Source organism: Salmo trutta, chromosome 17, assembly GCF_901001165.1.
Source record: "Salmo trutta chromosome 17, fSalTru1.1, whole genome shotgun sequence".
Lineage (NCBI taxonomy): Eukaryota > Metazoa > Chordata > Actinopteri > Salmoniformes > Salmonidae > Salmo > Salmo trutta.
In genome coordinates, this window is record NC_042973.1 from 37,788,995 (window position 1) to 37,861,083 (window position 72,089).

Genomic DNA, 72,089 nt, shown 5'->3' on the forward strand with positions numbered 1-72,089 from the left:
CATCACTTCCCTTTCCTGTGAAGGTTAGTGAACAACAAGATTAAAGAAGTGTCAGTCAGCAACCCTAAGTGGCTGGCAGTGAGTGCATCTCTCCTAAAGGAATGAGCGGGAGACGGAGAAGAGAAAAAAATGACAGGGTGTGGTGGAGAGAGGGATTGGAGGAAGAGGTACGATGGAGTGAAAAGTGTAGAAATATTGAGGGTGTTTGGTGAGACGTTCAGGAGGAGAATAGGATAGTGTGATGATGGGTGAGAAAGTGAGTGACGGATGAGACATGAGAGAAAAAGAGAGAGAGAGAGAAGGGAGTGAGGGAGAGAGAGAGAGCAATTGTGCCTCTCTTGACACCTCCACAGAAAACACTTTGGCAAGCTGTCAATCAGACAGACTTGCTTGATTGATTTTCAATCAGCCATTCACTTCGTTTCCCTCTCTTCTATCTGGGAGCGTGTATGGGTGGCAACATTCCCCCTTTCCTCTCCTCTTCCTCCTCCATCCTAACACTTCTGCAGCATGAGACGTGTTACAGCTACTTGATTTATTACAACACAAAGCTGACTGTCTGTCGGATGAGACATTTAAATGCACTTAACATTGTGGGGTGGAGTAAAGTAAGTTTATGCAATGTTAAGTCCATTTTACTTTGACCAATGAGTGCAAAGTTCACATATTCTTTTATGACCATTTTAAGTAATTTAGTAGAGCATTCAACTGAAGTTGGTCAGACAATCACATATCACCGCTATCACTGTAAAACTTACTTTTAAAAAATGACAGAATTACATTGTGCAACACAAACTGCATCTGTACAATAATACATTCCTTAGTAGCACGGTTAACCCACTGTCAATCTAAGGATTCCTCTTTAGCTACAGGAGGGGTAAATTAATAATATAAAAAATTACAGATAAAAAACAATGAGCCCAGTAACCTTTCCATAGGCGTCATAAAGGTTAACAAACACCCTATATAGCCCAAGGCAACCCCACCGGTCTCATTTGGAGAACCTGGCTAACCGTGCAGTCAATCTTGTATTCTTAATTTATCTGCAGTACATATACACACACACACTAACACCAAATTCACCATCAACAGCTGAAAGTCAAGTCCATAGCCATATCCATGAATGTTTCAAATAAACTAATCTTGATTCATAACAACATATCTAATACTACACAAACTGTTTTAGAGATGCTGAACTGCTGGAGGATTTATGAAGACAAGTTGTGACAGTGACGGTGCCCATCAATCCACAGCCAGGCAGTTCACAAGTTTGGTACTGCTGACTCAGGCCAGAGGCATGATTCCTAGAAAGCCAGGACATGTCTCAGAGACAAGAGGCCCATTGATTTTCTATGCAGATGGATGAATATAGATTAAACGCTTTTGCTTTTTATCCTCAATTCCCACAGAGTCCAGGGAGGCCACGGCCAATCAAATAGGCACCATTGTTTTCATTTTGCAGAAGATAAGTGGGCCAAGCAGGAGCAGGCTTTATATTTAAATAAAATAAAATAAAATGTTATGTGTAGCGAAATGCTTGTGTTCATAGCTTCAACAGTGCAGTAGTATATACCCCAACCAGAATCCGTGGATTACAGGCAACATCCGCACTGAGCTAAAGAGTAGAGCTGCCGCTTTCAAGGAGAAGGACTCTAACCCGGAAGCTTACAAGAAATCCCGCTATGCCCTCCGACAAACCATCAAACTGGCAAAGCGTCAATACAGGACTAAAATCGAATCGTACTACACTGGCTCTGACGCTCGTCGGATGTGGCCAGGCTTGCAAACTATTACATACTACAAAGGGAAGCACAGCCGAGGTGTGGGACAGAAGCAAAACTGTTACATGGGCACCATTTTAATCAGAATCTCCTCTTTGTAATTATGTAAGTCTGGACAGTGAGCTTGTTTGTCATTGATTGCCAGACTAGAAATAGAAGTTTTTATTTTTCCCTATTTTTCCCTACTTTTTCATTATGCAGACATAAACACAGTTGACACCATCGAGGTGCGGATGTTTACTTTCTACATCCGCCGTGGAGCCCAGTTTCATAATATGACCATATTTCCCAGCTGCTTGCCGTTGTTTTGAAGTAATCGCGAAAAAACAGGCCTTATTTTAGTGCATTTTTTTACCCTGCCAGCTCCTATTAGTTCTATTGAGCACTGTGGCACCAACTCACCTTCCGAACATTCTATTCCCAGCTTATGTTCAACGTCACAATGCCTGCTTCGCTATTGTTGGCAATGAGACCTGCTCACATTGTTTTATAGTTAAAATGCAAACAACAAAATGTAAACAAAAAAAATTATATTGGAACTGCTGTCTTCCCATTGTTTCCTATGGGGAAATATATGCATGTCTGTCTATTTCGCCAAATATCTCACAATGTGTATATTTAGATTTTTTTCATGACGGGTGTAACCGGTGTGAAATGGCTAGCTAGTTAGCGGGGTGCACGCTAATGGCATTTCAATCGGCGATGTCACTCACTCTGAGACCTTGAAGTACTTGTTCCCCTTGCTCTGCAAGGGCTGTGGCTTTTGTGGAGCGATGGGTAACAATGCTTCGAGGGTGTCTGTTGTCTATGTGTGCAGAGGGTCCCTAGTTCAAGGCCAGGTAGGGGCGAGGAGTGGGACGGAAGCAAAACTGTTACACGGGCACCATTTTAATCAGGAGAATCTCCTCTTTGTAATTATGTAAGTCTGGGCAGCGAGCTCGTTTGTCATCGATCGCAAGACCAGAAATAGTCTGACGTTTTTTTTCCAGTTTCATCCGACGAACAGATTGTAGTGGTAAAATAAAAAGAGATACATTTTTAATGGCATTCTAAGCATCACTCCAGTCAAAACAGGCTCTGCTAAAGCTCGATTCCATTAATTTCCTATGGGCTCGCACTAGTGTTCCAGTTTAGCCAACGTTCTTAAGCTGTTTTTCAGCCTTGGTTGAATTTTGACTCGTTCTATTGTCCAGCCTATAGATAGCCAATTTACGAATTTACGAATGCACCCGAATGTCTATTGAGAAAGCACAACTATACCATTAAGCTAAGCTAAGAATGACAAGAATAATCAAGTCAATAAACGTTGGGTAGTTAATATACTGGCAAGTTTGATGTATAACTACATTTAGATTGAATGGTCATATCTCAGTTATTATTTTCCTATCTATAAAAATAAGCTGTTTTCTTTACTTTCAGAGAGCGAGCTGGCCAAGAGGTCGAAAATGTAGACATTGCCAGATGTTCACTGTCCGAGGAACAGGCCGTGGAAGCTTTATTGCTGGCAAAAGTGTCCATAACCAGAGGTAATTAAACTGTTCTGTTATTTTTCTCCATCTCTGCCTGTCTTGTTGTACATGGAACCTGTCTCACATGCATTCATTAAAAAACCCTTAATATGTCAGCTGCTAATTTTCAGATTTACACCACATAAACACAGCCATTTTCACTGGACTATCTGTTGCTGCCAAGTCATGATTTCCATGGGGGTTAGCCTTGCAATAACCAAGTGGTGAGACACATAGCCCTCTATATTTACATGTTTCAGGTACACTCCGAGAGGTGTCTGCATCACAAACAGTATCTTCTATTGACATTATCTTCTATTGTTTGTCCTCGTGTGTCTGTTTTTCAGCATAAAGTACTCTGTAGCCACATAGTGTGGACACCAGGTGAGACCACACACACACACAATAACAGTCTCTTTTCTTCACTTCATCCCTCTCCACCTTCTCCCTAAATCCTCTAGGTTATATCAGCTGTTTTGGTGAACCCCTCCCGCATCTGAACTGGCTGACACAGAGGGCACAGCATGATCATAGGTGAGATGTCACTTGGTCGGGTCAACAGGAAGTATTATTAAAGAGATGCTTTACATTTAAATACAGACAGAGATGTAGTCGTCCCAGAGTTAATGATCCAAGGTCAGTTTTGCATTTCACCTCCTGATTTAAGACGACTGACTGTGTTAGAATAAAAAAAACAAGGCTTAATCATGCTCTCGCTCTATCCATCTGTCACTCATCTGCAGGTATGTTTTGATGTGAGAGAGGAAGCCAGTCCCGTCATCGCCACCTCACTTGCTCTTAAGATAACCTTCGGGCCAACTGGGGTCCCAAGGCTGGTTAGGAGACACCGCAATTGTCATGAACTGAGCGAATATTAGGGTAGCACTGTAATTCACGAATCATATGCTGTCTGCCACTGTGCTTACCTCTTTCCCTTTCTGTCTTCTACACCTCTCTCCCCACCTCGTCTTTCTTCCTCGTTTTATAATGCACACCATATGTGCATTGAAGTACAGATTGAACTTGTATTTATAATGTTACAGTTATCATAATTATAATGCATTTATGTATTTATAACACCTGAACTTCTTTCAATAAAGTGTTTCACATTCTCCACGGTTTTAAATTAAGTATCTCATTGAAATACTATCCTGTATCCTCAAATTAATGCAGATGAAGGGAGTTAGATATGCATAGTTTTTTTCTGTATATATGAATTACAAATCAATCACGTTTCTAGTCTATTGCATAGTTACAATGTGTAATCATTGATGTCCCTGGAGCAGGAGTGGTAAACACTGTTGAAGCGTATAATTGTAATACATACATGCTGACTGAAAAAGAACGTCTCAGAGATTCCTACCTGAACCGCAACTTTATTTGCCATGTAAGAGTAGATGATCAATGAATATATTCAATGTACAGGCTACAATGTGGGAATCTTATGCGTGGTAATAACTACAGTATATGTGTATATAGGACTTGCATCTTTGGCGCAATAAAGCTATTATATTCTACTCTATCCATAGGTTTCATTAATTCAGACTTGAAGTTGATACAACAACTATGATAGCTGAGGTTCATAGATTGGTATGAATATTAGTTCAGAACCTAACGTTTTAGTGTCCATACACAGATCGGCTACATATTGTAGGTAGCTACACATCCATAGGCATAGTTGTTTTTATCCTCCACTACACAATAAGCAAGTAAATAGTTAGCTAGCTATGTTACTTCAGCTGCATTGCAAGGCAAGCTTACACAATTGTACTATTCAATTTGCAGTAAATGCAGTAAATCTAGCTAGCTAGATTCTTTGCATCCACTGTTTCACAAGACGACAGCCTGGTTTGCTGGTTTTCTCAGGAGTCCCTAAAACATTAAACAACACAAATTACAAATTCATTCTCCTAACACTAGCTAGCTGGCTAATGTTAGCTAGTCAGATAACTTGCTAAATAGCGATTTTTGTAAATGAACTTTATGACAAATATATGCACAATCGTTTGTCTCTACATTAACTAACATATTCCTCTCAATTGTACATTTTTTGCTTGACTCGTTATGGCATTATAACAACTTACATCTGGTTCCACCGTAATGTTTTGTTAGCCATCTTTGTTGAAGAACGCCACAAGGCAAAGGTGGCTCGCGTCAAAATTCGTGATTGGAACCACTCGATATGATTGGTCATATAAAAACCTTGCAACCCAAATGCATAATGAGTGCTCTAACTCCCCCTTGTGGTGGTCTGAAGCAAGTCCCGTGGTGCAAGCTCGCAACTTTTATAGGAGGAACCACTGTATGGTCATCCCATTTGTCATTGGCCATGAAGAGACAAGTAATGAGGAGAGGTGTGAAAATGATCCATTATTTCTGCATTCTGGCAACTACAACATCGACTATGAGGCACAACAGAGACAGTCACAAAGAAATAGAGGGAGAAGGAAGAGGAGAGATAGACAAAGATACACAGTGGGAGAGAGAGAGAGAGAGAGAGAGAGAGAGAGAGAGAGAGAGAGAGATCCAACTCATAGGACGTTGATATGCAAAAGAAAATGAAGAGCCCATGTGGAGCAAATGGAGAGAATACATTAAAGAGAATCACTGGAGCGGAGATAAGACATATTTGCCATCCGCCATTCTTAAGGTGTTATGAAGTGATAATCCCAGCTTCACTCTATCCCTCCATGATGTGATGTTATCTATCCATCATTTAGCCTGCGTCTCCCACAGCCCCTCACGGTGTCAATCAGACTCCCTCCCTCTGTCCCATCCTGCCCGCCTCCCTCCCTTACCCCCCTCCTTCCCTCCCTCACCCCCTCCCTCCTGTTCCCTCCCCCATCCCTCTCACCATCCCTCCCTGCCTGGTTCCAGTTCTGCCTACCTCACCTGCCTTCCACCTCACACAAACAGGGGTAGTTTAATCAATTGTCAAGCACCCCCTCCCCCCTGATAAATATAAAATACATGATATAGAATACATTCCCTGATTGCAGAACCACAGCCGCTATCTTCCTTTACCACCCTCCCTGACTAGGATTATGTAGATGGAATCAGGGACTTGTGGCAAAAGGAACTTATTTAGTTGGTGAGTGGAGATAGCACGACAGGGAAATGAAAAACCTCCCTCTCATTTCCTGCCTTGCAATGGCTGCGCTGCCGGGGCTTCAAAGCACAAAATGTTTCTCTGGTGATACATATCACTCAGCCCTCAGACTCCGTTAACCGTAAACCGAACACAAAATTACTTTTTTCCCTCCTGCGTCTGCCTACACAGAGGTCTACTCGACACAGCCAGGGAGAGGACTGGGAGGAGGAGAGGCACTACTAAGTAGGCTATTCACCTCAAAATTTCCATTTGTCCTCAGCAGACAGACAGCGAAGGCCGTGACTGTATGTTTCATATGGGTCAAACAGACACCCACCACCATAGCGCTGATAAATCTGCATAGTCTGTAGGATGGAGAAAAAACACCAGATTAATATATCATTCTACTTTCTTGCATTTATACTAACAGCAGAGCCAGACTTTTAAAAGAGAATGCCATTATGCTATCTGGGATCATTTTGGATGTCCCTACCCTAAAACCTAACCATAACCTTAACCCCTACCTTTGCCATAACCTTAACCATAACCATAACTCTTACCTAACCCTAACCTTAACCCTTTTACATTTCCACTTCAATGGGGTAGGGACGTCCCAAGGATCCTGGATATCAAGGAACATGTGAGGATCATCACCCCACAAAAACACACACACACACACACACACACACACACACACACACACACACACACACACACACACACACACACACACACACACACACACACACACACACACACACACACACACACACACACACACACACACACACACACACACACACACACACGTGTGCTCCCGAGTGGCGCAGCAGTCTAAGGCAAAGCATCTCAGTGCAAGAGACATCACTGCAGTCCCTGGTTCGAATCCAGGCTGCATCACATCCGGCCATGATTGGGAGTCCCATAGGGTGGTGCACAATTGGCCCAGTGTCATTTGGGTTTGGGCGGGGTAGGCCGTCATTGTAAATAAGAATTTATTCTTAACTGACTTGCCTAGTTAAATAAAGATTAAATAAAAAATATATACATAAAAACATACACAAGCATACATACACACACAACCTTGCAAGAGTGTCACAACTGTCTCTCAGGGGAAGAGTAGTAAATGCTGGGTCATTCACCATGTAAGACCTAAATGATTCCCAATGGACTGCTGTGTCTACATTATGACCTGCCTGTGTACAGAGGATGTATTTACTGTAATAGCACATAAGTCATAGACCATTTAAATCCAAGTTGGTCCCAAATACAGTGGTCTGTCTATTAAGATGCCGATATACAGGAAATAGCTTTACATAATAAGCTGATATATCCAGCCATCATAGACACTATATGACAGGCGACGATCGATAATTGCAGTGTTTGAAAATAATTGGTAATGCAGTATGAGTTCAAAGGAGAGGCAAAATAGCAAACCCAGTTAACTGTGCTTATAATGCAAAACAAACAAACACCCCTTTACCATAAACAAAGACACTCAACAAAGCAAGATGTAATTCTTAAAGCTGGAATCCTTATTTGCTAAATCCAATTTTGGACTTAAAGTATAAATTAATTATATATACCCATTGATTCTTGTTTAACTGTCGTACCGCATTAGAACCCAAAATATAAGCTTGTTTTACACCAATGTTTGTGAACAATGTAAATGTTAACAAACTTTATAGCCTCATGAGAGATGGTCAGTCCTTGCATCCATAGCTCTGTCTATGAATTGGTGAGTGGTTACATTTCTCTAGGCCCATCCCTAATTTTTTTATCAAATCAATTAAGGATTCTACCTTTAAGGATAAGAAACGCCATACAGTTTAATGGAATTATATGTAAAGTGTTCCTATATGCTGTCTAGGTACAACAGGTGGTGGAATAGGGATCTTAAAGGGCAGGATGGATGTGACCTGTCACATTCACTTCATCAGAACAAATTATGTTTGTCAGATCACATCAGATCACATCAGTGACCTTTGGCCTCCAGCTAATATGCTGTTTCACACATTAGGTTCATGATCATTATGCTGGGGGCTAATGGTGGACGTCATTAGTACGCTGCAATCACAATCATTTCAGACCATTTTTCATAAGACTGTCCCTGGGTGCTTGCATAAGCTCATATGTAACCCATGTGGAGTAAATTTGAAAGGTGAAGACCTTTGACTGAACGACCACTTGAGAATATCACTCTTGGTTAACGTCATCGTTTCATAACAGGTAGAAAGACATTGATGCTGTCCTTGTACAAAACAAAGAATAAGATAACATCCTATAGACAGCCAATAACGTTTACTATGATGTATCCATAACCTCTGCCTCATGACTTTTCATCTAGCAGCAAAAAGAGGACTCTCCCTCATCTCTATCAGGAAAGAGCACAGCCAAGGAGTGGAGCCAAGGAGTTTGCCTCTGCAGGCTTGGCGCCTACAGCACTGCCTGTTTGTCCTTCTCAATCCCACTGATCCGCCACAAAACCCAGCATCATCCAGAGCAGGTCTCCGCAGGTGGCCCAGGATAGCCTGGAGTGGTGCTGCCACCCTGGGCTCTGGTAAGGTGACTGTCACGGGGGCATGGAGGAGAATTTACATAAAATAGTGCTCCAGAGATCAACAGTCATCTCGCCATCCCTCCTCCCTCCCATTATTCTATTCCTTTCTTTCCCTCTCTCATCTCCTCCCTCCCCCCCTCTGGCGTGATGCTTTATTGTCATACGTTTTTATTGAAGCATTATTTCATACCTGAGTACATCAACACAGCTTTAGCTTTCTGGCCACATCCATATAAATGTGTGTAGAGGGAAGAGAGCTGAGGAAGGGGGAATCAAATAACACAGAGATAATGTTAACTCATGTTCATGTACATGTGAACATGAGCGAAGATACAGTATGCGCACATAAATCAGAGCCACCTGAGTCCATTAATCTCCAGCTCCCCAGTGGAATCCGTCATAGAGCAGTGGAGCAAGGACCAGAAGGAAGGGAGCCATTATTGCAACAGAGATGCAGTTGACTAATAGTTACTAATAGTCTGTAGATAGTTTGTGGAGCATCTACAGATAGACTATCCAAATAAAATGTTACCAATAATTTCTTAAGTGGAGAGTGCGTGACTTTCAGATTGCAGAATTACAGCTTCTGTGTTTTGTTCTCATCAAACCTGTATTTACATTATTTATGCAGAGTGGTTAATTGGGTGGAGCTTGAATGTTGCCATGACAACAGTATGTGTGTGTGTATGTGCGCACCCTTATGTCTGTGTGCATTCCTGCCTGTATGTGTGTTCATGTGTGCGGATGTGTCCAGTGCAGACAGACAGTGGGCTGACTCACCAGTGTGGAGCTGATCAATGCAGTTAGAGTCCTGGATTAGACCTCATACACACCAACGTGGCAGAGCCACACATGGGTCAACAGTGACACCCTCAGGAAGAAAGAAGCATCCTGCCTCTCTCCTTCCCTCCTTACCCCCACCACTAAACTAAACCAGACTCAATTATTATACTGCAAGGAAGCATGCTGTAGACAAATTAGGCAAGGGCAAAATAATAAAATATTTATGAATCAGTGTGTTTTGATACCTCCACTGGGGTAACATGGGCTTGGAAAAAACTTCCTCAGCATGTACAGTAGAAATTGTATGAATATTCAGTGGTGCCTGGCTGTGTTGCTCTCTGTCTCAGCCTCTCTCTGTCTCTAGTCTGCCCATACCAGCCTTGTGTTTGTTAAGCTTCGTATGACTACAGTACTTCCAAAGATAATTATTGAGGCGGAAATCATTCTTATTTAATCACACACACTATCTTGGGAATCATTCAAATGATCACATCAATAAATAACTGGACTATAGAACAGTGTATATTAAATCATAAAGGAGCTTGGTAATAAATTCAGCCCCTCTTGGCTGCAAGTAACAGAGTAGAACTGACCCAGGGCAGGAATAATAAGGGAAGGCTGGAATTCTGATTTACTCTCTGCTTTCCGTTTCAATATTCTACTTAGTATAACACACACACACAGTGAATGTCATGGCTACTAGGTCATAGGGTTAACAGACCTTGGTTAAAATACTATTTACAATCTTTCCAATACTTTAAGAATTTGCTTTAGCATGCCCGGAGTCCCAGATTAGTGGGGTTTGCAGTTTTGCAAGTTTTATTTTGGTTCCATTCTGGTAGGCATGCCCAGCTAAAAGTATTAGAAATTATTCCCAGGACTCAGAGTAATGTACCAAGCTGGAGGAGTTGAGATATTCGTCATTGACTTCTCTACTGTGCTCTCCTCTGTGTTCTCATGCCTCCTCTTTTCCTCACCTGGGGGTTACCTGCCTTTGGTGGCCCACTAACGCTGCAGCTGTGGGAAGCTGGGTGAAGATGCAGGGGCGAAGAGGAGTGTTGACTGCCTTACCTCCCTCCCCATTCCTGGCTCCTGGTGGGGTAGCGCCTAACGAAGGGCTGTGGTCACAGTCCTCATCACACACACAACACAACAGGAGCACCTGGGGAGGAGAGACTGCTCTAACTGCAGAAGGCAAGAGAGCAGCAGGAGATGTTACCTTACACGCACGGATACACGCAATTCAGTCAGCTAAGGAATATGAACTGAAACCTAGTTCCCAACGCAAAATGCAATACTCAACAACCTTTCCTAGATTGTGTTTTCTATGATATTGTAACCAATAATACAAAGAAAATATGTGATGGGACTTACTTTCTAAAAAATTATAATAATACATTACTACAGTCAATGATGTATAGTTCTACAGAACTACCACATGTATCAGCTTTTACCAAGAAGAGAGAAATACATTAGAGCATCATACATAGTACATAAATGCCAGCTTGCACATACAACTCAAGGAATCGTGTTCCACTGCGTGTTAGCTTTTCAAACATGTCTGCTTTTTAACTTTTAAGACGTGATTGTGAAAAGGTCTTGTCCTCTTTGGGCTTGTTACAACCCTGCCACCCACCAATTAAATGTGAGGTGACAGGAACAGCCATTAAATATGCATTGCGTTCAGACTGAGTAGGCTGCTACACACGCGTCACGCTGCACACATTCTTCTTAATGTTTTAAAGTAAAACAACAGTCGCACTGGAAGATTTTTTTCAGCTTTTCTGCAGTATGAACTCTTGCTAACCTATGTCACACTCTCACGCTCTCGTGCACACACTAACTCTCTCCCACACATACAAACACACAAGTAGTAGGTTGGAATTTGGAAAATTAAGACCGCTCAAATATTTGAAATATAAATAAAATCTAATAAAAATGTATTTGTCACCTGCTTTATAAAAAACAAGTGTAGACTAACAATGAAATGATTACTTACGGCCCCTTCCCAACATTGCAGAGAGAATTTTTTTAATTATAACGAGGAATAAATACACAATGAGTAGCGATAACTTATACACAGGGTACCAGTACCGAGTCGATGTGCAGGGTACAAGGTAATTGAGGTAGATACAGTGACTTCAGAAAGTATTCACACCCCTTGACTTGTTCCTGATTTTGTTATGTTAATGCCTGAATTAAAAATTGATTAAATTTAGATATTGTGTCATTGGACTACACACAATAACCCTTCATGTCAAATTGGAATTATATTTTTTGAAATTTTTACAAATTAATAAAATATGTAAAGCTGAACTGTCTTGAGTCAATAATTATTCAACCCCTTTGTTATGGCAAGCCTAAATAAGTTCAGGAGTAAATATTTGCTTAACAGGTCACATAATAAGTTCCATGGACTCACTATGTGTGCAAAGATATGTGTTTAACATGATTGTTGATTGACTACCTCATCTTTGTACCACACATACAATTATCTGTAAGGTCCCTCAGTTGAGCAGTGAGTTTCACACACAGATTCAACAACAAAAACCAGGGAGGTTTTCCAATGCCAATGCCTCGTAAAGAGGCATTGCTAGATGGGTAAAAAAAACCACATTGAATACCGCTTTGAGCATGGTGAAGTTATAAATTCCACTTTGGATGGTGTATCAATACACCCAGTCACTACAAAGAGACGTGCCCTTCCTAACTCAGTTGCCGGATAATGTCATGACTCTCCTGTGAGGATTCAAGGATCAGGTTACGGTGGATCAGCGTTCAATAGAGCCCTCTCACCTGCAGAGGGGGGAGGGATTGATGTTGGGAGTTTTATGACACCTCACGTCAATTGTAAATTGTAATGCAGCAGACCGATTCCTTTCTGGTCTGTAGTTTAGGTGATAGAATGTCTTTGTGTTACAGAAGGGTTTTCCTCCCAAAACTTCAACCCCAAACAATGGGCACTGGGACAATATATTTCAACATCCGAATGTTGGGAAAGATGAGAGAAGGAAAATGAATGTCTATTTTGTGATGTCATTAAAAGTTGTATGAAGACGTTATAACGAAAACATTAACACCACGTTAAACGTAATGTCACAACAACAGGAAGGAGGCCAATGGTGACTTTAAAACAGTTTGAGTTTAATGGCTGTGATAGGAGAAAACTGAGGATGGATCAACAACATTACCATACTAACCTAAATGACCGAGTGAAAAGAAGGAATACTGTACAGAATACAAATATTCCAAAACATGGTCCTGTTTACAAAAAGTCTCTAAAGTAAAACTGCAAAAAATGTGGCAAAGAAATTAATTTTATGTACTGAATACAAAGCGTTATGTTTGGGTCAAATCCAACATGACACATCACTGAGTACCTGTAAAAACTATTGGTCACAAAATCCAGAGAAATTACAGACCGTGTAAAAAACTGTTGGTCACTAAATCCGTCTAGAAGGACCACGTAAAAACGGTTGGCTGGTATGCCCTCGCCCGTCTGGGCGGTCGGCTGTGAATGCCCTCACCCGCTATGTACTTATAACTGAATGGCTTGGTTCCCACTATAGTGCTGTCCGGTCAGAACATGATGCTGAGGTCCATCCCTGTACTCTTGATAGTCACCACAAACACACACACACACACACACACGTTTCTATTTGAGAATGTTTATATGATTTGGTCATCCGAATTACTTTGAATCTTATTGTTGTGGTTCTATAACGTGAACATTTTTAGTTAATGGTTATAGCTATACAATATACATATACAGTGCATTCGGAAAGTATTCAGAACCCTTGACTTTATCTACATTTAGTTACGTTGCAGGCTTATTCTAAAATTGAGGGGGGAAACATTCTCATCAATCTACACACAACACCCCATAATGACAAAGCAAAAACAGATTTTTTCAAATTTTAGCAAATGTTTTAAAAATAAAAAACAGATACCTTACTTACATAAGAATTCAGACCCTTTGCTATGAGACTCGAAACTAAGCTCAGGTACATCCTGTTTCCATTGATCATCCTTGAGATGTTTCTACAACTTGATTGGAATCCACCTGTGGTAAATTCAATTGATTGGACATGATATGGAAAGACACACACCTGTCTATATAAGGTCCCACAGTTGACAGTGCATGTCAGAGCAAAAACCAAGCCATCCGGTCGAAGGTATTGTCCGTAGAGCTCCCAGACAGGATTGTGTCGAGGCATAGATCTTGGGAAGGATACCAAAACATTTCTGAAGCATTCAAGGTCCCCAAAAACACAGTGGCCTCCATCATTCTTCTATGGAAGAAGTTTGGAACCACCAAGACACTTCCTAGAGCTGGCCGCCCGGCCAAACTGAGCAATCGGGGGAGAAGGGCCTTGGTGGTAGAGTAGCCAGACAGAAGCCTCTCCTCATTAAAAGGCACATCACAGAAGGTCCTCCTCCACCTCCCCTGGGAGGACACGGACCCCAGCTTCTGAGATTAAAGAAGACAAGACAAACAGGATGAGGATATCCCCAAAATCAAATCAAATCAAATTTATTTATATAGCCCTTCGTACATCAGCTGATATCTCAAAGTGCTGTACAGAAAGCCAGCCTAAAACCCCAAACAGCAAGCAATGCATGTGAAAGAAGCACGGTGGCTAGGAAAAACTCCCTAGGAAAAACTCCCTAGAAAGGCCAAAAACCTAGGAAGAAACCTAGAGAGGAACCAGGCTATGAGGGGTGGCCAGTCCTCTTCTGGCTGTGCCGGGTGGATATTATAACAGAACATGGTCAAGATGTTAAAATGTTCATAGATGACCAGCATGGTCAAATAATAATAATCATAGTAGTTGTCGAGGGTGCAACAAGCACGTCCGGTGAACAGGTCAGGGTTCCGTAGCCGCAGGCAGAACAGTTGAAACTGGAGCAGCAGCATGGCCAGGTGGACTGGGGACAGCAAGGAGTCATCATGCCAGGTAGTCCTGAGGCATGGTCCTAGGGCTCAGGTCCTCCGAGAGAAAGAAAGAAAGAGAGAAAAAGAGAATTAGAGAGAGCATATTTAAAATTCACACAGGACACCGGATAAGACAAGAGAAATACTCCAGATGTAACAGACTGACCCTAGCCCCCCGACACATAAACTACTGCAGCATAAATACTGGAGGCTGAGACAGGAGGGATCAGAAGACACTGTGGCCCCATCCGATGATACCCCCGGACAGGGCCAAACAGGCAGGATATAACCCCACCCACTTTGCCAAAGCACAGCCCCCACACCACTAGAGGGATGTCTACAACCACCAACTTACCGTCCTAAGACAAGGCCGAGTATAGCCCACAAAGATCTCCGCCATGGCACAACCCAAGGGGGGTTGAAGACTTAAGTGTCTTCTTTCTACTTCTAACTGTCCTTCCTCAGTCACTTGAAAGGGAAGGAGAAGACACACACAGGATTACAACCACTCTTTGACGAGTGTAGCTTGAATAGGATTCAGACGGTGAGACTGAGCTGATCATTAAATTCTCTCAGAGAGGCCGGTCGTTTTAAGAGATTCTCCTTAAAAAATGAGTTAATTGTAGTTTATTGTGCTTTAGCCTGTCTCCTGAAGAGCTAAGCCATTATTATGTCCTGAAGATTAGAGTAAGTACAATATTTAGTGCTGTGCGATTAACAGAAATGTCCTTTATTTTTTCCTGAAGTTTTTAATCGCCTTGGTACCATTTTCACAACTCTTAGGACAAAACTCCAAACTGGTCACATTTGTAATGCAGCCAGTCCTTCATTCAAAACCTGTCATTGTGCATTCATTTAGATTGTAAACATCTCTCACCACACAACCATTGATTCAAAATAAGTTTGTGATATGTAATGAGAACATTGGTTTAATCCCGAAAACATAAAGCTAAGTAAAACATAATGATATGTTTTAAATGTAGTCATTTTAACTACCAGTTAATCCAATAGCAAACAATGCAATATCAGTGTTTCAAATCACTCTTAGTAGTGCTGAAAGTAATATTCTACCGTACATTACAGTTTTCACATTAAGCAATACACTTACATTACCCAACAAAATTGGATAGATAATATTGAAATTATAGATTTTCTGTCAATGTGTAATCCAAGGTGTGATCAATGAAGATATCCCCTACAATTGTTCATGCAAAAAAATAACATTTTGTTTTTCAGATATAATTGCAACATAGATGTACTGTCTGTAATCAAATGTAATAAATTAGATTAAACAAATTAAATGAATGAAAATAATACAACGTTTAGCACACACTAATTTGCATCAAGCCGGTCTTGAGCATTTGGACATAAATTCTCATTCACATCACAGTGAATGTCCTCATTGTTCATGCATCGGAGGAAAAACCTTTAGGCATGGCGAATTCAAGCTTGACAATGGTCTGCATTGATGTTGTCGCATGCCTCATCCATGGCCAGAACGAAGGTCGCACGCTCATGGGGATGGCGATCGTACACCTTCCACCTCCATACTGAAACAAAACATTCCTCAATAGGGTTGAGGAAAGGAGAGTATGGGGGCAGGTCTAGGGTAACAAATCAGGGATGGGTGCGAAACCATGCCTGAAGCACCTCTGCATGGTGGAACCTGACATTGTCCCACACAATGACATAGGTGACCACTTCACCTTGACAGGCCTGCTCAATTTCATTGAGAAACAATGAGGTCTGCAGCGTTGCAGGATCCAAGTAATGGCCTACAGCCTACCACACCATGTTCAGAGATAGCTGTGCACATGGAGATGTTTCCCCCACGTTGTCCAGGCACTTGGACAGTTGCCCAGGCACTTGGACAGTTGCCCATGAGGTTCCGCCCAGGGCGCCGAGTTTTGGCAGGTTGAAGCCCACTTCATCAACAAAGATCTACTGGTCATGGTTCACAGCAGCATCAAGAACCATCAGCCTCTAAAAATATATTTTGGTTAGTTATTTTTACAGTTTAGTTCCAATATGATATTGTGAAGTAGCATGTGCAATAAGTGGTAACAGTAATACAGTATATAGTGCAGTACCTAAACATACTCAGCCCGCAGTTGTTTCAACCGGTCGTTGTTTCTCTCAAAAGGCGCAAGGTAAATGTGTTTCATAGATACGTGTTGCCTCTTCAAAAGGCGGGCCATTGTTGCAAGGCTGATGGATGCCACATTGGGAAAGGTGTCATCATTCTCCTCAAAGGCCTGCTTTATTTCAGACAGCCGTATGTCATTCCTGGCCCTCACCATTTCCACCGCTTTCCACTCCTGCTGCACACAGCCACGGCCACCACAATGGGGTCTTCTGTCAATTCTGAGGGTAGAACAGAGTATACTGTCAATAGATCATACTGTAAGAATACTGTAACATGCATTACAATATGGCATTTACTGTAAAGCATAGTGCATATCCTGCAGAGTTACCAGTTTTCTTGGCAAAATGTTCTCATGATCGAATTTGCAGTTGATCTTTCAGATTGGGGTGAACTAATCTGGCAGTCTCTGCAATGGTAAGGCTTTATCACATGGTCAACGACAATGGCCCGGACTTCATTAGACAACAGTTCCCTGCCGTCTGCCTCCCTCTGATGCCCACCTCTTTGACGGGCCCATGCCCATCACTCTGATGGGCCCCTTTTTCACGAGCTCTTTGATTTCTTCCTCTTGCTTGCTCTCTACCCTGCTCCATGTTGAAAGAAATTGCAAGTGTTCACACACACAACATTTTATATGGTGACCAATTCTGGTTACCACTATGTGAAATCAATTAGCAATAACGAGTAGTCATTATGAATGGTTATCATGTATCATGTAATTTAGATGTTTACACTTTACAAAGACAGTTGTTAGTTCTGTAGTGGAAGTAGGCATTACAGTACCCCCGACAAGCAGCTCCAGCCGCAGGATGACACCGGCAAGGAGGACAGCCCAGAGGGCGAGGAGCGGGCCTGTCCGGACAGCGGAGATGGAAATCTCAGATGATGTTGTGGTCCAGGATGTTGGCCACTGGGACCCAACAGCACTCCTCCATACCATAACCCTCCTAGTCCACCAGGTACTGGAGCCGACCCCCATGACGTCGGGAGTCCAGGAGGGACCTAACAGCATAGGCGGGGGTCCCCTTGATATCCAGGGGAGGCGATGGGGTTAACTGGTGCCTCACGTGGGTGGTGTTCCACACCTCCTCTGCGAGCTGTAACCACTCATCCACAGCAGGGGCCTCGGTCTGGCTCAAAGTCCACAGAGCCAGGGCCAGCTGGTATCCCAGGATGCACTGGAAAGGAGTCAGCCCAGTGGAGGAATGATGAAGTGAGTTCTAGGCGTAATCCACCCAGGGAAGGAACTGGGCACACTCCCCCTGTCGGTCCTGGCAGGGACTCCTAAGGAACCTCTCCAGCTCCTGGTTGATCTTCTACGCCTGCCTATTAGACTGAGGCCGGTACCCAGATGTGAGGCTGACCGTGGCGCCCAGCTTCTCCATACCCGCAACATGAATTGAGGACCACGGTCAGAAACAATGTCCTTCGGAAGGCTAAAGTGCCGGAATAGTGCCTCGGCAACCTGGAGAGTGGTAGGTAGACCAGAGAGAGGGATAAAATGGCAGGATTTAGAGAATCTGTCAACAACAGTGGTAAAACCATCAGGAAGGAGAATATCAGTGACAGATGGGACCAAGGCCGCTGAGGCATGGAAAGGGGAAGGCGTTTCCCTGCCGGAGCATGCCGGGGAGATTTGGTTTGGGCACGTACGGAGCAGGAGTTGACATAGTGGGCAACATCCCACGCTAAGGTAGGCCACCAGTACTTAGCGGAGAGAGATTGAATAGTGCGGGTGATACCTGGGTGTCCAGCAGCGAGAGTTGTGTGCCCAGGTCAACAGCCGATCCCTTACCCCCGTAGGGATGTAGGTGCGCTCCGGGGTGCAGGTAACAATTAGAGGGTGGAATGACGGGCGCACTCAAGATCGGAACCTATTCCGAATCATAGAGACTGGCTTTGATGTTCTTAGAACCTGGGCAATATAACAGGGTGAAGTTTAATCTAGTGAAGAAAAGGGCCTACCTTGCTTGACGCAGGTTCAGACGCATCGCCGTCCGTATGCACTCCAGGTTCTGATGGTCGGTGAGGATGAGGAATGTCTCCTTGGTGCCCTCCAGCTAGTGTCTCCCCTCTTCCAATGCTAACATCATCGCCAGGAGCTCCCGGTTGCCGACATCATAGTTCCTCTCTGCAGGAGACAGTTTCTTTGAGAAGAATGCAATGGATACAATTTCTGTGGGTTACCTTGAATTTGGGACAGGATGGCTCCCATGCGCACTTCTGAGGCATCCTCCTCCACCACGAAGGGCAGCGCAGGAACTGGGTGTTTCAGCAACAGGCGGAGGTGAAAATCCCCTTCAGTAGGCAGAAGGCCTCATCGGTTGCAGGACACCAACTTAATAGGACCTTGAGGAGAGGCGATGTAGCTGAAGTTCTTGGTAGAAGGCAGCAAACCCTAGAAACCATTGCCATGACCTGACTGCTTTGACCTTCCTTTCATCCATACGCACCCCCTGCGGGCTGATCCGGTATCCCAAGATGGAGAAGTCGACCTGATGGAACTGGCACTTCTCCGGTTGAATATAAAGTGGTTATCCAGGAGGCATCTCAGGACGTGATCGATGTGATCCTCCAAGGTGACCGAGTAGACCAGGATGTCATCGATATACATGATCACCTGGCAACTGATTATGTCCCGGAACACCTTGGTTACGAACACCTGAAACACTGACGGAGCATTGGCTAGTCCATAAGGCATCACCAAGTAAAGTGCCCAGATGTCATGCTGAAGGCTGTTTTCCACTCATCCCCCTCTCGTATGCGGATAAGATTGTAGGCCCTCCGCAGGTCCAGCTTAGTAAAAAAAATGGGTTCAGCAGAGCTGTTTGATGACGGCCGGTGCCAACGAGAGAGGGTGACGGTTCTTAGTGGTGATGGAATTGAGACCTCTTTAATCGATGCAGGGATGCAGACCCCCATCCTTCTTGGTCACGAAGAGAGGTGGATGAGCAGACAAAACCCTGTTGGAGAGCCTTGTGGTCTCAGCCACCGACAGAGGATAGACACGGCTGTGCAGAGCCTTCTAGCAGGTCAAGGGGCGATGAGGAGGGAAACATGTGGCTTGGGTCTTGGAGAATACCTCCCGGATATCCTGGTATGTCAGGCTGGAGGGCAACCACAGGACTCTCAACCAAAATGGAACCACAAGGCAAGGGAAAGCAGGTCCTTTGGCTTCTGATTTCCCAGTCAGGGATTTCCATCCTCAACCAGGAGATGGTGGGGTCATGACATTGGAGCCACGGGAGGCAGAGGATGAATTTGTGCACTGGTGCGGTGATGATTAACCTGTTATGGATAGGGGGCAATATTTTCACGGCCGGATAAAAAACGTACCCGATTTAATCTGGTTATTACTCCTGCCCAGAAACTAGAATATGCATATAATTAGTCGATTTGGATAGAAAACACCCTAAAGTTTCTAAAACTGTTTGAATGGTGTCTGTGAGTATAACAGAACTCATACGGCAGGCCAAAACCTAAGAAGATTCTATATGGGAAGTGCCCTGTCTGACCATTTCTTGGCCTTCTGTAGCCTCTTTATCAAAAATACAGGATCTCTGCTGTAACGTGACATTTTCTAAGGCTCCCATAGGCTCTCAGAAGGTGCCAGAACGTGGAATGATAACTCTGCAGTCTCTGGGCGAAAAACAGTAGGGCTTTTGGAGAGTGGTCCTTCTGAGATCAATGACACTGGTGCGCACGTGCATGTGAAGACTCCATTTTCTTATTTCAGTGTTTGAACGGATACAACGTCGGAATATTAGCGCTATTTTAAGAGAAAAATCGCATAAAAATTTATTTTAAACAGCGTTTGACATGCTTCGAAGTACGGTAATGGAATATTTTGACATTTTTTGTCACGAAACGCACCGGCGCGTCACCCTTCGGATAGTGATTTGAACGCACAAACAAAACTGAGCTATTTGGATATAACTATGGATTATTTGGAACCAAAACAACATTGGGTGTTGAAGTAGAAGTCCTGGGAGTGCATTCTGACGAAGAACAGCAAAGGTAATCCAATTTTTCTTATAGTAAATCTGAGTTTGGTGAGTGCCAAACTTGGTGGGTGTCAAAATAGCTAGCCATGATGGCCGGGCTATCTACTCAGAATATTGCAAAATGTGCTTTCACCGAAAAGCTATTTTAAAATCGGACACCACGATTGCATCGTGGTGCCCTGCTGACGTGAGTAACTACAGGCCCATTAGTATACTACCTGTAGTGTCGAAGGTTGTTGAAAAGTGTGTAGCAGAACAACTGATTTCCCACCTCAACAACAGCCCCTTCACATTACACTCCATGCAGTTTGGCTTCAGAGCGAAACACTCCACAGAAACGGCCAACTGCTTTCTTCTGGAAAATGTGAAGTCCAAGATGGACAAAGGGGGTGTTGTTGGGGCTGTGTTTCTGGACCTAAGGAAGGCTTTCGATACTGTTAACCATGAGATTCTCATCACAAAATTGTCCAAGTTCAACTTTTCCCCCGATGCCTTGAGATGCCCACTCTTAACTATGATGTGGGCGTGCCCCAAGGGTCAATACTGGGGCCCCTCTTGTTCAGCCTGTACATTAATGATCTGCCTTCCGTCTGCACTGGGTCTGAAGTTCAAATGTATGCAGATGATACAGTGATATATGTGCATGCAAAGAGCAAACAACAAGCTGCACAAGAACTCACTACTGTAATGGTCCAGGTTACAAAGTGGCTCAGTGACTCGTGTTTGCATCTCAATGTGAAAAAAACTGTTTGCATGTTCTTCACAAAGAGGGCAACAGATGCTACTGAGCCAGATGTCTATGTGTCAGGGGAGAAGCTCCAGGTGGTATCTGATTTTAAGTACCTTGGAATCATACTTGATTCCAACCTCTCTTTTAAAAAGCATGTGAAAAAGGTAATTCAAATAACCAAATTCAACCTAGCTAATTTCCGATTTATACGAAATTGTTTGACCACAGAGGTAGCAAGACTGTACTTCAAATCAATGATACTCCCCCACTTAACATACTGCTTGACTAGTTGGACCCAAGCTTGCTATACAACATTAAAACCTATTCAGTCTGTCTACAAACAGGCTCTCAAAGTGCTCGATAGGAAGCCCAATAGCCATCATCACTGTTACATCCTCAGAAAGCATGAGCTCCTGAGTTGGGAAAATCTGGTGCAATACACCGACGCATGTCTTGTATTCAAGATCCTAAATGGCCTAGCTCCCCCTCCACTCAGTACTTTTGTTAAACATAAAATCCAAACATATGGCAGCAGATCCACAAGGTCTGCCATGAGAGGTGACTGTATAGTTCCCTTAAGGAAAAGCACCTTTAGTAAATCCGCTTTCTCTGTGAGAGCGTCCCATGTCTGGAATACACTGCCATCAGACACACATAACTGCACCACATATCACACTTTCACAAAATGCATGAAGACATGGCTAAAGGTCAATCAGATTTGTGAACATAATCCCTAGCTGTGTATTGCCACTTTCCATGTTGTCTGTTGTCTGTAGCTTGTGAGGTGTGGAAACACTTTGTTTTTATGGATTTTGTCTTGTTGCTTTTTGTTCTATGTTGCTCTGTCTGTATGCTACATCTTGCTTGTCCTATGCTGCTCTGTCTTTATGCTATGTCTTGCTTGTCCTATGTTACTCTGCGTGTGCTCACTGTTCTATGATTGTCTATATTGTAATTGTTTTTAATAACCTGCCCAGGGACTGCGGTTGAAAATTAGCCGGCTGGCTAAAACCGGCACTTTTACTGAAACGTTGATTAATGTGCACTGTCCCTGTAAAAATAAAATAAACTCAAACAAACAAACAAGCATGAAGGAGTTCTGTATCTATAATTCTTAAAATAATTGTTATGTTTTTTGTGAAAGTTTATTGTGAGTAATTTAGTAAATTCACCGGAAGTTTTCGGTGGGTATGCTAGTTCTGAACGTCACATGCTAATGTAAAAAGCTGGTTTTTGATATAAATATGAACCTGATTGAACAAAACATGCATGTATTGTATAACATAATGTCCTAGGAGTGTCATCTGATGAAGATCATCAAAGGTTAGTGCTGCATTTAGCTGTGGTTTTGGGTTTTGTGACATATATGCTAGCTTGAAAAATGGGTGTGTGATTATTTCTGGCTGGGTACTCTCCTGACATAATCTAATGTTTTGCTTTCGTTGTAAAGCCTTTTTGAAATCGGACAATGTGGTTAGATAAAGGAGAGTCTTGTCTTTAAAAGGGTGTAAAATAGTCATATGTTTGAAAAATGGAAGTTTTTAAATTTTTGAGGTATTTGTAATTCGCGCCACGCTATACCATTGGATATTGGTGAGGCGTTCCGCTAGCTAGTCTAGATGTAAGAGGTTTTAAGAAGGATCTCCTCATGCAAGGATCCCACGGTGAAGGTGAGTGGTGCTGTGATGTGTGTGGTAATGCCAGATCCCACTGGTCGATTATCCAGGGTGTGGATCGGAAGAGGAGACGAGGGCCTGGTCGATGAAATTCCCTGTAGCACCGTAATCCGCTCTGATGGGCATTGACTAGAGCAGTGAAGTCAGGTATAGTTTCTGACGTCACTATGTGCAGGATTGCTGAGAGGTGAGAGTCAGTAAGAGATGATCTGTGCCTTAACTTGTTATATTTCATGTTATATTTCATCACTAACAATGTCTGTTTGTACTGTTTAGGTTGACCTAAACAATACAAACATCTTCTGAGCATGACTCCTAATCTTCGGAAAGTCTTGTTCATCGAGAGATGCATAGAACCTCATCAGTGACATTGTTTTGAATAGTTCTCCAATCACTGCATCAGACTGAAGATCGATAAGCTCAAGTTGCAGGTCAGTGGGAATGTTATCCACATTGAAGGCGAAAGGAGAGGAAACCAACAGCATGTCATTTTCCAACACTTTGAAATCCTCAAAACGATGAGAAAACTCACAGTTCAAAGCACACAGCAGTGATGTATACTTCTCCCGCTGGTCATCTGATAGAGAACAGACTAGTAGTGTCGAAAGGTGGGTGAGATTGTTGGCTTCTACTTGGTGGGTCACCAGGAGTATTTTTCCCTTGAAGGCTTTGACAAGGCTGTACATCTGATGTGCAAAAAGGCCAAAAACACCCTACATTCATTGTCTACTTTCCTTTTCTTTGAAATCTTTGAAAAACACATTTTTTTAGCTAGCTACTATTTGTAACTGTGACGTGTGTGTCAGCCTGTCAGTCACTGTCTGTCCTTGTGCAGTTGTTATTTATACGTGCCTTCAAAATAAATGTCCCACTGGCGGTGGGAGTTAAATCATTACACAAAGGTGAGTATTCATTGGGCTTTTAATTCGAATAACAAATACGTTTTTCAAAACTTTACGATCGCAAATTCTTTATGTGATCTGAGCATGATTCCGCAGCCCATATTGAATCAGGTCGCGGGCCGCATATGGCCCCCAGGCTGGCGTTTGCCCAGGCCTGATCTAAGTGATAGTTGGTATTCAGCAGTCATAAAAGTAGGCCTTATTTACTTTGAAGAACTGCTAAAATAGTGATTTTGTCAGACAGCATAGGGAGCAGCTCTATAGAGATGAGATGGCGCCGACAGAGATGGTCGCCTCGCTTCAGGTCCTTAAGAAACTATGCAGTTATTTGTTTTTTTTATATATTATTTCTTACATTGTCAGGCCAGAAAATCTCAAGCGTTATTACATACAGCCGAGAAGAACTATTGGATATAAAAGCGATGTCAACTTACCAACATTAGAACCAGGAATACGTTTTTCCCAAAGCGGATCCTTTGTTCAGACCTACACCCTGGACATTGGATCTTATCCCAACCCAAAACAACGCTGTCACCGCAAGAGAGGCAGACGGAGCGGCCTACTGGTCAGACTCAGAAGGCGAGCACACCATCCAGTGCTTTAGAGCATATTACTCCCCAATGTCCAATCTCTAGACAACAAAGTGGACGAAATTAAGGCACGAGTTGCCTTCCAGAGAGACATCAGAGATTGTAACATTCTCTGTTTTCACGGAAACATGGCTCACTCGGGATATGTTGTCAGAGTCGGTACAGCCACCCGGTTTCTTCATGCATCGCACTGACAGAAACAAACATATCTCTCTGGTAAGAAGAAGGGCAGGCATGTATGCCTTTTGATTAATGACTCATGGTGTAATCACAACAACATACAGGAACTCAAGTAATTTTGTTCACCTGACCTAGAATTCCTTACAATCAAATGCCAACCGCATTATCTTCCAGGAGAATTCTCTTCGATTATGGTCACAGACGTGTATATCCCACCCAAGCAGATAACTCGTCGGCCCTGAAAGAACTTCACTGGACTCTAAGTAAACTGGAAACCATACATCATGAGGCTGCATTTATTGTAGCTGGGGATTTTAACAAAGCTAACCTGAGAACAAGACTTCCTAAATTCTATCAGCATATCGAATGCGCGGCACGAGCTGGAAGCATTCTGGATCATTACTACTCTAACTTCCGCGATGCATACAAAGCCCTCCCCCGCCCTGCCTTCGGCAAATCTGACCATGACTCCATTTAGTTGCTCCCAGCTAATAGACAGAAACTAAAACAGGAAGCGCCCGTGCTCAGGTCTATCCAATGCTGGTCTGACCAATCGGATTCCACGCTTCAAGATTGCTTCAATCACGTGGACTGGGATATGTTCCGGATAGCCTCAGACAATAACATTGATGTATAAGATGACTCGGTGAGCAGGTTTATTAGCAAGTGCATCAGAGATGTCGTACCCGCTGTGACTATTAAAACCTTTCCTAATCCAAGATGGAAGGAGGATTGTCTCTCCCAAACTTTCTATTTTACTACTGGGCCGCCAACCTCCGCGCTGTTACATTTTTGCTGGATGACGCACACCCGCCACCCAGCTGGCTTAGTATGGAGCGTGAGGAGTGTCACCCCTTCTCTATTGGTGCTGTGATTTTGTCACCTGTCAATCTGGAGAGATTTACCGTAACAATCCTATTATACATAGCACAGTCCGAATCTGGAAGCAAATTAAAGTCCACTTTGAGCTTAGACCAATATCATTCATGCTTCCTGTTGCCAGGAATACCTCCTTTGCCCCCTCTAACCTTGATAACACCTTTGAGCGGTGGGGAGAGTTGGGGAGTACCATAGGGGATTTATATATAGGGGGAACCTTTGCTTCCTTTGAATCGCTGAGGGAAACTTATAATCTTCCCAGAAGTAACTTTTTCAGATACCTACAGATTAGAGACTATGTTAGAAAACACCTCCCAACATTTGGGAATGCTAAACCTTCCATGTTTGACGGATGCATAAAAATATGCCCCACCTCAGACAAACTGATATCTCGTATATATGACGCTTTTCAATCTGTTAGCGCACCCTCTAATAATGCCATTAAGGCAAAATGGGAGGAAGAACTAGGGACTGATATTTCGGTGGCAGACTGGGAGGACAGCTTGGAGTATATCCACACATGCTCCATCAACTCCAGACATCGTCTCATACAATTCAAGGTATTACACAGATTACACTATTCCAAAACCAAACTACATAGGATACTTCCTGGTACATCCCCTATGTGTGATAAATGTCAGGCTGAGCAGGGTACACTACTCCACTGCTTTGCCCTATGCTCTAACTTGTATGGGTATTGGTGTGGAATTTTTGGGGTCCTCTCTGAAGTTCTGGAGACTTCAATAGACCCAGACCCGCTTCTGATAATCCTGGGAGTGTCCGATTTCCTAAACGGATTAACCAACTCCCAAAAACAACTAATCTCTTACAGTCTCATTTCGGCAAAAAAATTAATCTTGTTGTTTTGGAAAAAGAGGGAAGCGCCCTCTACCAAATTATGGCTCAGCGAATTGGCAAACACTGTACACTTAGAAAGAATTTGATATATTCTGAACAATAAATTATCAACAGTTGATCAAATCTGGCAGCCTTTCCTCTCTTACTTGGACCAGGCGGCGCTGTGAATTTGCACTTCATAACGCACTCTCTATTGTCATATGGTAATCTACCTTTGGGCAGCATGTGCTGGCCCCGCCACCCGAGCAGTTGGGAGGGGTATAGGGTGGAAGAAGGGGGGATAAAGTGGGGGGGCTACATCGACCCTTTTTTCTTTCTACCTGTCCTTGTTTTGTATGTCTTGTTTTGTAATATTTGTTTTGTGCCCAGAACTCTGGGTCTTTTGGTTAATGTCTGTTCTCTTATGTTTAGATAAGAACTGTAAACTTGTCTTTTATACCTATACACCATTCTTGTGTAAGTGTTCAATAAAAAATATTTGAACAAAAACCTTTCCTAACCAGAAACCGTGGATTGATGGCAGCATTCGCGCAAAACTGAAAGTGCGAACCACCGCTTTTAATCATGGCAAGATGACTGGAAACATGACCGAATACAAACAGTGCAGCTATTCCCTCCGCAACGCAATCAAACAAGCAAAGCATCAGCTTAGAGACAAAGTAGAGTCGCAATTCAACGGCTCAAACACGAGACGTATGTGGCAGGGTATACAGTCAATCACGGATTACAAAACTAGTACCAGCCCTGTTGCGGACATCGAAGTATTTCTCCCAGAAAAATTAAACAACTTCTTTGCTCGCTTTGAGGACAATACAGTGCCACTGACATGGACCGCTACCAAAGCCTGTGGGCTCTCTTTCTCTGTGGCCAACGTGAGTAAAACGTTTAAATGTGTTAACCCTCGCAAGGCTGCCGGCCCAGACGGCATCCCTAGCCGTGTCCTCAGAGCATGCACAGACCAGCTGGCTGGTGTGTTTACGGACATATTCAATCAATCCCTATCCCAATCTGCTTCAAGATGGCCACCATTGTTCCTGTTCCCAAAAAAGCTAAGGTAACTGAACTAAATGACTATCACCCTGTTGCACTCACTTCTGTCATCATGAAGTGCTTTCAAATAGTAATCAAGGATTATATCACCTCCACCCTTCCTGATACCCAAGACCCACTCCAATTTGCTTACCGCCCTAATAGGTCCACTGGTGATACAATCGCCATCACATTGCACACTACCCTATCCCATCTGGACAAGAGGAATACCTATGTAAGAATGCTGTTCATTGACTACAGCTCAGCATTTAACACCATAGTACCCTCCAAACTCGTCATTAAGCTCGAGACCCTGGGTCTCGACCCCGCCCTGTGCAACTGCGTCCTGGACTTTCTGACGGGCTACCCCAGGTGGTGAAGGTAGGAAACAACATCTCCACTTTGCTGATCCTCAACACTGGGGCCCCACAGGGGTGCATGCTCAGCCCCCTCATGTACTGCCTGTTCACCCATGACTGCGTGGCCATGCAAGCTTCCAACACTACAGTGTCATCTGATTACCAACAACGAAGAGACGGCCTATAGGGAGGAGGTGAGGGCCCTCTGAGTGTGGTGTCAGGAAAATAACCTCTCACTCAACGTCAACAAAACAAAGGGGATGATCGTGGACTTTAGGAAACAGAAGGCCATCAAGGCCATCAGACTGTTAATCATCACTAACATAGAGAGGCTGCTGCCAACATACAGGCTCAAATCTCTGGCCGCTTTAATAAATTGACTTAAAGGTATCACTAGTAATAAAGGTATCACTAGTCACTTTAAATAACACCACTTTAATAATGTTTACATGTCCTACATTACTCATCTCATATGTATTCTAAACCATCTACTGCTTCTTGCCTATGCCTCACAGCAATCGCTCATTGTCACATCCTGACCCTAGTAAGATGTCATTTTCTATGGTAGAGTAGGTCAGGGCGTGGCAGGGGGTGTTTTGTGTTTTTTCTATGTTTTCTATTTCTGTGTTTGTGTTCTAGGTTTTCTATTCTATGTTGGGGTTGTTTGGGTTGATCTCCAATTGGAGGCAGCTGATCCTCGTTGCCTCTGATTGGAGATCATATTTAAGTAGGGGTTTTTCTTCCTGGGTTTTTGTGGGTAGTTGTTTTCCGTTTTGTCAAGTGTACCTGACGGAACTGTTGGCTGTCGTTTGGTTGTTTTGTTTAAGTGTCTCCATTAAAGTCAAGAAATGAGTACTCTACACGCTGCGCCTTGGTCCCCTTTATACGACCCGCGTTACACTCATCCATGTATTTATATGTACATATTCTTATTTAAACCTTTACATTTGTGTGTATAAGGTAGTTGTTATGAATTTGTTAGATTACTTGTTAGATATTACTGCATTGTCAGAACTAGAAGCACAAGCATTTCGCTACACTCGCATTAACATCTGCTAACCATGTGTATGTGACCAATAACATTTGATTTGACGATTTAATGAAACGATATCAAATAAAACAAATGTAATATACACAACAACTGAAATATCTTATTAAAGTAAATTGATGTAAATAAATTATGGTTAAAAAATGATAAGCAGTAATGGGCAGTCACTGCCATAATTGTATTCATTATCTGTCATCACATTTCATTTTCCCCCTTCTCTCTGTTCTCTACACTCTTACAAAAAAGGGTTCCGAAAGGGTTCTTCGGCTGCCGCAATAGGATAGCCCTTTGAGAAACCCTTTTTGGTTCCAGTGATAACACTTTTAGGTTCCTCAAAGAACCCTTTTGGGTTCCATGTAGAACCCTCTGTGGAAAGTGTTTTACATGAAACCCAAAAGGGTTCTACCTGGAACTAAAAAGGTTCTACCTGGAACCAAAAATTGTTCTTCAAAGGGTTATGCAATGGGGACAGCCGAATAACCCTTTTAGGTGCTAGATAGCATCTTTTTCTCTAAGACTATATGGTGGCCAGCAGTCTAGTGGTTAGAGTGAGGATGTAAACAAAAGGTCACTAGTACATATCCCCAGGCTGTCAAGGCCAAAAATCTGCTGATGTGCCCTTGAGCAAGTCACTTAACCGTAATTGGTCCCACCTAATTTGTATTATTTATCTAAACAGGACTTCTTGAGAGACAACATATGAGCCAGCTTTCAAATACAGAGCCACACTATGAACTGTGTCAAATACTCATGTTTCCTCTGACAGTTTCTTCAGAATACAGATAATGCAGCACGCAGCAGGAGGAATCAACAGCAGCATGGGAGAAAGGGTCACAGACAAAAGGTGAGGGATGGTTGGATGGCAGGCATATGAAAGACATCTTAGGGGTGGAAGATCTTTATTTGTATTAAAAGGCCTTGGTCGGCTATATTCAGAAAGAGAGAGAGATATAGAGAGAGAGAGAGATAGAGAGAGAGAGAGAGAGAGAGACCCCAAATAGCAGGACCCAAAATGCTCCTGATGATAATGTGACCCTGACAAAGACATCAGGGCAATGGAGAGCGATCAGACTGAAAAGGACAGGCCTAGACTAGACAGCTGTCAAAGAGAGGGTGTATACGATTATGTGTCCCTGTGCGTTCATAAAAGGGAATTTTAATCAATTAGAGAAGAGCAGAGACCATTAAATATTGCCACTCTCCTACTTGGCTTTGCTTGGCAGCCACATGGACAGTGTTGATCTTAATTAAACAGCTAATTACTCTCACTGTGAAAGTCACTCTCTGGGATGGGAGGATGGAGGGGGGAGGGAGACGAGAAGGAAAGTGGGGAGGATAAGGAGGAAATGAGGAAGCTGAAAAGTAGAGATTAGGGTTGCAAAGGCAGGGCATATTACTGGAAACCTTCTAAGTTTACCAGTAAAGTACCAGAAATCTGTACCTTTTTGAGTACTTCAGATTATCACGTTTATGTAATTATCTTTGGCCCTCTGTGTGACCTTATCACATGTAAAATACATTCAATAATCAAATAAGATGATAAAAAAATATGTGAATGACAAAGCTGTAAAACATGCTCCTAATCATAAACCATCAACTTAGTGAATACAATTGGTGTTTTATATGAGGGTTTCAGCATGTAATATCAATTATATTTTACACACTTTTATTTATTTTACTATGTCACTCTGTCTTTGTTCTTAATGTTTTGAAGCCAAACTGGTGACAGTTGTGAAAGAGAAAATCGTTGCAGAGTTAATTTAAAATAATGCAGATGCTTTTTTCATTAATTAGGCTATATTCTCTTGAACCATATGGTCTATCAATTAGAAATTAATGGGCAATATGGACATAGATTAAAAAAAAAATATTCAAGTATAAATTACCAAAGATAACATAGATTGCCATAAATTACCTGTTAATTACAAAATGTTCAGATAACTTTGTTAAATTACTGGTAGCTTTGCAACCCTAGTACAGATGTAAGATGAAGCATGAGTGGGTGAAGGGACACCATCTTGTGTAGTCTATTCAGATGACAAAGTCAGATTGTTACTTATACAAGTTAAAGACCAAGTTTGAGAATGACAAAAATGACCAAGTTTGTCTCTTATGACGAACATAACCTGGAGGCCACAGCTACGGTAAGTTTTAATGTCTCGGAGATAGATACCTTGCATATGCTCTTCTCAGAAATGACTAAAACACATGACAGCAGAAGTGTAAAAGCCATCACTGACAGTCAGATTCATTCAGATGCCAAATACTGAGCGGTCATCGATCCTGCTGTAAAGGCAATTACGATGTGCTCCGTGTCATAGAGATACAGTCGAGCCGCCTTCCACTACACTCCCCCCTCACCTCTTCTCCACCTGATTTTACTCCCAGCGCACATTGATAATTATACATGCTTATCCAGGTGGGAGTCCACTGTCAGATATTTGTGGGTGTCAGCACCTTGGACTTGTAGCCAGGGAGACAATGTCGTGACTTGACTATCATTAATGTTCCTCTGTGCCTCTTGTGATGTAGAGGTTAATCCAGGCCCTGCAGCCCCAAGCACCACTCCCATTCCCCAGGCGCTCTCATTTGTTGACTTCTGTAACCATAAAAGCCTTGGTTTCATGCATGTTAACATTAGAAGCTTCCTCCCTAAGTGTGTTTTATTCACTGCTTTAGCACACTCTGGCATCCCTGATGTCCTAGCCGTGTCTGAATCCTGGCTTAGGAAGGCCACCAAAAATCCTGAAATTTCCATCCCCAACTACAACATTTTCTGACAAGATAGAACTGCCAAAGGGGGCGGAGTTGCAATCTACTGCAGAGTTCTGTCATACTATCCAGGTCTGTGCCCAAACAATTCAGGTCTGTGCCCAAACATTCTACTTTTAAAAATCCATCTTTCCAGAAACAAGTCTCTCACCTTTGCCACTTCGTATAGACCCCCCTCAGCCCCCAGCTGTGCCCTGGACACCATATGTGAATTGATTGCCCCCAATCTATCTTCAGAGTTCGTACTGTTAGGTAACCTAAACTGTGATATACTTAACACCCCGGGCGTCCTACAATCTAAGTTAGATGCCCTCAATCTCACACAAATTATCAAGGAACCTACCAGGTACAACCCTAAATCTGTAACCATGGGCACTCTCTTAGATATCATCCTGACCAACTTGCCCTATAAATACACCTCTGCTGTCTTCAAACAGGATCTCAGCGATCACTGCCTCATTGCCTGTGTCCGTAATGGGTTCGCGGTCAAACGACCACCCCTCATCATCGCCAAATGCTCCCTAAAATACTTCAGCAAGCAGGCCTTTCTAATCGACCTGGCCCAGGTATCCTGGAAGGATATTGACCTCATCCCGTCAATAGAGGATGCCTGGTTGCTCTTTAAAAGTGCTTTCTTCACCATCTTAAATAAGCATGCCCCATTAAAAAAATGGAGAACTAAGAACAGATATAGCCCTTGGTTCACCCCAGACTTGACTGCCCGTGACCAGCACAAAAACATCCTGTGGCGCTCTGCATGAGCATCGAATAGCCACCGCGATATGCAACTTTTCAGGGAAGCCAGGAACCAATATACACAGTCAGTTAACAGAAATGTGCATCATGTAGCACTGAACTAGAGACAGAGATGTAGACAGAGATTAGAGATAAGGTAAAGTGAGAGTGGTGAAAAGAGGGAAAAGGTCAGAAAGAAATGGATAGAAATGAGCAGTGATGGAGAACAGAGAGGGATAGGGTCTGATTATATAGGAGAGAGAGCGGAGCTGCAGCAGTATCGAAGGCTCACTTGTAGCAAAGAGGATTATGAGTACAGCATCATGATGGCCATATTAGCCGGACCCAGGTGGAATTACCCTGAATTATCCCGTTGCCGACTCTGTTCTGCTTCATTTCAATCACTACAGGGGGAGTGATTAGCATTACATTAAACAGTGATAAACATTGCAGTAATTATGATCGGCAGAACATCACCACTCTCACTGCACCCATTTGTCAAAACCGGAGTCCTGCAGGGGAGGACTCGTCAGGTAATGAAACATTATAACGGGGTCAGAAACAGGTGCTGGAGCACTTTCTAATTACTCTGTTCTAGATATCAATTATACACTGCAAATCGCTGCACAGCTCAGGGTCCATGGCTCACTGCTGAGCCTCCCATACACAGCCCTGCACAGCACTGCACATACCCAGCAGTAGCATAAAGCATACCTTCAACAGAAATGTGTTGGTAAGGGACTGACTGACTAAGCAGGTTTGTTATTCAGTGCTGATTTGGATGCCTATAATCTTAACTCATGGAAAAAAAACATTTCCACAGTGCCAATTTAGCTGTTAGAGGAATGCTTTATTTCCTGTTTCTGGTGCTGTAGCGTAAATAGATTCTCCTTTCCTCCCCCCCTCCCCACCCTCCTTGCCACTTCAAGCAACAGCTCAGAGAGAGACACAGGTGTTCCGCTGCTTGTTTGTTTTTAAGTTCTAACGTTCTTCCAGACAATCGTGGTTGCAGCCTTTGTTTTGCAAACTACCTTCTCTCAGAAAAACACAAAAACATTATGCTAATCAGTGGCAGACGTGTGTGTGTGTGTGTGAGTGCGTGCGTGCATGCATGCTTGTGTGTGTGCTTCTCTCTCTCCTCCTGGAGAATACACTAGATGTGGTTAGGTTTAATAGAAAAGGTTGAGCAGAACTAGGAATAAAAGGAAATAAAGACAGTTTAATATGTGAGTCATGCATCAGGTGAAGTGTACTGTGAGAAGACATGTATCACAGTCCCACTGACTGCACATGGTATTGCACGCCTGACACTCAACTGTGTGGTGGGAAATGCCAAACTGTTCACAGAGGGGATAATGATGGATGGTTCTCCAGATCATGGTTTTGTAGGGCTCACTGACAAAATGGGATACATACAATGACGCCCCTTAATGATCCGCAGCTGCAATGACAGACACACACACAAACACACACTAACACACAGAGCAAGATAAAGAGCTAATGCCCACCTTCACTTAGATGTGAGAGGTTTGCCAAATAAAACCTGGCTGTATGTCTGTGACTCAGTGTAACAAAGCCAGCTTTTACACTGCCACTGTGAGGAGTCCACAGCTGAGACCTGGGCTAACTCAGCAGAGGTATGGGATTGAACAGAGAGGATGAGCTGAAGAGAGAGAATAGAAAGTTTGGTGCACTACAGTTGTAACAGTATAAAGGACTAGTGTTCCTATTAACTCATAAACAGATTGTCTTCAAGGCTACCTTTGTTTATTCAAGTTTATATCACCAGAACAATAAGAACACTGAAGCAAATGTACAAGAAAACCTTTCTTTGCAGAGAAACAAACTCTACTGTAAACAACCTACCTATGGTTCAAATTAATGTTCTGAAATCATTTAACATAATCATTGTTCTTCAACTGTTATTACATGAACTGTAATTGTACTACCTGCTCACTGTTATTGCAGTGTAAAGGGAGCCCACCAGTTCATAATTTGAGCAGGCACCTCTCAGATTTAACTTAGTTCGTTGTCCGGATCCGGTACCTAATTGTTTCACTGTTGGCACCGTAAATATTATATTAAAAGCTATCAACGTTAAATCAAGTTGCCTCCTCATTATTCCTCCCGCCTCCCAGAAAGACCATCACGTAAAAGCTTGGTGATCCTTCTGTGTAATCATCATATCCTGCCACACTGATTCCAGACCTGCTGTAAGGGGTGCGTACTGGCGGCAGAGAAGTTAGACGCAGGAGAGCAAAAACTGTGTTTCCAACGGCGCAGTTTAATAATAGAAACCACCGGAAAACAGAACAATCAATAAATGGGTACAAAACCCGACCCACACCAGACATAACGTGCACAAGCACTTACAATAAACAATACCGGACAAGGACATGGGGGAACAGAGGGTTAAATCCACAACATGTAATTGATGGAATTGAAACCAGGTGTGTGCGAAGACAAGACAAAACAAATGGAAAATGAAAGGTGGATCGGCGATAGCTAGAAGACCGGTGACGTCAAGTGCCGAATGTCGCCCGAAAAAGGAGAGGGACCGACTTCGGAGGAAGTCGTGACACCTGCTCTCTTATTTGTACATAGAATTTATGGGGAGGGCCGGTGAAGGTTATAACACTTTTAGCAGTTTTGACTTTGTCTCAAATATAAGGAGTGAAATTATAATTTACCCTACCTCACAGGTCAGTTGTAACAGGGCTTGGGGTGAAATGTAACAGCTTGAAAAAATGCATAAATCATGACATGCAACGAAATATTGGAAGCCTTTACTGAGAACATGAGAACAACATTGGCATGTTTAACATTTTGTGCGGGAGAAATAATAAAATAATAATAGAAATTGTGAAATGTTTATTATTTTACGTTCCATTAACTGGCCTTTCTCAACTGAACAACAACATCTGACAACTAAACAACAACATTTGGACTAAACAATTGAATGTTTGTGGTGTCCCTTATGGAAGAAAACAAATGAATTCCACATGTGAACACGGGAACACGTGTGATCTTGTGTGATTACATGTGATTTTATATGAAGTTAATGTGATAACATGTGACAACATGTGAAGCGACATGTGATAACATGAAACTACACGTGACAACGCGAGCACATGTGAGAACACGATCTCATGTTAAATAAATGTGACATGGGGATGCAAAACTTCAACATGTGATACCAGAAACTACACGTGACATTTCACAGCTGAAATCATGTACGCATGCACACCTGCCTGTCAGCGGTGGTCACAGACAGTTAACCTCAAGATCTGAAACTTATCTGAGTCAATCAAGCACCACAAGCTCTGTCAACCACTGTCTGTCTACATAGCTTAAAGCTACACAAAGCCCATTGCCTAACTTATTACAGCATTCAATAACATTGGAGCCAAATATTCAAGTGCCTCATGAAGCTCAGACAGTAGCTAGCTACCTGAGCAGGTAAGCAATGCTGAAATTCTGATTTCAATGGGAGATTTGACACTGATTGTAGAAGCTAGCTATGAAGAAATATCTATATACATTGATTGTCTGTATAACCTTTTTTTGCAAGGTTTGACAGATTGTAGTAGCTAAGATTATAGTTAGCTAACTCCAATGTCTGTAGACATTATGCATTGTCTATATAACGTTAGCTAGCTACATATATATATAGACATTCGTTTCACATTGGAGTCATAGCCATGATTAGCATCAGCTAGAAGACAGCTAGCATTTATTGCTGTCTAAATGAGCAATGAGCAAGACATTTCAATGGTACCTAAAGGGATTGAATGTAGCGGAACGCTTGCTGTATTTATTGTAGCTAGCTAACTTTATAGCTCTGCACATCAGAGACACACAGATGACTAACATTAGCTAGCTAGCTACCTTCCAAGTAGAATAGCCAACCAACCATGGCCACAGCAGGCTACCACAGATGCTAATACAATCAAGGCTAACACTTGTATAAAATAAGTATGTTTATTGTTGACAAAATTATACCACAAGTAAAGAGTTAACAACAGAACGCTGGACATGAACTTTCATATGATGCAATAAAGGTAAGCCACATTGGTTAGGGAGTTAGCCAACCATGGTTTTCCAGTGCTGTGATAGGATAGTGTCAAATAATGAATTTGAAGAATGTATCTGCACTGTAGTGTATGTTAGCTAGCTAGCCAGCCAGTGTTAGAGGAATGATTCCTTACATCTTTCAAATTAACTGCCAATATGCCAACATTCCATTTAAACAAAGCAGTCAATCCACAGCCATACCCTGGCTAGAATCAGTTAATGATAGGTTGTAAATGTGCTGATATTGTATCATATAATTGCACTCACAGCTTTCCAAAGAAGAAAATCTGACATTAATATGGTCTGTTTACATGTATATTAGAGGCTATTTATACATACAATTGGTATAAAACCTGTATATAGTATATTTATAATTATATGACAATATCTTAGGTTGACAATAAATATTACACAATTTCTGATATATCACATGCCTTACTTTTATTTTCCCTGCATAAGTAAAAAGGATTATGCTTCTCTTGCCATGCATTCCAATTAGACTGGTTTGGATTTCTCCCTGACCAATATTGAAGCCATTTTCACCCCATTCTGGAACTTTGAGGGTTTAAGGCATAGCCCCTCTAGCAATTTAATAGAATCTCTATTTATTTAACTTTTGTTTATACATCATGGGTCACCATTGAGACCAGGGTCTCATTTGCAAAGGGAGCCCTGTGAACATGAACCTACAACAAATAATAACAGTACAGAAAATACAACAAGATTAATCAAAACAAACACAACTCTCACATATCACCTCCCTTAAACTCAATCTAAACTGTCCAATGGAGACAAACAAGTCTAATTTCAAGGTAGCCTGAAGGCTTGGGGGCATACAAACTTAAAGCATTTTTCCCCCGGGTCAGTGGAGACCCGCAGGACCTTCAGAACCAGCCACTCTGAAAATTCCTGGATCTCCAGTTAATGCATGAGCTGAGGTAGTGGGGGAGTCTCTGATGAACCACTTTATATACAAAAAGTAGCCAATGCTTGGCCTTTCCGGTAGTCAGAGACCCCGAGCCAATGGAACTATACAAAATGCAGTGATGTGTACAAAAATTGTCCCCAGTATTAAAAGGCAGTGCTGAATGATACACTGAATCTAAAGGTTTTAAAGCAGAGGCTGCTGCATGCATTTCGATTATATCACCGTAATCAAGTACTGGGAGAAGCAAAGGACTGCCAGTCAGACTAGCCTTAGTCCAAGCTAAGCATTTCTTTCCAGAAGTTTCTCTGATAGTTCATGCGTGAACCCGGGATTATCTCTATCTCTTACCCTTAGTTTTTTTAAGAGCATGCTTATCTGCAATAGAGTTGAGAAAAGAAGTAAAACAATTTAGGGCCTGATCTGAGTCAAAGATACAGTATCAGACACAATCCCCCATTCACACAATACCAGATCAGACAACAATTGTTGCTCATTGAAATTCCTTTAATTTCTCTTTGTAACAATGTGAGGGTGAGATTTAGGTAGCTTTGCATCTCTTATGCAGGCAACGGGACAAGGGTCACTGAACTCATTAGCAAAAAATCCATTGGCTTTAGACTAATGAGGTGCTAGCTGTGCCACCAGAAATTCTGGGTTCGAGCCCAGGCTCTGCCGCAGCCGGCCGCGATCGGGAGGCCCATGGGGCGACGCACAATTGGCCCAGCGTCGTCCGCGTTAGGGAGGGTTTGGCCGGCAGGGATATCTTTGTCTCATCGCGCACTAGGGACTCCTGTGGCGGGCCGGGCGCAGTGCACGCTGACCAGGTCACTAGGTGTACTGTGTTTCCTCCGACACATTGTTGCGGCTGGCTTCCGGGTTGGATGAGCATTGTGTCAAAAAGCAGTGTGGCTTGGTTGGGTTGTGTTTTGGAGGATAAGTTGTAGGTAGGAGAGGGGGCTCTTTAACTTTTTTACTTTCTTTGCTTTGGTTCCGTCCAGCCCCTTTTCCCCATATTACCGTGTGATGGAATAAATTCCATGTTAACAGTAAAATTCTCTGCCTTTGTCATCCCTACCCGCACCTACAATCCCATACCTCTTTCACTCCACGGGGAATTGAGAGTAGCTGGGTGTTGCGTTCCCTCCTCCAAGAGGCGTGCGTAACAGTGTTGTATGACAAAACTGCTCATTTTAGAGTAGCCTTTTATTGTCCCCAGCACAAGGTGCACCTGTGTAATGATTATGCTGTTTAATCAGCTTCTTGATATGCCACACCTGTCAGGCGTGGGGTCTTTTATTTCAGCTAATGAAGCATGGGACCAACACTTTGCATGTTGCGTTTATATTTTTGTTTAGTGTAGTTCATTTTTCAGGGACAATTGGCTAAGAGGACATGTTGAGGCAGAGGAAGGGTAATAAATTCCTACTAGCGTAGGTTGGGCATTACTTCCAAGACCCACATTTAGGACTAGACATTCAAATTGCTTAAGGGCAGAGGTAGTGAGAGAGAGAAACATTTAAGTTGTCCTATGACGTTACCAAAGACAGTACAGTATGAAGATAGAAATCCCTGATCAGACTTCTATGAGATGTCATGGTGACGTTGTCTAGGTAAGCTCATGCGCAGAAACACATCATCCGGTCTAAGTTATCTCGCACCGAACTGCGCATGTGCAGGCCGGCAAATCAAAGGCACTCCTTTAATGATAAGTTATGGTTTTTTTTACCCCTTTTTCTCCCCAATTTTGTGATATCCAATTGGTAATTACAGTCTTGTGACATCGCTGCAACTCCTGTATGGATTCGGAAGAGGCGAGGGTCGAGAGCCATGCGTCTTCCGAAACACGACCAAGCCGCACTGCTTCTTGACACACTGCCCCCTTAACCCGGAAGGCAGCCGCACCAATATGTCGGAGGAAACACCGTACAACTGGCGACCAAAGTCAGTGTGCATGTGCCCGGCCCGCCACAAGGAGTCGCTAGAGCGCGATGGGACAAGGACATCCCAGCCAAACCCTCCCATAACCTGGACAACGCTGGGCCAATTGTGCGCCAACTCATGGGTCTCCCGGTTGCGGCCGGTTGCAACACATCCGGGATTGAACCCGGGTCTGTAGTGACACCTCAAGCACTGTGATGCAGTGCCTTAGACCGCTGTGCCACTCGAGAGGTGATAAGTTATGTTTGACAGAAATTTTTACTTTGTCACTTTCACAAGGTTGGAGAAATAACATGTTCAACTACTTACGACATTGGCTTGGATAACAAAAATCCTTTAGATTTAGAGAATGTACAACTAAGAAATTATTTTTTACCTCTCTCAATTGCTAGGTTTTCATCCAATTGCAGACAGATTTTCATGCAAACATTCTAAAATGTGCATAAAGAAAATATGCGCATTTTCCCAGCGATGGTGTTTCCACAAAACAGACTTGTTGAAGATAAAAATCAGTGCGTGATGACGTAGTGCAAGTTTTCATGTACTGAATAAAAATCTAAAGTTCAATGTCTTTCCATCGCATTTTCAACTCTACTGATTTTGTCTGTAGCCTGGTAAACTGCATGGTTTCCCGAGTCATATTGGTAGGACTACACACCTTGTCATTGCGACTCCAAGTTTACTTCAATATGATGGTTGTGAAATCAATATTTGCGCATAAAAGCATTTCCATCTCCATTTCTCACATAACACATTTTACCGATACAAAAAGATCCCACCATGTCGACCGAACAAATGATTTTTCGGCATTTATACATTTTTAACGAAACATACTGTTTCCATTTATATATACATATATATATACACATTTTTAACGAAACATACTGTTTCCATTTATATATATATATATATATATTAAAAAAAAAATATATATATATATATATATATATATTTTATATATATATATATATATATAACCCTAACCCATTATATATACACTGCTCAAAAAAATAAAGGGAACACTAAAATAACACATCCTAGATCTGAATGAATGAAATAATCTTATTAAATACTTTTTTCTTTACATAGTTGAATGTTCTGACAACAAAATCATACAAAAATAATCAATGGAAATCCAATTTATCAACCCATGTAGGTCTGGATTTGGAGTCGCACTCAAAATTAAAGTGTAAAACCACACTACAGGCTGATCCAACTTTGATGTAATGTCCTTAAAACAAGTGAAAATGAGGCTCAGTAGTGTGTGTGGCCTCCACATGCCTGTATGACCTCCCTACAATGCCTGGGCATGCTCCTGATGAGGTGGCGGATGGTCTCCTGAGGGATCTCCTCCCAGACTTGGACTAAAGCATCCGCCAACTCCTGGACAGTCTGTGGTGCAACGTGGCGTTGGTGGATGGAGCGAGACATGAAGTCCCAGATGTGCTCAATTGGATTCAGGTCTGGGGAACGGGCGGGCCAGTCCATAGCATCAATGCCTTCCTCTTGCAGGAACTGCTGACACACTCCAGCCACATGAGGTCTAGCATTGTCTTGCATTAGGAGGAACCCAGGGCCAAACGCACCAGCATATGGTCTCACAAGGGGTCTGAGGATCTCATCTCGGTACCTAATGGCAGTCAGGCTACCTCTGGCGAGCACATGGAGGGCTGGGCGGCCCCCCAAAGAAATGCCACCCCACACCATGACTGACCCACCGCCAAACCGGTCATGCTGGAGGATGTTGCAGGCAGCAGAACGTTCTCCACGGCGTCTGCAGACTGTCACGTCTGTCACATGTGCTCAGTGTGAACCTGCTTTCATCTGTGAAGAGCACAGGGCGCCAGTGGCGAATTTGCCAATCTTGGTGTTCTCTGGCGAATGCCAAACATCCTGCACGGTGTTGGGCTGTAAGCACAACCCCCACCTGTGGACGTCGGGCCCTCATACCACCCTCATGGAGTCCGTTTCTGACCATTTGAGCAGATACATGCACATTTGTGGCCTGCTGGAGGTCATTTTTCAGGGCTCTGGCAGTGCTCCTCCTGCTCCTCCTTGCACAAAGGCTGAGGTAGCGGTCCTGCTGCTGGGTTGTTGCCCTCCTACGGCCTCCTCTATGTCTCCTGATGTACTGGCCTGTCTCCTGGTAGCGCCTCCATGCTCTGGACACTACGCTGACAGACACAGCAAACCTTCTTGCCACAGCTCGCATTGATGTGCCATCCTGGATGAGCTGCACTACCTGAGCCACTTGTGTGGGTTGTAGACTCCGTCTCATGCTACCACTAGAGTGAAAGCACCGCCAGCATTCAAAAGTGACCAAAACATCAGCCAGGAAGCATAGGAATTGAGAAGTGGTCTGTGGTTACCACCTGCAGAACCACTCCTTTATTGGGGGTGTCTTGCTAATTGCCTATAATTTCCACCTGTTGTCTATTCCATTTGCACAACAGCATGTGAAATGTATTGTCAATCAGTGTTGCTTCCTAAGTGGACAGTTTGATTTCACAGAAGTGTGATTGACTTGGAGTTACATTGTGTTGTTTAAGTGTTCCCTTTATTTTTTGAGCAGTATATATATATATATAGGTATAGCTTTACTCAAACTGTGGATGGAAACGTGGTTATTGACTTCTTAAACCCCAAATCATGGCCTGGTCGGCTTCACAAACATTCCCAGAAGTCTTGCGATGTTACTACTCTGTCAGATAATTAGACTATAGAATTAGAATGAGTCAGACAACCCATTTTTAAAAGCCTTCAGCTCAAAAGAGCAGCTGACTAGGACTGACACAATTTTCTTTTTCACAATCAGCATGTCCCTCCAACCGCTGACTCCAATGAACTGTGGCAGCCTCCTGCAGCATGGCAGCCCCCTGCTCCAGCTGGATGGTGACGTCTTTCTGTTCGGCCAGAAAGGCTGGCCCAAACCCTCTTCGAGGTACACCTAAAGGGCGGGGAGCTCAAGCTGCAAGCCATCTCTTTCTCCAAAAACTCCTGCTACCTTTAAATGTATTTTAAATTTGAAAACATACAATCTACCTGCAGTGAAGCCGCTCAACACTCCCTTCCAGAGCAACCAGGGTCAATCGTCCTACCCAAGGGCACTCAGACAGATCTCCCACCCAGTCGAATAGGCCACCGGCCCAAGCTGTACTTCGGCTGCGAGCCCCACGAGCTGGAGGACAACAGCAAGGGAGAGGGGGACTTGTACAACGAAGAGGACAAGGAGGACGAGTCCCAGACAGGCTACTGGGTTAAATGCTGCCTGGGCTGCCAGGTGGACCCCAACACCTGAGACCCCTACTACTCCACAGAGCTGCTGCAGCCAGCCATGATCTACAGCTCTAAAGGGGAGAGAGGCCACTGGGTCCATGCCCAGTGTATGGAGTTTACTGAGCCTGCTGGTGAGGCTCTCACAGGGCAACAGCAAGTACTTCTGCCTGGATCGTGGGGGCCTGACCACACCAGGTGCTGCCCCTAAAGAGGATGAAGCCCCAACACAGGAAGGGCCCGATGATGCTGAAGATGACCCCCTCCAAGAAGAACTTCTTCAGAAGTTTATTTGAGTGATGTCTGACCATTACCAGAATTACACTTATTTATTCATTGATTAATAAACATACAGTCAGGTCCATAACTATTGGCCCCCTTGATAAAGAGGAGCAAATAAGACTGTATAACATAAATCATACAAATTCTAAGCTATATTATATTATATTATATTACATGCTCAAAAAAAGTATTTATACTAATACAATTTCTCAGATAAATAGATTTTGTTTTAACAAGTAATAAAATAAATCTAACCCTAACCCAGGTGGATTTTCCAGCAAGACAATGACCCCAACCACAAATCTAAATACACAAATAAATAGTTGAAATAAAAATTTTGCGATGGCCGTCTCAGTCTCCTCACCTTTAAGCCTTTAAGTCTTGATGGCTATGCTGTGTCTTCAGAGGAAGCTTTTAGTGCATGAGTTTTGTTGAACGACATTGACTTTGGAAGGTAGGTGCATACTGTCTGGACTGGCACAATTGTATTTAAACCAATGGAGGATCATTTATTTTCTGTGGTTGAATGTTTCTGTGTGTCACGTCCTGACCATAGAAAGATGTTATTTTCTAGGGTAGAGTAGGTCAGGGTGTGACAGGTTTTTTTTACTATGTTTTGTATTTCTATGTTCAGGTTCTAGTTTTGTATTTCTATGTTGGGGTTTTGTTTGGGATGATCTCCAATTAGAGGCAGCTGGTCCTCGTTGTCTCTAATTGGAGATCATTCTTAAGTAGGGGTTTTTCCACCTGGGTTTGTGGGAGATTATCTTTGAGTCAGTGTATGTTTCACCTCGGCGTCATGGTTTGTTGTTTTTGTCATTCAGTTTATTTATATGTATTGCATAGTTTCACAGTGAAAATAAAATGTGGAACGACACACACGCTGCACTTTGGTCCACTTCTCCTTACGACAACCGTGACACTGTGGCCATTCCAAAAATATGTTATGATTAAAACTTGTTTTATTAACCAGTTCACACAGAAGTAATTATATATTAATTGCCCTGTAAACCAACACATATGCTCAGTTATCAATAACATAATCACAATATATTTGGACTACAGGAAAGTTGAATACATTTTTGCTACATTTACAGTACATGAACAGTTTTGTAGAGAGGTGTATATATACAATTAATTCAGTAATCATCAAACAATAAAAAGGTCAATAAAACCATCAAAAACACATGAAACAAATGAACAGTTAATAAATGTGCAGTATGCTACATATTGTTATTTTCATTCAAATAAGTGTTTTGGCAACATTCCTGAGTTGAAATGTACTCTTGAAACATGACAAAATAGCAGATTGAATACACTGCTGATATGAGATTCACTCAAACCATATACCATATCATTCTTCATGTAGTAAATGCTATTCCATAAATGAAAATAAATTAAACATACTGTCATGTAAAACATGATTTTATTGTGTGACTGTGACAACTGTTGAATGAAATATTACATATGAAAATATGTATACCATATGGTTAAATGAATGACAGTAAAATAGAATCAGAGCATTGAATGCATCAAAAATACACAGTAAAGGGTGGCTACTTTGAAGAATCGCAAATATGAAATATATTTAGATTTTTTAACACTTTTTGGTTAATGTGTAATTTCATATTTTTGATGTCTTCACTATTATTCTACAATGTAGAAAACAGTAAAACCAAAGAAAAACCCTGGAATTAGTAGGCGTGTCCAAACTTTTGACTGGCACTGTATATTTTTTTATTGCCTGTCACAAGTTCCTCTCAATGGTCTCTTGCTTCCCTCAGTTTACTTTTAAAGTAAATGGCTGTGCTAGGCCCCAGAAGAGTCATAGAGTCGTGTGAGGATTCAATAAAGATAATCTAAATACTTCTTGAGGCAAGCTTAAGGGTGTTAGGCCTAGTAGTGTACCATCCAGTATCTTCATGTGATCAACGAAACATGCCATTTATTTTTTATTTCATGAAAAAAGGTAGAGTGGTATCATTTCTCAAATGCTAAAACAGATACAAATTGTTTCAAAGACACCTAGGCCCACATTTTGGCCCTTGGGGACCCGAATATAAAGCTCTAAAGCAATATATTTTCAGAAGGCAGCCCTGAAACAAATACAATCGAAGTCTCCATGATTCCATTTTGCTCCAGCTCTGCAGATAAATTAATACAGCGATCATAAATGTGAGCCTCTTTAACACAATTCTCTCTCCATTACAGTGCTTTTATTTGCTCCCATATATAACCTCTCTGGATAAATTCATGGATGTGTCATAACCCATTCAATACAATAAACTGTCTCATATTTCACAGGCACCCAGAGATAAAACACCAACTATCTTCTTGCTTAAAGCAGAGGAGAGGAAGCGATGTCTGATCTCTGCACTCAAATTATTAACTCAAAATTAAGAAATATAAAACACCAATATAAATTGCAAAGGCTGAGAAGGACAGTCAGACACCTTTTGGAAATGACGAATGAAAATGAAATGTAAGGTAGAAAGCGTTTTCAAATTTCCTCAAAGTAAATAATGGATCAAAGACATTTTTGGGGATTTTTTATTCTTTAGAGAATAAAGTATCTTCCTCCTACATCACTACTAATACATATATACTGTAGTTCATATTGTAGAGTAAACATTACGTTTGAAACAGAACAGTACAAAACAGACTAGAATCAGGCATGCTGCAGCTAAGACATATTCCTGCCATAACCCATGAAGTCCCAAAGAACTGTCAAATCAAAACAATATTTCTAAGTCTGGGACATCTATTGAGTTCTCATGCATCTTCCTGTGTCTCCTGACTCTCTAAAGGGTCAATAGTGGCCTACACGGCTTTAGCAGAGTTTTTGTGTGACTCCATGAACTTCTCCAGGTACTTGGAGTTGTAGAGCCGGTGGTGCTTCAGCACGTCCTCCAGCTCAAAGGCCCTGGACTGGCGAACGTTCATCTTCCTGAACCGTCTGAAAAACTTGTTCCCAGACTCATTCCCCTCGCTGGCCCAGGCACAGATGGAGCCATCCCTCTCCACGATCTCCGGCACGTGGGCCAAGGTCTTGAGCAGGTAGTTGGTGATCTTGCCGGCATACCTGTTCTTGAAGACAGTGGCGAGCAGCTCTACGAAGCGCTGGGAGTTGAAGTTATACCGGCAGAGCTGGTCTGGGCACTCCTTGGCCGGGCAGGTGGAGCGCCACACAGGCTTCATCTGGAGGTAAAGAACCATCAGCTCCCTCAGGGCTTCCTGCCACTCCGCTGAGTGCACCAGCTCACACACCACCTCCACATCTTCATCTTTTTCCTCAGGGTGGCCTGCCAGCTGACTGGGGTTGGCATTGTGGTAGACCTCATCTCATCCTGGAAGATCTTGTAGAACTCGAATGTTATGAATATTATGCTGGGGACAGCGGGGTGAATCAGTGAATCCGGCATAAACGGATGTATTGGCTGCAGAATGTAGGACTGTGTTGCCAGTATAATTTGCAGATACAATTGCTGCTGATGTTGTTTTGATCCTAACAGACTCTTGACAAAAGTTGTTATTGTGCATTAGAGAGAGAATGAAAAGGGGAGAGACAGAGATAGGGGTGAAAGAGAAGGGGGGTTTGAGAGAAAGAATGCCCAGACTCGAACCTTGGATCATGGCCTCCAGTTCGTCTGTCTATCGGTGTTCGTTTCCCAGAAGTCCCTCAGCCGGTACTTCTGGGGGCGCCTTGTCAGCGACGAGAGATGCTTTCGGGGCCTACCTGTTTGTGGACAGGCAGGAAGTTGTCCAGGCTCTTCTCTGGAGACCTACAGCCACCCTCCTCTTGTTCCAGCTGGTGATCCAGACAGTGGGCGCTGAATGAGTCTTGCTGTACCCACTCCCCACAGCTCTCTCTGAGGAGTGGCAGGGAGTGCAGCACCCCAAGGAAGGCCTTAGCCGAGGCACTGAGGTTGACAGGCGCGCAGGGCACGGTGCAAGCCGGGCAGTGGGGGCCCAGAGAGCAGATTTATTTAGTGATGCAGCTGCGGCAGAAGAGGTGTCTTCAGGGGGACTGGATGGGCTCAGACAGCAGGTGTTCACACAACTGATAGGTGTCTGAGCTCAGGAAGTCCACAGGGAGGTTCTCGGTCAGCAGCCTAGCAATCAGGTGCTCTTTCTGGCAGACAGTTATGCTCTTCATCCACTGAGCTCTCTGGAAGCTGGGTCTCACCCAGGGTTTAAGGCCAGGTCTCTGGTGGTGCTCTGTCTCTGTTCTCCAGGCTCTCTTCTCCCCAACAATATCAGCATTGTCCTGGAGGTCCCACTTGGTCCTCTTGGCTAGGCGTTGGGACTCCACGAGGGGGCTTCCTCCTCTTCCTCCCTTTCCGCTGTATGGAGGTTTCAAAGGGGGCAGTGGGTAGTGTGGGGTCTCCACTCAGGGACATTGGTCCTGGAGAAGCTGCAGAAGCCCCTTCCTTGCATGGTCAGCGTCCAGCAGCGCTGGCAGAAGGATGGGGTTGGACGGTCTCCATGTCCCCCGCCACATCCACTTTGAAGACCTTGAGGATGACCTCTGGCCAGCTGGTGGCCTTGCAGTCCATCCTCCATAGGGCAATCCTGCTGGCCTCATCCAGAAGCCCATGGACCTCATGCTTTGGACCTTTGGCTGTCCTCACGGCCACTCCACAGAGACGCCACATATTGTATACCTGCACACACACAGGAACGTTACGATATTACATAGACCAAAATACTGTCTCTCTGATCTTTAATTACTGTATGTCTTAAACAGAGTGAAAGTACATTTCAGAACTTGTTGCAGATTAACAACCACTCTACCCTACATCGACAGATGTTTCATCTTGTCAGCTTGGGTATTCAAACCAGTGATCTTTTGGTTACTGGCCAAACACTAATGAGATATTCAGCAATCGATCCACTGCCAAAAAACATTATTTCTCTCTTCCCCCAATTCTGGTGCACAGGGAACTTCTGAGGCTATTTTTGCCTTGGACATAGTGACATTACTAAATGGACACCCCTATCCCTGGAGGACTGTTGTGATGATACGTGCTGAGAGTCGAGAAGAAAATTCAAGGAGTGAGTGTTTTAATAAATAAACGCAACACAAAACAAACCAAGAACCACGACTAACGCACAGACTTAGCCCTGGAACAGAAACAATAATGCCTGGGGAAGGAACCAAAGGAAGTGACATATATAGGGAAGGTAATCAGGGAAGTGATGGATTCCAGGTGAGTCTGATGACGCGCAGGTGCGTGTAACGATGGTGACAGGTGCGCGCCATAACGAGCAGCCTGGTGACCTAGAGGCCGGTTAGGGAGCACACGTGACAATTGTCAGTCACTTATATTAGTCATTTTCTTGGCTAATTCGTCCTCATTCCCATACAGTAGTCAATTACCTTGTACAGATTCAGGATGTTAATTTGATTGCCTTGTTGCAGGAGAACTTTCCTGCAATGCTGTAGCAAATTAAAATCCTACATCTGTAGCTCCCTTATACAATAATACTGTAATAACCTGGCTAGATCATAAAGGAACAATAGTCCAGACAGAGGGTTGAGTTTACGAATTTACGGTTTATTAACCCAACTTCACATAGGCTACTGTTTGGCCATAGCCCACGCCAAATAAATGAAGGATACCCAATAAAACAACCGTGACCTTCTCTTGTGAAGTCCAGACGTAAGAGAGAGAACAATGGCTAAACCTGGTTTTAACTTCCAATGCTAACTTCCAATGCCCAACCCCCCATGCCCCTCTACCAACCACCAAGATGCCCGGCATCAGAACATTTCAGGCATTCCCGTAATTGGCAGATAGCGGGTTGATTGGCATGTTGGACCCCGCAAACACTGGGTACTGGTAAGTACAACACAACCAACTAATAGCTTAACACATAACACACTGTGCAGGTCGCTACACAGCTGTCTGTGTAGCGACAGACGGCTGTCTGGAGCCTTGTCTGCAGCACCTGGAGGTGGGTGCCTGGAGAATGTCATTGCCAGAGAGGGGAATTGTGGGAGTCCCTGGGGTTTGGGGAGAAGAGGCCCCTCTGTCTGGGGCTAACCTGTCCCGGTGCAGGGCCAGCTTTCTCCCCCTGGGTGAAAGCTGCACCCAGTAAACAGCCTCCCCTACCTCTCCTGGACACTGCAGGGTCCCACCCAGTGACTGTCCAACTTGGGGCATCTTCCTTTTTTCTTAGGGGGCTGTAGACCCAGACCAGCTCCCCAGCCACAAAGTGCCTTCCCCGGGTGTTCCTCTTCTGCCTCACACCTGCATTCACCAGCTGCTCTCTGGCGAAGGTGTGGGCTGTCTGCAGGCGGTCCTGGAGTCTCCGGGCATACTCGGAGGAACATAAGGGCTATCCTGGGGCCGACCAAATGCCACCTCTGCAGGGATGCGGATCTCTCTCCCCAGCATGAGCAAGGCAGGCATGCAGGAGGTGGAATCTTGGACAGAAGAGCAGCATGGCATGAGGACCATAGGCAGGTGCTTGTCCCAGTCACGCTGGTGTTTGGCAGAGACGATGGCCAGCTGCTGTCCAAGCATTTTGTTGAAGTGCTCCACAAGGCCATCCCTTTGAGGATGGAGAGGAGTAGTGCGGGTCTTGTGCATACCCAGCCTCTCACAAATGGTGGTGAACACACGGGACTCAAAGTTTCTGCTTTGGTCGCTGTGGATGGACTCCGCAGCTCCAAACCTGCTGAACATCCCCGCTGTCAGAGTGTTCGACGATGGTCTCTGCCACCTGGTCAGGCAGAGAATAGGCCTCGGGCCATTTTGTGAAATAGTCCACGGCCGTGAGCACCCAGCAGTTTCCACTGTCTGTGGTGGGGAACGGCCCAACTACATCCACTCCCATCCTCTCCATGGGAGCCTCCACTGGGAACTGTTGGAGCTGAGCATGAGAGCAGCCTGGGGGGCCCTTTCTCGCTGTGCAGTTGTCACAGCGGCGGGAAAAATCCTCCACATCCCTCGTGCTGCCCCCAGTAAAAGCCCTGACGGAGGCGGCGGAGTGTTTTTGTGACCCCAAAGTGTCCAGTCCTCGCCCCCCACCCCACATGAGTGCTCTGGAGCACAGCCTCCCGCAGTGCTTTTGGGACCACCACCTGCCACCTGCCACCTCTCCTCTCCCATAGCTGACTCCTTCCATGCCCTCTGTAGCACACCATCAGCCAGGCGCAGTCTCTCAAACTTTGACCACAACCCTTTGGTCGCGAGTGAGAGCACGCCTCCTCTTCCCACGGTGGCCTCAGCTGCACCTCTACTCACTGTAGCACTGGCTGTAGGTCTGTGTCCCGTCCCTGCTGCTGCCCCCATTCAGCCACGTCGACAGTCTGCAGCTCACAGCAGACAGGCCCGCTCGCCACAACAGCAAAGAGCTCCCGCCGGGTGACACAGTAGCGGCGTTCATGTTTGTCAAATGTTTTGCTGAAGTACGCCACCACTCTCTCCCCATCTGGTCCCAGCACCCCACTCATGCCCACATTGCTCTCATCTGTGTCCAGGATAATGGGCAAGGTGAGGTCAGGGGGGAGCGAGCACGGGGGCCCCAATCACTACACGTTTGAGGGTGTTGAAGGCCTCCTCACACTCCACTGTCCAAGTGAAGGCCTTGTCCTTCGGCAGCAGGTGGTTCAGGGGAGCAGCGACGCTTGAGAAGCCCCGTACAAACCTCCTGTAGTACGAGGCCAGGCCCAGGTAGCTCTTCAGCTGATGCTGGTTGGTGGGGGTGGACCAGCCTCGGACAGCCCCCACCTTGTCCTCCATGGTGCTGATACCCTCCTTCCCCACTCAGTGGCCCAAGAAGGACACCTCTCTCCTCATGAAGTGGCACTTCTCGGGTGGACCTTCAGACCTGCGGCAGCCACCCACTCCAGCACATGCCATAGTGCCTCCAGGGCTGACTGGAAGGAGCTGCCATGGGCCAGGATGTCATTGAGGTATACCAGACACTGCCGTCGATGGATGCCATCCTGTACCCTGTCCATCAAACGCTCAAATCGCTGGAGTGTTGAACAGGCTGAAGCACAGGACCTTGAACTGCCAGTGTCCTCTGTTAGTGGATAATACAGTTTTGGCTCTGGCCTCTGGGGAGAGGGGCACCTGCCAGTAGCCACTGCGGAGGTCTAGTGAGGAAAACCAGGAGGACCCCCTAACCAGGTCCAGCGACTCATCGATACATGGTATGGGGTATGAGTCCTTCCTGGTTTCCTCATTCAGCCACCTGTGATCCGCACAGAACCTCAGCTTGTCCTCCTTCTTAGGAACCATGACGACTGGCGGCGCTCAGGGGCTGACTGAGGGCTCGATGAAGTCTGCCCGCTGCATCTCCAACACAGCCTTGTCTGCCGCCTCCTGGCGTGCCAGCGGGATACAGCGGGGACGCATCTTGATGGGTCGAGCATCACCTGTGTCGATCTCATGCTGCACAAGATGAGTCTGACCCACCTCTTCCTCACTCAGCGCAAAGCTGTCTCTGAATTCAAACAGCAACTGCCACAACGTTCCTGCTGCTTGGGGTCAAGACCAACACAGTTACTCCCCCATATCTCCCTCACTGCAGACAGTGTCCTCTCCTCTCCCATCTGGGATAGCTGGGCTGGGGGGGTACGGCCCAGGCTCACGGAGGGATGTGTCGTGGAGGTAGCTGGGGGAATGTAACAGACAGCCATAGGTGACAGAGGGGCTGGGGAAAAGTCACACACATTTGTGGGGAAGGGGGGCAGCCATGAGTCTCTGCTGCTTTAACTGTTGGAGTAAAGGGTTTGTTGGGTTGAGTGAATGTGACATTGGGGGGGCCATGGTGACTGCCGGCCCTCCTTGGAAGCTCAGTGTGCCACCATTTAGGTCTAACTGGCAGCCTGTGATCCTAAGAAAGTCTAACCCCAGGATACAAGGGTCCTGCACAGCCAACACCCACACAGGATGACGCACAGACCTGCCCCTTACTGTCAGTCATTATTCCCTTCCCTTTCATGGGTGCCATCTCACCTGTGACTGTGCGGAGCTGCACAGTTGTGGACCTGGCACAAAATCCGGCCTCACCAGGGTTACTGTGGACCCAGTGTCCACCAGGGCAGAGCAGGGCACCCCCTCCACAGTGACAGGGACATGACAAAAGTCCCCAACACAGGTCCGGCCCACCACAACAACAGGCTCCATCAGCTTGCCCTCGTCTGCTTCTGGGGGAAGTGCTTCTGGGGGAAGTGGAGCCTTACTCCGCCTGAAGATGATGATGGTTGGGAAAGCAAGAGCCAGGGTTCCGCACACCCCAGTCTATGCGGACCCCGAGCCGTTTCCCTGAGCTCTGGGGGACATGGGGCAATCCCGGCGCAGATGGCCTGGCTGGCCACACCCCCAGCAGACCCTGGGACCAGGGCATGTGTTTCGTGCTGCCTGTAGCGACACAGCACAAATTAGTTCAGTCATTTCAGCCACCCATGCAGGCTATTCCAGCTCTGGGCTGCTCTGCCCCCCAGCCCTCAAAGTGGGACTGTCTCCCTGCACCCCCACCAAAGCCCCAGCTGAAGTCCCAGCCCACACCAGCTCCCTCTCCAAAGCCATCTCCAAGGCTATATGCAATGACTCAGGATGAGCCAGCTGGGTCTGTATGCGCAGCTCCGTAGGAGAGAGCGCCTGTATGAACTGGTCCCGTGCTAGCTCGCTCTGCACGGAGGGGGGCATGTGAGCATATGCCCGCCGAAAGAGGCTTTCAATGTCATTAGCTAGCACTCGTAGTGGATCTCCAGGCTGCCTGCATCTATAACTTAGTTCGGAGTGCAGCAGCCTGGGCTGTACACACTGTCCAGAGTGCCTCCTCAGTGCTCCCACTAAAGCCCCATATCACGTCTGTCCTCGGGGCTAATAGAGAGGTGTAGAAGACAGAAAGGGAAAAAGGTAAGAACAGCGGCAGACAGCATGATTCATGACTCAGTTGGCCCGAAGGTTATCTTACGAGCGAGTGAGGTGGCGATGACGGGACTGGCTTCCTCTCTCACATCAAAACATACCTGCAGATGAGTGACAGATGGATAGAGGGAGAGCATGATTAAGCCTTGTTTTTTTTATTCTAACACGGTCAGTCATCTTAACCTCTCTGGGCCAGTGGGACGCTTGCGTCCCACCTACTCAACAGCCAGTGTAATCCTGTGGCGCGATATTCAAATATCTTAGAAATGCTATTACTTCAATTTCTCAAACATATGACTATTTTACACCATTTGAAGACAAGACTCTCGTTAATCTAACCACACTGTCCGATTTCAAAAAGGCTTTACAACGAAAGCAAAACATTAGATTATGTCAGCAGAGTACCCAGCCAGAAATAATCACACACCCATTTTTCAAGCTAGCATATAATGTCACATAAACCCAAACCACAGCTAAATGCAGCACTAACCTTTGATGATCTTCATCAGATGACAATCCTAGGACATTATGTTATACAATACATGCATGTTTTGTTCAATCAAGTTCATATTTATATCAAAAACCAGCTTTTTACATTAGCATGTGACTAGCATGTGACTAGCATTCCCACCGAACACTTCCGGTGAATTTACTAAATTACTCACGATAAACGTTCACAAAAAACATAACAATTATTTTAAGAATTATAGATACAGAACTCCTTTATGCACTCGCTATGTCCGATTTTAAAATAGCTTTTCGGTGAAAGCACATTTTGCAATATTCTGAGTAGATAGCCCGGCCATCACAGGCTAGCTATTTTGACAATAACACTTCCTGTTGACCCGACCAAGTGACCTCTCACCTATGATCATGCTGTGCCCTCTGTGTCAGCCAGTTCAGATGTGGGAGGGGTTCAACAAAACAGCTGATATAACCTAGAGGATTTAGGGAGAAGGTGGAGAGGGATGAAGTGAAGAAAAGAGACTGTTATTGTGTGTGTGTGTGGTCTCACCTGGTGTCCACACTATGTGGCTACAGAGTACTTTATGCTGAAAAACAGACATATGAGGACAGACAATAGAAGATAATGTCAATAGAAGATACAGTATGTGACACATACACCTATCAGATTGTACCTGAAATATTTAAATATAGAGTGCTATGTGTCTCACCACTTGGTTATCGCAAGGCTAACCCCCAGGGAAATCATGACTTGGCAGCAACAGATAGTCCAGTGAAAATGGCTGTGATTATGTGATATAAATCTGAAAATTAGCAGCTGACATTTAAAAAATTCTTAGGGATAACCCCCTTTTTTCAATTTTTGCCTAAAATGACATACCCAAATCTAACTGCCTGTAGCTCAGGCCCTGAAGCAAGGATATGCATATTATTGGTACCATTTGAAAGGAAACACTTTGAAGTTTGTGGAAATGTGAATTGAATGTAGAAGAATATAACACAATAGATCTGGTAGAAGAAAATACAATGAAGAAACCAACCGTTTTTTTGTATTTTTTTCTACCACCGTCTTTGAAAAGCAACAGAAAGGTCTCAAATCTAGCCATCCCTCTGGTTGTAATTCTGATGGTGTCCACAAGAGGGCAGCAGTGTATGTGTGAAGTTTCAGACTGATTACTTGAAGTATGAGCAAGCTACATGACATTTAGTGTGAAGTCACCCAAATTGTGAATGACACATTTACATTTACATTACATTTTTCTGCAAGAATATCATCAAATCTGTATACTTGGACTTTGATTTAGCTTTTCCAGTATTAGTAGCCATATTGTATGTTCAACATTTGCAAAACACCCAGTTTGCATAACTTCATAACTCTCCATATTCTTGCAATTTTTGTCCAAAAAGGAAAAGGCTTGCTGTCACACAAGGTTAGCAGCGACAGATACTCCCGTAAAGCCCCGCTCATTGGCTATCTGGCTAGCTTTGTTTGACTCCGATTGGTGCTTATTTGACAAAGTTACAGTCAATCAAGTGAAGACCACCCATGTCATCGGTACGCCATGAAGGCGTCGCTCTCTGACCACATTTGGTGTCCTATAGGATATACTACACTCCTAATGATATAGTGAAGTCTGGTTACGTTCTGGGATCTCTGAGGAATAAATACGAACGTAATTTGACTGGTTGAAACAACGTTTAGGGTTAGATTTTCACAGATTCCTTTCTTTGCAAATTGAACGAGTGGAAATACAAAATCGATTGTGCATGCTATATGGACCTTTTTAGGATATGAAAAATGATTTTATCTAACAAAACAACACTTCATGTTATCTCTGGCACCCTTGGGATGATAAATCAGAGCAAGATTTCAGAATGTAAGTACACATTTCACCTTCAGAGGTGAATTTATTAAACCTATAGTGGTGAAAAAAGTGTTTTGTTGTTAGGAGCTCTCCTCAAACAATAGCATGGCATTTTTTTCAGTAATAGCTACTGTAAATTGGACAGTGCAGTTATATTAACAAGAATTTAAGCTTTCAGCCGAATTAAGACACTTCTATGTACCGACATTTGTTGTTTCTCAAAAATCTGCGATTGTGACACACGGCGCTGCATGATTTACAACTGACCCGTTGACAGGACGCCTATCCCTATAAACCTCTCTTGGGTAGGGGGCAGTATTTTCACGTCCGGATGAAAAGCGTGCCCAAAGTAAACTGCCTGTTACTCAGGCCCAGAAGCTAGGATATGCATATAATTGGATAGAAAACACTCTAAAGTTTCTAAAACTGAGTATAACAGAACTGATATAGCAAGTGAAACCCCGAGGACAAACCATCCCAAAAAAGAAAAATTCACGCTACCGTCCCACCTGCCCATAAGAAGTTAAGGATTTTTTAATTAATGCATGTGAGACAGGTTCCATGTACAACAAGACAGGCAGAGATGGAGAAAAAGGACACAGAACAGTTTAATTACCTCTGGTTATGGACACTTTTGCCAGCAATAAAGCTTCCACGGCCTGTTCCTCGGACAGTGAACATCTGGCAATGTCTACATTTTCGACCCCTTGGTCAGCTCACTCTTTGAAAGTAAAGAAAACAGCTTATTTTTATAGATAGGAAAACAATAACTGAGATATGACAAAGTTACAAAGTTCAATCTAAAGCAGCAGATGTCATTTTTAGGATACATCAATACAGCCCAGTGCTGCTTACCTGAGATGTCGTCTTCGTAGGTGTCCGCTTTGACTTCCTTGTGTCGGAAAAAAGTTGCTTTCAGAACAACTATTTTTGATTGAAAATAAAAAAGTTTTGCTCTCGACAAAAAGACACAAATGTACCTCCATAGCATATAACAATTTGCCTGTGAATAACCACACCTTCATACAAACGTGCTACTGTATGCAGAATTCTTCACACACAACCAAAGATACTGCCATATCCTGCCAGCACGCCCACAAGCGAGCCTCTCAGGGGCAGAATGATGACACGTAGAAGAGGGAAAGGAATGTGATGGGAACAGCAATTTGTTGCAAGTTGGGGAGGAGTGCTAATAACTGAACAATAGACAAACCAAATCGAATCAAATTGTATTGGTCACATACACATGGTTAGCAGATGCTAATGCGAGTGTAGCGAAATTCTTGTGCTTCTAGTTCCGACTATGCAGTAATATCTAACAAGTAATCTAACAATTTCACAACAACTACCTTTTACACACAAGTGTAAAGGAATGAATAAGAATATGTACATATAAATATATGGATGAACGATGGCCAAACAGCATAGACAAGATGCAGTACATGGTATAGAGTACAGTATATACATATGAGATGAGTAATGTAGGGTATGTAAACATTATATAAAGTGGCATTGCTTAAAGTGACTAGTGATACATTTATTACATCCACTTTTTTATTATTAAAGTGGCTAGAAATTTGAGTCAGTATTTTGGCAGCAGGCACTCAATGTTAGTGATGGCTGTTTAACAGTCTGATGGCCTTGAGATAGAAGCTGTTTTTCAGTCTCTCGGTCCCAGCTTTGATGCACCTGTACTGACCTCACCTTCTGGATGATAGCGGGGTGAACAGGCAGTGGCTCGGGTGGTTGTTGTCCTTGATGATCTTTTTGGCCATCCTGTGACAACGGGTGGTGTAGGTGTCCTGGAGGGCAGGTAGGTTGCCCCCCTATTCAGCCTTTACTAAAGAATAGTCTAATAGCCGAGCTAGGTGTAAAAAAAAACTCCTATCACAGACCAGATTTGCCCTAATGACCAAGGGGTAGCTTGCTACTCAATGAAATAAAGTAATGACTTTTCAAATAAGTTACCTTACAGGTTATGTTGGCTAACAATTTGTTAGCTACGCTGTCCTTACGAACCACACAGCATATCATTACAGCAGTATGTACCGGTATGTTAGCTATCTACCTAACATTAGTAGCTATACATCAAACTTGCCAGTATATTAACTATAGGCTATCTAACTACCCAACGTTTATTGACTTGATTATTCTTGTCATTCTTAGCTTAGCTAAATGGTATAGTCGTTGTGCTTTCACAATGGACATTCGGTGCTTTCATACATTCGCTCTGGCTATCTATAGGCTGGACAATAGAACGAGACAAAATTCAGTGATGCTTAGAATTCCATTAAAAATGTATCTCTTTTTATTTTACCACTACAATCTGTTCGTCGGGCGAAACTGGAAAAAAACGACTTGTGTAGAAAGTAAACATCCGCACCTCGATGGTGTCAACTGTGCTTATGTCTGCGTAATGAAAAAGTAGGGAAAAAATTCAAATGTATATTTCTGGTCTAGCGATTGATAACAAACGAGCTCGCTGCCCAGACTTACATAATTACAAAGAGGAGATTGTCCTGATTAAAATGGTACCCGTGTAACAGTTTTGCATCTGTCCCACTCCTCGCCCCGAACCAGGGACCCTCTGCACACACAGACAACAGCCATCCTTGAAGCATCGCTACCCATTGCTCCACAAAAGCCACGGCCCTTGCAGAGCAAGGGGAGCAACTACTTCAATGTCTCAGAGCGAGTGACATCACCGATTGAAATGCTATTAGCGCGCACCCCGCTAACTAGCTAGCCATTTCACACCAGTTACACCCAACTTTAAAAAAATCGAAATATACACATTGCGAGATATTTGGCGAAATAGACAGATATGCCCATATTTCCCCCATAGGAAACAAATCTGAGCTCGCTGCCCAGATTTACATAATTACAAAGAGGAGATTCTCTTGATTAAAATGGTACCAGTGTAACAGTTTTGCTTCCGTCCCTCTCCTCGCCCCTACCTGGGCTCGAACCATTGACCCTCTGCACACATAGACAACAGCCACCCTCAAAGCATCGTTACCCATTGCTCCACAAAAGCCTGCTATCGACACGGATTTCAGAGCACTCTCGTTTGAGTGTACCAGAGCGCAGAATAATTGCTTTACAAGCACTCAACACCCACTGAATATGGCCAGTGCCAGTAAATGTAAAAAAAAAAAAAAAGAAATCCATCATTAAATTGTTTCCAGCAGCACATTTACAGTCACCAACGCTCTGGTTAACACTAAAACTGCCTTACCAGCTCTGCTAGGGCGAGTAAAATGGTCAGAGTGGTCTCATTTGTGTCTGGAAGTAGCTAGCCAACGTTAGCTTGGGTGCTTGACTGTCGTTGTAAAGCCAGAATGCCTGAATTTACAAACGGACAATTGTTCTCTGAATGGAAACACCATAATATTAATCAAATTAATTAAGCCAAATTTCCTCAAATCAATCCCATATACTATGTTATTACAAAAAAGGTTTTAAATTCTCTGGTAATGTCAATACGGAATACTATCAAATGCTTTTCTCAAAGATGCCCTTTGGTGGTCAAACTAGCAATAACTTGCAGTAACAGAAGAAATGGCTGAGAATTAAATGACGTGCCACAGAATGCTGCAGCAGCACCCAGGGTGTGCCGCAGTATGACGCAACTTTTAAAGGAGGAACCCTGTACCATGGCACACCCATGGCGTGCCCATAGTGGCATTTTCTCTGTCTCCATCTCTGTGTGTCTGTTTTCACAGTGTGTGTTCTTCCTGGTTAGTTTGGCAGTCTGCTTCACTCCCAGCTCTCTCTGTATCGCTCAGACTTTCCTCTGAGTCTAACAGCTGAGCCAGTGTGTGTGTGTGTGCATCTGTGTGTCAGCGGGGCCCTTACCTTGTTCTTCGGTTTCAGCTGGCGTCAGTTCCCCTGGGGCTTCTCTCCACATGGGGGCACAGGGGAAGCCTTAGAGCCACGGCCTGCACAGTGTGCGTGTATGTGTATATTTGTTTCTGTCTCTGGGCCTTCGGATGATTCTTGACTTGGTGTGTCTCCCACTATGGATTGTTACTCCCTGGGAAGGATATCTCTCTGTCTGTCTGTCTCTCTCTTCCTCCCTCTGGTATTTATACCCTGTGATGAGACCCCAACAGACAAACACTGCCACCTGAGACACTCACAGCAGATCAGAAAAAATTATGAGGTTAACCGCAAACACACACACACACACAACCCAAACACATATCAATAAACATCAACACAACACACACACACACACACACACACACACTAACGCTGAATCTCACAAACTCCTCACCAAGTGGGTACTCCTCTGTGTCACCCCTCTCCCTTTACCACCCTCCATCTGTGAATTCAACACAACCAGGTGGTACAAAAGGTGGAAGGGGGATCGGAGAGGTTACCAGTGCAGGGTTGTAATGGAGAAAAGTTTAATTGATGCTTCTTCAAGTCAGTGTACTTAACTTTCCAAATGTATCAGTAATGAAATTAAATAAGATCAGAGGGAAGAATGCAAACATATTATTGAGTGTGCAATAGCCTTTTTTAATTCATCAGATGAATGCTGGTTCCAGTCTTACCAAGCAGACAGAATGTTTTAAATGACAAGATCACTGGAGTGTGGAATTGATCCTTCATTTGATTCTGTTTTGCTTTGGGGGCAATCAAGCAATCCCTTTAATTTTGACTCCAAACCGCCTCCCTCCCTGTCTCCATTATGACTGAACACTAATTAGAAAGCATTGTTTGATATGCTATCTCCGTGGCGACAGATAGACAGACAGTATTTGCCCAAGATCCCTCTAGTTTAGTGCCTTGCCACGGGAGCCTCTTGCCTTGCCACTGTGCTGGAATTGTCCGCCTAGTCATTAGACACACAATAAGCTGGCCCCAGCAGCAACAGTGGAGTCATTCAACTTCTGTTCTCTCCTACTCATCTATGCCTTCCACACACACTAGAGGAGGAACACAGACTGTGGTGTTTGTGTAATTTAAGCAGTACTGTACAGTGGTGGGGTTTGACTGTTGAGAAGGATGTTAGGTCAAATCTAATCAAATTGTATTTGTCACATGCTTCATAAACAACAGGTGTAGACTAACAGTGAAATGCTTACGTATGGGCCTTTCCAAACAATTCAGAGAGAAACATATAGAAAAAATTATAACATAAGAAATAATGACACAACAAGTAAAGATAACTTGGCTATATATACGGTAACCAGTACTGAGTTGATGTATGAGGTCATTGAGGTAGATATGTACGTGTAGGCAGGGGTAAAGTGACTAGGTAACAGGATAGATAATAAACAGTAGCAGCAGTGTATGTTAGCTATCTGGTTAACTATTTAGCAGTCTTGTGGCTTGGGAGTAGAAACTGTTCAGGGTCCTGTTGGTTCCATACTCGGTGCATCAGTACCGCTTGCCGTGCGGAAGCAAAGAGAACAGTCTGTGACTTGGGTGGCTGCAGTCTTTGACAATTTTTAGGGCCTTCCTCTGACACAGCCTGGTATAGAGGTCCTGGATGGCATGGAGCACAGCCCCAGTGATGTTCTGTAGCACATTGCGGTCGGATGCCAAGCAGTTGCCATATCAAGCTGGGATGCAGACCGTCAAGATGCTCTCAATGGTACTGCTGTAAAACATTGAGGATCTGAGGGCTGTGCCAAAACCTTTCAGCCTCCTGAGGGGGAAGAGGCATTGTTGTGCCTTTTTCATGACTGTGTTGGTGTGTGTGGACCATGTTAATTCCTTAGTGATGTGTACACCGAGGAACTTGAGAGAGAGTTCGTCGGTGATCAGGTTTACCACCGTCGTGTCGTCAACAAACGTAATGACATTGTTGGAGTCGTGCGTGGCCACGCAGTTGTTGGTGAACAGGGAGTACAGGAGGGGACTAAGCACACACCCCTGAGGGGCCCCCGTGTTGAGGGTCAGTGTGTTGTTGCGGATGTGTTGTTGCCTATCCTCACCACAAGTTCAGGATCCAGTTGCAGTAGGAGGTGTTCAGTCCCAGGGTCCTGAACTTAGTGATGAGCTTGAAGGGCACTATGGTGTTGGACACTGAGCTGTAGTCAGTGAACAGCATTCTCACATAGGTGTTCCTCTTGTCCAGGTGGGAGAGGACAGTGTGGATCTGTTGGGGTGGTATGCAAATTGGAGTGGGTCCAGGGTGTCTAGGATGATGGTGTTAACGTGAGCCAGCATTTTAATGCATTTAATGGATGTGAGTCCTACGGGGTGATAGTCATTTAGACAGGTTACCTTGGCTTTTTTGGACACAGGGACTATGGTGGTTTGCTTGAAACATGTAGGTATTACAGACTAGGTCAGAGAGAGTGTCACGTCCTGACCATAGAACGATGTTATTTTCTATGGTAGAGTAGGTCAGGGTTTTTTTTCCCCTATGTTTTCTATTTCTATGTTTAGGTTCTAGTTTTGTATTTCTATGTTGGGATTTTGTTTGGGATGATCTCCAATTAGAGGCAGCTGGTCCTCATTGTCTCTAATTGGAGATCATACTTAAGTAGGGGTTTTTCCACCTGGGTTTTGTGGGTGATTCATTTTGAGTTGTGTATGTGTTAATCTCTGCATCACGGTTTGTTGTTTTTTCATTCAGTGTATTTATGTATTGCATGGTTTCACAGTATAAATAAAATGTTGAACGACACACACGCTGCACTTTGGTCCTCTTCTTCCTACGACAGCCATGACAGAGAGGCTGAAAATGTCAGTAAAGACAGCGTCCTGGATATTTGTCTGGCCCTTCGGCCTTGTAAATGTTAGCCTGTTTAAAGGTCTTACTCACATCGGTTCAATGTTGCTTGCCTCGAAGCGAGCATAGATAGCATTTAACTCGTCACTGGGCAGCTCGTGGCTGGGTTTACCTTTGTAATCCAGAATAGTTTGCAAGCCCTGCCACATCTGACGAGTGTCAGAGCTGGCATTGCAGGATTCAATTTTACTCCTGCATTGACGCTGTGCTTGTTTGATGGTTTGTCAGAGGTCATAGCGGGACTTCTTATAAGCGTCCGGATTAGTGTCCCACTCCTTGGAGAGGCAGCTCTTGCCTTTTGGTTGGGATATGTACGTATGGTTCCGGTGGGGACGACGTCATCAATGCACTTATTAACCTCTAAAAGTCTAAGCCTTTGGATCATTTAGCTATTTGATTTCGAATTTTAGCACCCTTTTAAGTATAAATAAGTCTAAAGAATTTATTTGATAAACTACTGAATTTGGCCTTTACTACTATATCCCACAGAAATGCATTGAATAACACATTAATAAATGGCAAAACAAGACAGTAAATTTTTTTTATCATAATGAATAAGGTTTAAAAGTTTCTGTCCTATATCTAGGAAATATAAAAAAGCTCAGGAAATATTTTAGGTTTTTTGGACACATGTTTAACAACTTATTTTTATTGGCACAAAACTACCTGCATATTTCTATTTGTTTATTTGGGTTACCTTCAGATGAGTCCTGTGGCACTTGTAGAGCAAAACAGAGACCACCAGCTTGTTCGTGGGAGTCTCCTCTTTCCACAGTGTGGTCATATTAGTAGCCCAAACAGTTCAGATGCTACAGATTGGAGTTGACACATCAGTGTTACTGATTTCAGACGAGTCTCATGGGGCTTGTGGGGGTTGTAGAGCAAGTGGAGAACATCATTGTGTTTGTGAGAGTCTCATCTTTCCATAGAGTGTGTAAGCCAAACCGTTCGGACACTAGAGACGTTTTTGTGAGAAGACTGATTTTCGGGATGTTTCATGGTCTGAAAAACACAGCTGTAGCACGGCCCCCTTCCACCGCAGATGCTTTGGATTGAGACGCAGCCCATGCAAAAAAAAAAGATATCTCTAGCTTAAACTGACAGATTTTGCTGGGTTTTTTAATGTTACTTTGATTGATGCACGGGTCAGTAGACTCATAAGGAGTCAATGCACTTATTAATGAAGCCGGTGACTGATGTGGTTAACTGTGTTAATGAAGCAGTCCTGTAACTTAGCATTCGCTTCATCGGACCACTTACGTACAGTATTGAGCGTGTCATTGGTACTTCCAGTTTGAGTTTTTGTTGGTAAGCAGGAATCAGGCTGATATAGTTATAGTCAGATTTGCCAAAGGGTTGGTGAGCCTTGAATGCTTTTTCGTTGTGTGGAATAAAGGTGATCTAGAGTTTTGTTGCCTCTAGTTGCACAGGTGACGTGCCGGTAAAAATGTTGAAAAACGGATTTCAGTTTCCCTGCATTAAAATGACCAGCCCCGAGAAGAGGCGCCTCTGGATGTAAAAAATGTTTGTTTGCTTATGGCCCTATACAGCTCCTTGAGTGCAGTCTTAGTCAAATCAAATATTATTGATCAGATATACGTGTTTAGCTGATGTTATTGCGGATGTAGTGAAATGCTTGTGTTTCTAGCTCCTACAGTGCAGTAATTTCTTAAAAGTAATATCTAACAATTCACAACAATACACACAAATCTAAAGTAAAGGATTGGAATTAAGAATATATAAATATATGGATGAGCAATGTCGGAGTGGCATAGACTACGATACAGTAGAATAGCATACAGTATATACATATGAGATGAGTAATGCAAAATATGTAAACATTAATAAAGTGACTAGTGTCCCATTATTAAAGTTGCCAGTAATTTCAAGTCTAAGTTTATAGGGCAGCAGCCTCTAAGGTGCTACTGATGGCTATTTAACAGTCTGATGGCCTTGAGAAAGATGCTTTTTTTTAGTCTCTCAGTCCCAGCTTTGATGCACCTGTACTGACATCACCTTCTGGGCGATAGTGGTTTGAACAGGCAGTGGCTCAGGTGGTTGTTGTCCTTCATGATCCTTTTGGTCTTCCTGTGACATCGCGTGGTGTAGGTTTGGTATTTTTGGTATTTGCTATTTTATTAGGATTCAAAAGCAACAGCTACTCTTCCTGGGGTCCAATAGACAAGAACAGCTCAAGGATAGAACTACATACATTTTTTATAAAGGCACACATATCAATGCATACACAAACTATCTAGGTCAAATAGGAGAGAGTCGTTGTGCCGTTGCTTTATCTGTGTTTTGAAACCAGGTTAGCTGTTTATTTGAGCAAAATTAGATGGAAGAATGTTACATGCAATAAGGGCTCTATATAATACTGTACGCTTTCTTGAATTTGTTCTGGATTTGGGGACTGTGAAAAGACCCCTAGTGGCATGTCTGGTGGGATAAGTGTGTGTGTCAGAGCTGTGTGTAAATTGACTATGCAAACAGTATGGGATTTTCAAAACATGAATGTTTCTTGTAAAAAGAAGAAGTAATGCAGTCAGTCTCTCCTCAACTCTTAGCCAAGAGAGACTGGCATGCATAGTATTTATATCAGCCCTCTGATTACAATGAAGAGCAGAACGTGCTGCTCTGTTCTGAGCCAGCTGCAGCTTAACTAGGTCTTTCCTTGCAGCACTGGACCACACGACTAGACAATAATCAAGATTAGACAAAACTAGAGCCTGCAGAACTTGCTTTTTGGAGTGTGGTGTCAAAAGGGCAGAGCATCTTTTTATTACTGCCAGACCTCTCCCCATCTTTACAACCATTGAATCTATATATTTTGACCATGACAGTTTACAATCTAAGGTAACGCCAAGTAATTCAGTCTCCTCAACTTGTTCAACAGACACACCATTCATTACCAGATTCAGCTGAGGTCTAGAACAAGGAATGATTTGTACCAAATACAATGCTCTTAGTTTTAGAGATGTTCAGGGCCAGTTTATTACTGACCACCCATTCCAAAACAGACTGCTCTTTGTTAAGGGTTTCAGTGCCTTCATTAGCTGTGGTTGCTGGTGTGAATATGGTTGAATCATCAGCACACATGGACACACATGCTTTGTTTAATGCCAGTGGCAGGTCATTGGTAAAAATAGAAAAGAGTAGAGGGCCTAGAGAGCTGCCCTGTGGTACTCTACACTTTACATGTTTGACATTAGAGAAGCTTCCATAAAAGGAAACCCTTTGATTTCTATTAGATAGATAGCAATGAATCCATGATATGGCAGAGGTTGAAAAGCCATAACACACACGTTTTTTCAACAACAGGTTATGGTCAATAATATCAAAGGCTGCACTGAAATCTAACAGTACAGCTCCCACAATCTTCTTATTATCAATTTATTTCAACCAATCATCAGGAATTTGTGTCAGTGCAGTAGATGTTGAGTGCCCTTCTCTATAAGCATGCTGAAAGTCTATTGTTCATTTGTTTACAGAGAAATAGCATTGTATTTGGTCAAACACAATTGTTTCCAACAGTTTGCTAAGAGCTGGTAGCAAGCTTATACTGTGTGTCTGCAGCAAGCGTATAGATCTGCTATTAGAACCAGTCAATGCCGCTTTACCACTCTTGGAAGCCGGAATTACTTTGGCTTCCCTCCAGGCCTGAGGACAAAGACTTTCCTCTAGGCTCAGATTAAAAATATGACAGATAGGGGTGGCTATAGAGTCAGCTACCATCCACAGTAGCTTTCCATCTAAGTGATCAATGCCAGGTTTGTCATTATTCATCGATAACAACTATTTTTCCAACTCTTTTCCACACTAACTTCACAATATTCAAACTTGCAATGATTTTCTTTCATTATTATTCTTTTTTTATTTTCTGGAGGGCAGGTAGTTTGCCCCCGGTGATGCCTTCAACACACTGTCTGTGTGGGTGGACCATTTCAGTCTGTCAGTGATGTGTATGCCCAGGAACTTGAAGCTTTCCACCTTCTCCAATGCGGTCCTGTCGATGCTCCCTCTGCTGTTTCCTGAAGTCCACGATCAGCTACTTTGTTTTGTTTATGTTGAGTGGGAGGTTTTTTTCCTGGCACAACACTCCCAGGGCCCTCACCTTGTCCATGTAGGCTGTCTCATCATTGTTGGTAATCAGGCCTACTACTGTTGTGTCGTCTGCAGACTTGTTGACTGAGTTGGAGGCGTGCGTGGCCACGCAGTCATGGGTGAACAGGGGGTACAGGAGGGGGCTGAGAACGCACCCTTGTGGGGCCCCTGTGTTGAGGATCAGCGAAGTAGAGGTGTTGTTTCCTACCTTCACCAGGACGGAGTTGCACAGGGTGGGGTTCAGACCCAGGGCCCCTAGCTTAATGATGAGCTTGGAGGGTACCATTTTAGTGCCAGCATCGGTTCGTAAATAGACAACTACAAAAAAAATTGATAGGTATGGTCTGCAGCTTATCATGAGGTATTCTAACTCAGGCGAGCAAAAACTTGAGACTTCCTTAACATTAGACATCACGCAGCAGTTGTTGTTAACAAGGTTATGTAATTATAGTTGACTGACCCACAGTGGGCCACACAAAAAGGCAGGGATGGTCTAATCAGAAACCTAATAAACTGCATGCTTTCCATAGTCATAGGGGGCGGATCACACAACATATTATGTCACTCCAAGTTTACTTTGATATGATGGTTATTATATCAATATTTGCTCATAAAAGCGTTTCCAAATCCGTTTCTCTCATAATTAATTTTACAGACACAAAAAGTTCCCACCTTGTCTAGCGTATTTTGTTTTGTTGATATTTGTAAAGTCGTGAAATGGGCTGTCGTTAAATGTTTTATCCGACATGTACTTTACTCGCATAAAAAGGTTGGATTGAAACCTGGTTCCTGATGCTCAGTCATTTATCAACACTACCTGTCAGAACAGCTTCCTATCCCTCATAATGCCCTTATCCGTCTCTTCCACTCTCTCTTTCCTTATCGCTCTCCGCTGTCTCCCTCTTTTGTCACCCACACCTTGCTAATAGCCATTAATGGAATTATCAGAATGATGGAGATTCATTGCTCGCGCCAACCCTCCCTCCCTCCCTCCATCTCTCTCTCCCTGCCTTTCAGGTAGAGCTCATATAATCACAGGCTGATAGAGGGCATAAGGGAGGTGAGTGATGTCTTCTAGAAGTCTTGTTGGGGGTAGCCCTGCTATGTGACCCTGTGTGATGGGGCTGTATTGGAGTCACCCTGTGGAGAGTTATAGGGCTTAAACACAGAGCTGGAATACACACACTCAACATCACTGCTCTTACAATTTTTCCTCAAAGGTTTTACTCTCGAATGCGAGTAACGTCAGTGTTCTAATTAATTTGATTAACTCCTACAGTCCCACCGTGACGCTAGCGCTTTTTGGACTTCTAACCTCTTCAAAACATTGTGTGTTTGAGCTACAGACTTCTGAGCTGTACAATTGGATCTGTCTATGTCTTCTGCAACCATTAACAGGGGCTGAGCTGGAGCAGCGTTTGTGACACAAGGGCAGATCCCGAAGTGGCTCAGGGCCGGGTCTTTTTACAAAAAATCTGATTGGTTTGAGCTCCCTATTAAAAGCTGACTCTCAAGAACACGTACGTGTAAAATGTTTTGCTCTATGATGCTCACAAGCTACACAAGAGTGATTAGAAAGTAAGGGATTCTACATATATCATAATATATCCTAGGACATAGTGTCTACAGTATGTAATAATCTCACATCTTGTTGTGTTACAGTGGGATTAAAATGTATTTCATTTTCATTTTTTGTCAACGATCTACACAAAATACTCTGTAATATCAAAGTGGAAGAAAATTATAACATAAAAACATATATTTAAAAAAAATATGTATCTTGATTAGGTAAGTATTCAACCCTCTGAGTGAATATATGTTAGAATCACCTTTGGCAGTGATTACAGTTGAGAGACTTTCTGGGTGAGTCTCTAAAAGCTTCCCACACCTGGATTGTGCAACATCTGCCCATTATTATTTTCAAAATTATTCCAGCTCTGTCAAATTTGGTTGTTGATCATTGCTAGACAACCATTTTACATTTACATTTTTTTACATTTTAGTCATTTAGCAGACGCTCTTATCCAGCACGACTTACAGTAGTGAATGCATACATTTCATACATTTTTTTTTCCTGTGCTGGCCCCCCGTGGGAATCGAACCCACAATCCTGGCATTGCAAACACCATGCTCTACCAACTGAGCTACAGGGAAAGTTTTCAGGTCTTGCCATACATTTTCAAGCAAATTTAAGTCAAAACTGTAACTCAGCCACCCAGGAATGTTCATGGCCTTGTTGGTAAGCAACTCCAGTGTAGATTTTGCCTTGTGTTTTAGGTTACTGTCCTTCTGAAAGGAGAGTTTATCTCCCAGTGTCTGGTGGAAAGCAGACTAAACCAGGTTTCCTCTAGGATTTTGCCTGTAATTAGCTCCATTCCATTTATTTTTTCATCCTGAAAATCTCCCCAGTCCTTAACAATTACAGGCATAGCAACAATGTGATGCAGCCACCACTATGCTTGAGTATATGGAGAGTGGTAATCATTTATGTGTTGTATTGGATTTGCACCAAACATAACACTTTGTATTCAGGACAAAAAGTGAATTGCTTTTCCACATGTTTTGCCTTGTTGCAAGCAGGATGCATGTTTTGGAATATGTTTCTTCTGTACAGGCTTCCTTCTTTTCCCTCTGTCAATTAGATTAGTATAGTGGAGTAACAACAATGTTGCTGATCCATCCTCCGTTTTCTCCTATCACAGCCATTAAACTCTGTAACTGTTTTAAAGCCATCATTGGCCTCATGGTGAAATCCCTGAGCAGTTTCCTTCCTTTCCGGCAACTGAGTTAGGAAGGAAGCCTGTATCTTTGTAGTGACTTGGTGTATTGATACACCATCCAAAGTGTAATCAATAACTTCACCATGCTCAAAGGGATATTCAATGTCTGCTTTTTATTTTTACCCATCTATCAGTAGGTGCCCTTCTTTGCAAGGCATTGGAAAACCTCCCTGGTCTTTGTGGTTGAATCTGTGTTTGAAATGCACTGCTCGACAGAGGGACCTTACAGATAATTGTACGTGTGGGGTACAGAGATGTGGTACTCATTTAAAAATCATGCTAAACACTGTTATTGCACACAGAGTGAGTCCATGCAACTTATTTAGCAAATGTTTACTCCTGAACTTATTTAGACTTGCCATAACAAAGGGGTTGAATACTTATTAACTGAAAACACTTCAGCTTAAACACTTGTATTAATTTGTAAAAACATAATTCCAATTTGACATTATGGTGTATTCTATGTAGTCCCCCAAAACTTCTAAATTCAATCCATTTTAAATCCAGGCTGTAACACAACAAAATGTGGAAAAAGTCAAGGGGTGTGAATAATTTCTGAAAGCACTGTAGTTGATGTCACAAAATCCAAACTCCACAGAGGTGTCACTGACTAGTTGGATATTTATTTCCCACTGAGCAACATTTTTTGTATTTAAAGCATTCATATAAATGCATTTTTATCAGGTATTTGCTTTGGGTCAGCTATTTGCCTCACTTTATTGTGAGGCTCAATATAAGGGCTGGACATACATATAAATGGAAGTCCGATAAATTAAAAGTACATTTTTTGCTGGGGTCTCGAGATTGTGCAGATCTTGTTCTATTACATTGTTCTGTTCTGTAGAGTCTAGACAAAATAGGAAACATATCCGATCAAAGAACTTCTTTATTGCAAACAAATCCCAATACCAATCCCAGGTGTAGCCTGGTAGTGTGTTTACAGACAGTACCTTACACCAGAAGGGAAAAAAACCTGGGACTGATCAAGAGACCGCCACTCCAGATGGGTCTGATCCATTCTCTGCAAACCAAATAAAATTATAGCCGGATTCAGGGACACTGAGGTAGTGTGGGGAATACGACCTGGTGTCTTTAATCAAAATAACAATGCTCTTTAATTTTGTGTTAATTAAATGTAGATTTCCCTAAGTGAGGAAGGGGCACCAGTGCCACGGGAGCCTTCAGACACATAAACACTCGCACTGAGGATTTGTTTTTTAATAAACCCACATGAATTTACACAGCCGGCCCATCACCAGCAGGCCAGTGTCTCCCAGACAAAACTTCTCAAACAATTACAGGAGTGTGCACTGGTTAGTCTCTGTCAAGACACACATACTGCGTGGTACTGCTTCACCTAGACACACACAGATGTGGTGGAGTCCTTCCATGCTTAGCTGGTTATTAACAACAGTATCATGGAACTCTACAGAGGTGGTAAGTTGATTTTGTAAAGTTGTAGCCATCCTTCCCCAAAAGAGAAAGCACAGATTCCTCCCAAGCCTTGGGATATTTTATTTTTCTTTCTTTCTCTCTTTCATCTGACCTTTCTCTTCATTAAGATGGCGCCGACAGAGAGGGTTGCCTCGCTTTTAGTCCTTAGGACTAGCTGTATTTGTTTTTTTTATGTATTATATGCTGTCGGAGTTGGTATAGCCTGGATTCTCAGTGCATCGCGCCGACAGGAATAAACATCTCTCCGGTAAGAAAAAGGGTGTATGTTTCATGATGTTTCATGAAAATCAGCCATGTCACGGACACCGACGTCTTGTTTACAGACAAATTAAACACCTTCTTTGCCCGCTTTGAGGATAATACACTGACACTGACGTGGCCCGATACCAAGGACTGTGGGCTCTCCTTCTCTGCGGCCGACGTGAGTAAGACATTTAAACGTATTAACCCTTGCAAGGCTGCGGGCCCAGACGGCATCCATAGCCGCTTCCTCAGAGCATGCGCAGACCAGCTGGCTGGTGCAGGACATTCAGTCTCTCCCTATCCCAGTCTGCTGTCTCCACATGCTTCAAGATGGCCACCATTGTTCCTGTTCCCGAGAATGCAAAGGTAACTGAACTAAATGAGTATCACCCCGTAGCACTCACTTCTGTCATCATGAAGTGCTTTGAGAGGGTAGTTAACATAAGGATAGGCTTTTTTTAATTTATTTTTTTCACCTAAAAAGACATACCCAAATCTCACTGCCTGGAGCTCAGGTCCTGAAGCAAGGATATGCATATTATTGGTACCATTTGGAAACACTTTGAAGTTTGTGGAAATGTGAAAGGAATGTAGGAGAATATAACACATTAGATCTGGTAAAAGATAATACAATGAAAAAAGTTTATTTAATTTTTTTGTGCCATCATCTTTGAAATGCAAGAGAAAGGCCATAATGTATTATTCCAGCCCAGGTGCAAGTTATATTTTGGCCACTAGACGGCAGCAGTGTATGTGCAAAGTTTCCGACTGATCCAATGAAACATTGCTTTTCTGTTCAAAATGTTGTATCAAGACTGCCCAAATGTGCCTAATTTGTTTATTAATAACTTTTCATGTTCAAAACTGAGCACTCTCCTCAAAGAGGGGCGGCAGCGTAGCCTAGTGGTTAGAGCGTTGGACTAGTAACCGAAAGGTTGCAAGATTGAATCCCCGAGCTGACAAGGTACAAGTCTGTCGTTCTGTCCCTGAACATGGCAGTTAACCCACTGTTCCTTGGCCGTCATTGAAAATAAGAATTTGTTCTTAACTGACTTGCCTAGTAAAATAAACAATAGCATGGTATTCTTTCACTTTAATAGCTACTGTAAATTTCCCTGTGCAGTTAAATTAACAAAAATGTAAGCTTTCTGCCAATATCAGATATGTCCTGGGAAATTTATTTTTACTTACAACCTCATGCTAATCGCATTAGCCTACGTTACCTCAACCGTCCCACAGAGGACCTTAAGGAATAATATCCCCTCCACCTTACCTGTCACCCTAGACCCACTTCAATTTGCTTACTGCCCCAATAGGTCCACTGACGATGCAATCGACATCACACTGCACCCTGGGTCTCAACCCCGCCCTGTGTGATTGGGTCCTGGATCTCCTGACGGGCCGCCCCAGGTGGTGAAGGTAGGAAACAACATCTCCACTTCGCTGATCCTCAACACTGGGGCCCCAC

General features: G+C 43.5%; 1 pseudogene; it reads right to left on the reverse strand.

The window, feature by feature from the left end:
* Positions 1 to 45,794: 45,794 nt before the first annotated feature.
* On the reverse strand, positions 45,795 to 50,813 carry LOC115151364 (V(D)J recombination-activating protein 1-like; annotated as a pseudogene).
* Between the last annotated feature and the right edge of the window lie 21,276 nt (positions 50,814 to 72,089).